The 72089-nt window shown below is 30.7% G+C and overlaps 1 long non-coding RNA gene across 2 annotated transcripts; it reads left to right on the forward strand.

The window, feature by feature from the left end:
• The first annotated feature begins 25399 nt into the window (after nucleotides 1–25399).
• On the forward strand, nucleotides 25400–31497 carry LOC133704362 (uncharacterized). 2 transcript variants are annotated; one of them, XR_009844050.1, is made up of 6 exons: nucleotides 25400–25634; nucleotides 25721–25796; nucleotides 27971–28094; nucleotides 29758–29919; nucleotides 30111–30254; nucleotides 30945–31497. It is a non-coding gene; the product is annotated as an uncharacterized LOC133704362 (long non-coding RNA). The 2 variants fall into 2 exon arrangements; XR_009844052.1 differs by lacking the exon at nucleotides 27971–28094.
• The last annotated feature ends 40592 nt before the right edge of the window (nucleotides 31498–72089 follow it).

Consider the following 72089-nt stretch of genomic DNA (forward strand, 5'->3'; position numbering starts at 1 on the left):
GATAATAGGTCTACCCATATTCTCTTTTTTTAAGAAGTAAATGTGATTGACTTCTAATGCTTTTCGAATATGATTTGTAAAGATAACATAATTATTAGTATCATGTCTTCATGAGTCATGCCACTTACAATATTTCCTACACATGATGTCTAGGAATGGAGGAGCCGCCAAAACAATTTGTATGCCGTTAGAAGCCACTATTTAGCCACTAGGAAATGTCATACAAATAGCTAGAAGCATGACCAACACCTATGTGTTGACGCGTACAACCCACGCGTCAACAACGTTTTCTATTTAATAATATTTATTACCAATTAAAATACCACTTTGCCCCTCAACCTATTATAACAAAAAAAAAACTAGGGTGAAAATATGAAAAAGCCCTTGGGCGATGGGTTATAGTCTTTTTTATTTTACTATGCCTTTTAAACTAAAAGGTCCAAACAACACTTATATTCGAGTTCAATTTTTTTTTACTCTTAAGAGTAGTATAATCATTTTACTATGCATAAAGTATAAAAAAACTCTAGTACCCCCCAATAGTCAATTCAAATGTTTTTGGTTGGAACAAGGATGAAATAAAATAAATATTTAAATCTAAAATATTTACCAATGCAAAATAAATAACAATAAAAAAAGATTAAATTAGACATAAAAATAAAATGAAATTAAATATTGAGGGATGAAATTAAAAAATAAAATAAATTAAGAAAATAATTAAAAATAAAACAAATAGCAATCAGAAGAATTGGTACCAAATTTGACAATTAAAAAAAATTAAAGGTGGATGAAATTGAAAAAAAAAAATCAAATATATAAATAATTTCATATAAAACTAATATTAATAAAAGGAATAAGGACTAGATCCGAATGAAAAACAAATTAAAAGGTTGTTTTGAAATTTTAGAGGGCTAGGCATGAAAGCCAAGGAAGAGAGATAAAAAAAAAAGAAAAAAAAAAGAAAAAGTCATTGGTGTCAAATCAGAGATGTGTTAACTATACATGATGTCTAGGGATGGAGGAGCTGCCAAAACAATTTGTATACCGCTAGAAGCCACTATTTAGCCACTAGGAAATGTCATACAAATAGCTAGAAGCATGACCAACACCTATGCGCTGACGCGTACAACCCACGCGTCAACAACGTTTTCTATTTAATAATATTTATTACCAATTAAAATATCACTTTGCCCCTCAACCTATTATAACAAAAAAAAAACTAGGGTGGAAATATGAAAAAGCCCCTGGGCGATGGGTTATGGTCTTTTTTATTTTAATATGCCTTTTAAACTAAAAGGTCCAAACAACCCTTATATTCGAGTTCAGTTTTTTTTACTCTCAAGAGTAGTATATTTATTTTACTATGCGTAAAGTATAAAAAAACTCTTGTACCCCCCAATAGTCAATTCAAATGTTTTTGGTTGGAACAATGATGAAATAAAAAAAATATTTAAATCTAAAATATTTGCCAATGCAAAATAAATAACAATAAAAAAAAGACTAAATTAGACATAAAAATAAAATGAAATTAAATATTGAGGAATGAAATTGAAAAATAAAATAAATTAAGAAAATAATTAAAAATAAAACAATTAGCAATCAGAAGAATTGGTACCAAATTTGACAATTAAAAAAAAATTAAAGGTGGATGAAATTGAAAAACAAATATCAAATCTATAAATAATTTCATAGAAACTAATATTAATAAAAAGAATAAGGACTAGATCTGAATGAAAAACAAATTAAAAGGTTGTTTTGAAATTTTGAAGGGCTAGGCATGGAATCCAAAGAAGAAAGATAAAAGAAAAGAAAAGGTTATTTTTGTCAAATCAGAGATGTGTTAACCATACATGATGTCTAGGAATGGAGGAGCTGAACAATTTGGATGCCACCATAGAAACCACTATTTAGTCACTAGGAAATGTCATACAAATAGTTAGAAGTATGACCAACACCCATGTGCTGACACATACAACCCACGCCAACAATGTTTTCTATTTAATAATATTTATTACCAATTAAAATACCATTTTGCCTCTCGGTCTATTATAACAAAAAAACTAGGGTGAAAATATATAAAAACCCCTAGGCGATGGGTTATAGTCTTTTTTATTTTACTATGCCTTTTAAACTAAAAGGTCCAAACAACCCTTATATTTGAGTTCAATTTTTTTTGCTCTCAAGAGTAATATAGTCATTTTACTATGCATAAAATATAAAAAACCTTAGTACCCCGAATAGTTAAATCAGATTTTTTTTGTTAGAAGAAGGATGAAATAAAAAAAATAATTTAAATTTAAAATATTAGCCAATGCAAAATAAATAGCAATAAAAAAAATAAGGACTAGATTAGACATAAAAATAAAATAAAATTAAATATTGAGGGATGATATTGAAAAAGAAATTAAATTAAGAAAATGATTAAAAACAAAACAAATAGCAATCAAAAGAATTTGTACCAAATTTGACATATATAAAAAAATTAAAGATGGATGAAATTGAAAAAAAATCAAATCTATAAATAATTTCATATAAAACAAATATTAATAAAAAGAATAAGGACTAGATTCAAATGAAAAACAAATTAAAAGGTTGTCTTGAAATTTTAGAGGGTAGGTGAGGAAACCATGAAAGAGAGATAAAAAAAGAAGAAAAAATCATTGGTACCAAATCAGAACTGTGTTGACCATTTATGATGTCTAAGGAATGAAAGAGTTATCAAAACAATTTGTATGCTGTCATAAAAACCACTATTTAGTCACCAAAAAATATCATACAAACAGCTAGAAGTATGACAAATCCATGTGTTAACACGTACAACTCACGGCGTCAACAACATTTTCTATTTAATAATATTTATTACCAATTAAAATATCACTTTGCCATTAAGCCTATTATAACAAAAAGTTAATTAGAGTGAAAATGTGGAAAAGTCCACATTTTACTATGTTTTCTGTTTAAGTGTATAAATAACCTGTATCACCTTTTTATGATAGACATACAATTTATTCAATATGAAATACCTTATAGGTTCCACAATATAAATTATATTATATTGTTTTATATTAGTGATTTACTAAAAGTCCCAGTCACATGTTCAATCCTTTGTTATTGTCTTTCGAACCCAGATCAATAGATCACCGTTGACATGAAAAACTTGTGAGATTGTAAATGTGAATTTCTAAAAAAATATCGGGAGGGTTGTAAATAAAAACAAATGTAAACTATGTTGGAAATTTCTTTCCTTTCTTCGAAATCATATTAGTGACATTTCTCTCTTTGTAATTTAAAAGATAAAAGGTATGTACCAGGAAAATCTTTTTAGTGACATTAGCCTTGATGACTGTGCTTTACTACAGTGCTGGACTATTTTCTTGTATATAAAAAAATAATATTTAGGTGTTAAAATGAGGTGAAAATATATATAAAAAAAGAATCATAATAAATTTTTAACCAAGCTTATTAGGGTTGAGTTAGTTTAAGATATCCCGTTAAACACGAAACCCAGATCATATAATTAGAAAAGTCTAGAAAAAATAAAAAATATTATAAAGCCCTTTAAAAAAAAACTTTAGCTAATTTATCAAACTCGTTACCCGAATCATTAGACCTAGAGCACCTAATCTGAAAAAACCATGAAATCCAATTCTCAATCAATGAAATATTGAAGCATGAAATTGAAAAAAAATTATACAAAAGTATTTTAAGAAATAAAAATTAAAAAAATGAAGATCAAAATCAAAATACAAAATAAATTACATATCTAATTGAAGGATGAAATTAAAAAAACAATTAGTAAAAGGATGAAAAAAAATTAAAAAAAATAAGGATCAAAATTGACATAAAAAATAAAAAAAATGTTGTAATTAAAGAGTGAGATTAAGAAGAGTAATAACTTTTAAAGAAAAAAATAGAAGTCAAAATAATGAGGATCAAATTGAAAAATATAATACTATTAATTTGAAATTGAAGGATGAAATTGAAAATAACTAAAATTTTTACAAAACAAACCAAGGAAAAAAAAATGAAAATTCAAAGAATGAGGAGCACATTAGAGAACATAATATTTAGTTAATTGGGGTTGAATGACAAAATTGAAAACAAATAAAACTTCTACAAAAGGACCAAGACATAAAAAATTAGAAATCAAAATAATAATGGCTGAAGTTGAAATACCAACAACTAATAGGAAAAATTATAATTTTTTTTGGTGGAAAGAGAATAAAGAAAAAAAAGAAAAGTCCACTGGCACCAAATTGTACTGCCACTGGTGACACATGCCGCACTAACAAGAAAAAGGCATGATGACAATTCCAACCAGACATTGAAAGGGCATGATGACATGCATTGTCTGAAAAGTGTTGATACTTCCCACAAGCCTCCAGGTGCACCACAAGCACACCCATATTTTTTGTTTTTTTTTATTTAGCCAAATACAAAATTGTCTATGAGCTTATTTTATAATTACCAAAAAAATATAGTGAAAACTGAAAACACCCCTTGATCTTAGGCTTAAATTTTTTGACTTTAAGGGTATTTTTATTGTTTTACTATGTATTTCAATTGTTTATTATTTTTTTATATTTTAACATATACCAAATTACCCCTCGACTTAAATTAAAATAACCAAAAAATCATTGTGAAAATATAAAAAGTCCCTTCACATAATATTTAAATTTTTTTCTTTTAAGAATATTTGGATCGTTTTACTGTGATGAACTCAATATAAAAAAAGATTTAATTACTCCTAATTAATTTAAAAATAAATAAAAAAAAGCTATATAAAAAAACTTCAATACTCTTAGTGTAAAACTTTTATGGTGTAAAAGCAAAAATAAATCATTACACTATCTAAGTGAATAATATAAAGGTCTCCATAGCCATAGTGTTTTCCATATATCAATTAGCCATGAAGAATTCACGGATGCTTGATTAATCAAAATTACTAAAAAGTAAAATAATTTTTAGCACTATGCATCCTTATTTTTTATATGGGCCCTGTGCCCTTCTCATCATCCGAAGGTGTCTGTGCTTTTATTATTCAAACAAAAAGTTGTCTTGCAAATTGGTGGGGATATCAAAGGCCAATAATGGTGAGATCCTCAATTCTTCTAGCTTTTCAATTCAAATGACTTGAAGAGGGGCCACCATTCAATGATCCTTAACTATTCTTTGAAAATCATATCATCAATCCATGCAAAGTAGACTTTTGAGATCATCTAACCAATAAGTTTACTGTTTTTTTTTGCCCCCGTGACGCTTGGAAATAAAAAGTTGCCCCACCATGATAGAGATGGACATGAAGCTCCCCGTTTTTTTTGCCCCCTTTTCTCTTCCAAAGTTGATAGAGATGGATGAGCCCGTTCTATGTATATTTTTCATGTGTATATATTATTTACTATTATACTTTTAGGTTACCCTTGTTCCTATTACTCTTTTCTCTTCTACGCGTTTTGATTCCACAATTCGTAAATTAAGGAAAGAAAAAAAAGGCAAGTATAATTGTCCCATTTATCTCGGCTCGTAAGCACATACAATATAGGGGTATAGTTTTGAAACCCGGCCCGGCCTGGTAGGTCGACCCGGGACTCGGCTGATCCGAGGCTGGAACCGGGCCGGGTTTAAAAAAAAATAGAAAAAGAAAAAACCCGGGATGACCCGGCGACCCGATTGACCTTGCAAAACTCGGTCAAACACTCGATTGCAACCCTTTGACTTTTTTTTTTACTAAAACAATATCGTTTTGATTTAACAAAAGGGTTAACTTGGACCTTAGACCGAGCCAGATTTAAAAATTATGCATAGGGTAGGGTGTGCTTTGTTGTGTAAAGTTATGTAATTATATTTGTTAGAGAACATTAATTTGACTTTTATCAACTCCACATCCTACAACACTAATCTATTCTAATGTATCGAGAACTCCTAATTATAAATAGGATTGAACCTTCTAGTTGATAACATAGACTTTTATTATTGTGATAAATCATTTCTTTTAGTTGATTATAACTCTTGAATGACTAGTAGATCATCTCATCTAGTCATTTAAATTTTCTTAAACGTGGCTGATTTCTATCTTTTCAATCGATTTCAAGCTTTCCTCTCCTAAGAATCACTATTCTTGTCAAACTAAAATGGGAATATTTATTATTGGTATAAAAAAATTCCCTTATATTTCTTTAATTCTAGGATAAAAATAGAAGTATTACCTTCTGACACGATCAAAAGATTGATGTCTTATCTCAAGTGCAGGAGTGTCGAAGTAATAAATAATTTGACAAGACCGGGGTCGAACCACAGGGAGGTGAACTATATAAAATTATAAACAATAAATGAAAAGGAGTTAAAGAGAACTTTTGAGATGTTATATTGATGTAAGGATTAAACAAGGATAAAACAATTGTCAAGGTTAGAGGATTCACTAATGATATTTCAAATAAGTATAGTATAATTTTTTTTTATTACTCAACTGGAAACCACACATAAAGAAGGTTCTAATCGGATTATAAATTATTAACATTATTATATTAATTATCTTATTTTAGTAATGTCAATACTTGTAAATGTGGTCAGGTATTCATGGTGATAATTTATGTTAACAGCAAATCAAATTCCTTTCATAGCACAAGTGTCGGTTATACTATACAGGAGGCTATGAAAGTGCCAAGTATTTGCTGTACCAAGAGTTGTACAACACAAATCTAGATTAACCATTTAACAACTAAGGTATTAAAAGTGAGTAAGATAACAAATACAAAACATGTTAGTATCAAACGTTAAAGTTCATGTTGAGTTTATATTATAATTATTCTTACACCATTAGTGTACCCTTTTCACCTTGACAAAATTAACTTAGCTAAACATTATGAAAAAGAAAAACATAAATAAACAATATAATAACATAAACATGATATAAGTTAACTAAGTGTAGTAAAGGAAATGAAAAGCATAAACAAGAGATTAATATAACATAAAATAAAACTTGAACATTACAAAATACAAAGAGAGAAAATAAGAAAATGATCTTGATCTGAAAATCAAGATGTCTAAATGTATGGAAAATACCTCATTTTATAAGCTAAAATTCAGAATAATTGATTTGATGACTAATTATTGAGTGGGTGGCCACCTCTTGACTTGGTGACAAACATTATCTTCTTGTCTGAACAAAACATCATTGCTAACGTTAGAATTTGAACATATAGTCTTCATGAAAGTTCTGGGCATTTGTCTTAACTTTCCAACAAAACAAGAATAAGCTCATTTGAACTTCTAGAACTCAAGATATGAGCTGAATACCGAACAGTTTCTGGGTTGCAGGACAGATTCTGACTTCTCTTTTGTTGCTATAATTTGAACTTGAAAACGACCGTTTTGAATCTTAGACTCCTCATGAATGTTTTAGGCCTATGTCTTAGCTTTCCATCCATATAAACCAGATGTAAATCCATGTTCTACAACTCTAGTTATGATCCAATAACCGAATAATGTTTTAGTTTGAATTGAAGCAACATCTCTTCTTTAAGCTTAGCCCTCTCTTTGTCTTCTCAATTTCAATAATTAAACACTTCAATCAATTCTTTAAATTGTGAGATACGTCTGCATTCAAAATGAACATTTACCATAAATTAAAGATATCTTATGTTATCAGACTTGTTATTATAAAACATGCTCAAGTTAGATAATTTAATGATATTTTAAGTGTAATATGATGATATAAACCTTAATGAAAATGCACTTTTGAGTATTAATTACCTTATTATATTATTAATAAAATAAATCAAAGGAAACAACCATTAATGATGTGCCTAAATGAGTACAATTTTACCAAAATGTCTATCATACTTTAAATTTCTAAGAAGTCATCCAATCAATTTATTTTAAATGAGGGTGTCTTGGCTTTTAGGCATGATATTTTGATTCTATTTACTATAATGCTTGCTAGGTTGTAGTTCTTTAATTAATATATAACTCTCCATCTTTTTTATAAATCTCTAATTCTTCAAGAACAATTCCCTGAGAAAGATAAAATTTATTTGTTTTAAGCATTATAAAAACATTATCCTTCAAGAAGATTATGTGAAGATCAATATATAAAGTAAATCTATCCCAACTTGGCCCAACATTGCTATATAAACTATACTAGCTAGTTGTATAAGATGCAACAATACTTTGGCCAAGAATAGATATGTTTCATAACTACACCCTTGCTTTATATTAGCAATAATTGACCGATTGATAATCCTCACAAGGATGATATTAAGGTAATAAAATAAAATATTATATCTTGATCCAAATTGAATTAATTCATTGGCTTCTATGTTGTTTCCTCTCACTAAAAAAAATATACCAGGAAATATTTCTATAAGGTTTGTGGCCACTACATGTCATGGTGCTAGGATCTCATTTTATTCATCCTTGTCTGTATGTTCAATCGGTTTCCATGAATCATACCACTTAGAGTATTTTTCCCATTGATTTGATCTGTAGCAAGGATTGTATGGTTGCCAATGATCTTGCCTCCCTACATATTAGTTTGTTGAAGATTCCTTTATCTCTTTTGACATAAAAAGATATTTTAGGTATTTTAACACAACAATTTCAAATGGACACCTTTCTTTAAGCTTTGTGACCAATATGAGTTACTGCTAGATTTTCAAACTCCTTATCAAAGTCTACGTCATTCATTTAATAATTCTTAAGATGTCATTTAGAGAGCTAATCGGGTAAGTTCTTCTAAATGGCTTATTTTCTACTCATTTTGCTAAGACTTTATAATAAGCAATGTCATTTGTAAGAGTGTAGATTTTTTAGTGTTTAGTTTCTATAAATCTCTTCTTAATTTTCCATTGCATTCCTTCTAGAATGAGTTTAATGCATTTTTGGTCTGTTATATCTATAATGCACTTGGTACTTAGAGTCTTGAAACGGAGAGCATAACTCTCTAAACACATTCTTAGATCCTAGACTATTCTGGTTATCTCATCCAATGTAACTACTGGTTCTGTTTGATAGAAATGCTCGTGAAAATGAGTCTCTATATTTTCCTAATTATTAATAGAGTTGGGTTATAATGTAAAGTACCAACGACATGATGTTTTTGTTATTAATGAAACAAATAATCTTAACTTTATAAAAGGATTTGTTACATTATAGACACCTTGGTCAATGAATATAACAATGTGCTTCATTATATATTAATTGTCTTTCCTATAAAACAATTTTAAATTAGCAATTTTTATATATTTGGAAATTGGATGCAACTTATCAACCTACTCTGGATATGGATGATTATATGGAGACCTAGTTATTTGTCTAATTTCTAGCTCTATTTTCCTCGAATGTTGGCTACTTCAACCATGTCTATCCTTTCCTTTGCTTATGATTATAGTAAAGGCTTGTTGCTCAAGAGGATTAGTGTTTTCCTATTACAAATAACTCATATAATATTAAATGGCCTTATATTAGGTTGTTGTGGTTGGTAATAAGGTTGTTAGGCCATGTAATTGGCTTGCGATTGTCCATATACTTGTGGACAAACTAGTGTATCAAAGGTAACTATGACCAGGCTTGGATATGGTTATTATAGCTCTTGATACATTATAATACCCTATATAAAGTATCATGGATCTAAACACTCATGCTAGAGTACTTGTGACTATAAAACTTACTAGGACTTGACCCCAAGTTCAATGTGTTTTTTATCCTTGCCTAGTTGACCCTCATATTAATATTAAAGAGAATAAACTATTGATAAAAAGGTGCCACTTTAATATTAGCAATGGTTAGCTAGTTGATATTTATCATAGCTAGTTGTGACCATCTAATAATGCTTTCAAGCTCATAGAAAATGTTACATATAAGGTTGTGTTTGAGGTACATATACATCTATATACCTTTCTATGATTAGTGTGATGTTGTCATTGGGAATGATGAGAATGTGAGAGACTAAATTAAGACATTAATATATTGTTCATATGTGGTTTTATATTGTAGAGGCAAGTTAGATGATAAAAAATCATCTTGTGACACATTTAACACTAGTTGCCCTGTATGGACTTGTGATGATGAAGAAATATCATATTCTTCTCAACCATGAAACTAATCCCTATATGTTACATGTGTCGATTGTTTATAAGGTTTTGCAATGATAAGCTTACCTATATTTTCTTATGGAATATAACTATTGATTAATTGAACAAATATTTGATCCTATCTCATTAAATGTGCCAATATGTTAATTAATTAGATATTTATAGATCAATTAAACTACTTGTTCTTCATTTATATCTTCTAATAAGGAGAAGCTTTAATATGAAACTGAATCATAATCAGAGATAGGTAGTAGCCATGCAAAGTCAAACGAAATGTGGGCGTTCCAAGATTTCAGAACTTGGAAAAAGATATATCTATCTTAAGTAACACCACGCCATAAGAAGAAGGGGATATATAAAAAAGAAAGGAATTGAAAACAAGATGCTAAGGAAATAAAGCAACTAAATGAAAGTTGGAAGTACTGAAAGAAAGATAGCTTGAATAAATTGAAGATATATAATTGCATATATGTGTCTGACCATCTCTTCAAGTAATTGAATGACATATTTATAATGATACAGTGTTAGAGTTTTGCGTATGCATTTAATTTTAATACTATATAGATTGTTTCTACTAGATAAGTTGTTTATAAATTGAATTCTAATACAATCCTAACTAATCTTTAACACTAATTAGTAATCTTTAACACTAATTAGCTTTAATAAGAATGAATCTACCGATTGACTACTAGCAGACTAGGTGATCATCACCTGGATTTCCTGAAGCCTAAACAATTTTATTGTTAATGACTGATTTTAGTCAACCTTCTCCTTGTTGGTGTGAGCAATCATTGTTTTTATAAACAGATATATGGATGTATATTTAATACAAAAAAACTCACATCGAGGATTTATTAAATCAAACACCTATTAGGCTAATAATTAATGTTTTATCAAACAACCGTGTTTTTAGAGAATGTCAGCAAATCTCGACTCTTCTTGAAAGATAACTTGCCAAAACGAAAAAAAAGTACATAAAATACCATCGAGGAAAGTTTTAGAACGTTCCAGGTTCCTTCGGCACTAGTCCTCCACTTGTTTGATAAATGGCAAAATTATGGTTTCGATCAACAATTAAAGTACATAAAATATTGCACACATTTAGTGAAGTTCAAATAATTGTTATTTCAGTTTTTTATGTATACACTATTTAGTTATAAAACCAGATGATTGCCATGCACTACATTCTCAGATCAAAATTTTCTTAAACTTTAAATAAAAATAAATATAAAAGTGTTGTTAACATTATATTTAGCTAAAAAAATATAAATTTTGAATTCAAACTTCCTTGTATAAAGTTAATAAAATAAATTAAAAATTATATGAGCAAATTAATTTTAAAAAAGTTATTAACACAAACTAAAACTAAGCCGTGAAGTTATAAATATATATTGAATAAGATATTCGATCTTATGCTATAGTGGACTCTTTAATTTTTTTTATTTAATCATTCAAAAATATTATTTTATAAGAAAAGTAATAATTAAAATTTCATTGAAACAAACTAATTTGCTATAACGTTTTTGTTATATATCATTCATCTAATAAAAAATAAAAACAATAGAACACATACCAAAAAAAAATGTAAATGACTTAAAATAAGGATGAAAAAAAAGCCTTTCTAATTAAAACTCCATCTTATTAACGCGCTAATTTTGTTTTAATGTTTTTTACCATAATAAAGTAATAATTAAAATTTCATTGAAACAAACTAATTTGCTATCAGAGTTCTTCCTTTCCTTTATAATATTTTAAATTTCTACAAAAGAACATAACGTTTTTGTTATATATCATTCATCTAATAAAAAATAAAAACAATAGAACACATACCACAAAAAATTTAAATGATTTAAAATATGAATGAAAAAAAAAGCCTTTCTAATTAAAACTCCATCTCATTAACGCGCTAATTTTGTTTTAATGTTTTTTACCATAATTATTTTTATAGATAATATCTTAGCCTAATTCAAAAACCAAGTTTTAATTAAAAAAATAACATTATAATAATTTTACCTCTAGTGTATTGAAAACATAAGAATAACACAACGCTTAAGTATTATCATGGACAACTTTTTGGTAATATCATTAAATTATATTGTTTTTATTTTTTCAAATATAGCCCTTGTTTTTTTTTAATTTTTATTTATTTTATTTGAGATAATTTTTTAAATTGGATTTTTTTTATAATTTCATCCTCCTTAAGTTTTTTTTTTTCATTTTAAATTTGATCTTCTTTCTTTTGATTGCTATTTTTTTACTCTGAAAATTTTTTTAGATTGATTTTTTTCTCGATTTCATACTTTAACATTATATTAGCTGGAAATTGAGTTTTTTAATTGAGCCCGAGTTTAGAATTTAATGAATTACGAGTTTTGTACATTAACCTAGATTTAGAAGGTTTGCCCACATTTGCTTTTTTTTTTCTTTTTAAACTTTTTTTTTCCAGTTTTGTCCTTCAATATCTATTCAATTGGAGATTAAGCTTTGTTATTTTTATTTTTATTTTTATTTTTTTGCTTTCTATAGAATTTTTCACTATGTTTGAAAATAATCTGGGTTATCTTGGTTCTTCTTATTTGTCATTCTTTGTTGAATTTACTTTGGTGAATTTTTTAAACTGATATTTAATTTTCAAACTTCATCCTTTAACATTAGATTGATTGAGAATTATATTTTCAATTTTATCCTTTAAGGTTGAAGTTTTTTTGATATTGGGCTTCATGAATTTCTTCAATTTGCTTTTTATTTCTTACGTTTCATCCTTCAACATTAAGTTGTTTTGGAATTGAGTTTCATAATATTTTTGGTATACCTTCTATTGGGTTATCTCATTCGCATGATCCAGGTAGCAGTGTTTGGTTCGCTTGCTCAATTTGCTAGTTTTTCTTTGTCTTTTTTAGATGAACATTTTTTTTTCAATTTCATCCATCTAAATTTAATTTGTTTGGAATTGGACTTAGATTTTTTTTTTTGCTTTTTCGTTGGCTTATCCTGGTCGCATAACTTATCTTGCATATTTGACATGCTTATTTAAGTTGGCTTAAGTCATTTTTTTTCCTTTTTCCTTTTTTCTACATTTGATTGGCTTGAATTTTATCTTCATCATCTTTTTTGTTTCAATGATTGTTCTTTTTTGCAACTTCCCATGATTCTTTTTATTTAAATTGGTTCATTAACCATTGTTGTCTATTTTTTTATTATCTGATTAGATTATACCTATTATTTTTACTTAGTCAAATCTATGTTTCGAGTTATATATATATATATATATATATATATATATATATATATATATATATATATTACTTCTTTAAAACATGTCTCTGTGTCACTTGAACATATTTTTTAACCTATACAAAAAGAAATGTTACAGCCCGCAATATAGTGCAGGCCATAAATCTAGTTATAAACTAAAATAGAGGGAAACAATTCATAAAAAGAATGAAAGTAAAAGAACATGTGGTTATTTTGTCTTAAAACTATTATGATGTTAAATCTAGTTCATAAAAAGACATTTATTAGAGTTGCCATATTGTCTCATAATGAAATGGCATTTCTCTTTAATCCCACATGTAAAAGTATTTTAAACTTTCTCTCAAATAGAATTTTTAGATATATAATATATAACACTTAGTCACGGACCATTAGTCTGATCGATTAAAATGCTAATTGTCACACAATGGTGCAAAGAACCGATGCGCACAAAGACATAATTTTTTTATGGTTTACATGAGGGAAGTAGTTAAATACATGTTGCACTATTGTTTCAACAAAAAAGTTGTCTTGTTTAAGCTAGTGATTGTTGGTAAAAAGAAAACTATTTTGAAAGATCTCTCATAGGTTTTGTAAATGTCATTTTGTTAGTTTAGATTAGTGAAGATCTTTTTACGATTTGTAAAAAGAAAATTTGTTTCAGATAAAAGTTTATTAAGATCTTCTCTGTAATTATCTGATTAATTTAGTTAATATAAGAGATAAGTTTAGATAAGGAAGTTTGAAGATTATCATTATTCTTATCACATAAAACACGTATATAAGGAAGGTTAAGTCTGAAGAAAAGTGTGCTTTAGAGGAGAGCTTCAGAACATAAAAGCATCAATAATATTGAAACAAATGAGCCAACTAGCTAAAAAGTTTACACAGAGTTACGCAGCACATACTTTTGACACACAAGGAGTATGTAAGAAATTCTTGAGGCGAATTGGTCCCTAAAGAGTTGGAGAGCCTGCAGACTCCTAAGAATAATTCCTATGTGAACTGTTAGCAACTGGATGTTCCAGTTAGGATGACAACAGTTTGAATATCATCAGGTGTAGTGGCAAGCTACTACAATAGGAGACATAATGTGGTCCTCTATCTCAAGTAAGATAGTATAAACACAAAGGGTTTGTGGTCAGAGATACTAATTAGTACTTAAAAGTACATTTTTATCAAGGTTTTATATTATCTTTTGTACTTGAAGTTCAAATAAACTCATTCTTTTTGGGTTAGAAAGCTTAAACAAATATCTATAATTTTCATAAAGATTATTTGTTTAAATTATGATGTTATCAATGACATCTGTCAAGCCACCAAATCAATAGTTAGCCACAATATTAATGGTTTTATATTTTAGCCTATCAAAGGAGGCATTTGCCATATATTTAGACGTCTTGAATTTCAAATCAAGATCCATGCTTTTGCTTTCTTTATTTGTATTTTTATAATACTCAAGCTTTATTTCATGTTTTATTATGCTTATCATTTTCTTTACTATATTTAGTTAATTTATATCATAATTATATTCTTATCTTGTTTATTTATGTTTTTGTTCTTAATAATGTTTAGTTCAGTTTATTTTTGTCAAAGTAAAAAAATTACACTAATAGTGTAAGAATAAGTATAGTACAAATATTATAGGGACTTTAATATTTAAATTCAAAAAAAGTTTGTTATTAACATGTCTTACAATTGTTATGTTAATCAATCTTAATATTCTTATTGTTAAATTATGAGTCTTGATTCATGGTGTACAATTGTTAGCACTACAAATACTTGATTCTTTCGTAGCCTACTGCAGGGAGAATCGATGTGTTTATTTGTGAAAAGATCTTAATTTGTTGTTGATATAGATTAACACCATGAATACTTGATAACATTTACAAGTGCACTAGACGTTACTCAAATAAAATAATTAAACATAATTAATATAATCATATTAATAACTTAAATGAGTCATTAATGATAAATTATCCGATTATGGCCTTCTTTATATGTGACTTCCAGTTTAGTATAGAAGGAGTTTGGAATATATTTATTTGAAATATCATTAGGATCCTCTAACCATAAAAATTATTTTATATTTATTAAATATTTATATTAATATCATATTTTTTAGATATCTTTAACTCTATTTTTTTTATTATATAAATCAACCCTGATCTTGTTGATTTATTTATTATTTTGACATTTTTATACTAGAAAATAAATACCAATTATTTGATAGTATCATCAACCTCGATAAGAAAGAGCCCCTGAACAATTCTTTGGACACAATGTTGAACAACATATGCAAGAGTCTGAAAATAGTAAAGAGGATGGGAGACCGAAAGGTGCAAAAACAATTGAAATTTGGCACTATTAAAAGGGATAAAGTGTCAAAAAAAAGAAAAGAATATTGAAGACAAACAAAGATACGTTTGAGAGGAGTAAGAGGTCATAATTAGGAAAAGGCAAGAAAATATAGGCAAGCAGCAGCAGCAGCAGCAGCAGCAGCAATAATAATAATAATAATAATAATAATAATAATAAAAAGACAGAAAATAAGTAGAACAATGGGGCAATAAAAGATGAGAAATTTATCGGTTGAGCAATTAAAGATGAGACAAGAAATTCTCACAATCAATCAATTTGAAAGTCCAAACAATGAGACAAGAAATTGGATGAAAGCATACCTATTGTATGAGTACGCATAAATGCAAAGCAGAACCATAACTTTTGCACAATTCACAGCGAATCAGCTTGAATAGATGTTCCAAACAAATAAAAAAGAAACTGAAAAAGATTATCATTTGACAATTAATTAAATTGATGGGCTTCCAAAACAATCGGTGGGGAGGGAGAACGTACAAAATACCTTTCGAAGACTAATCAAAAAGCACCGTGTATATATATATATATAAGCATTTTTTATTTTTAATGTTAATTTATACTTTATTAATGAATCTAGATTAAAGATAAAAAATTTAGTAATAAAAATATTTTGTAAAACAAATTATAAAGTGGTTATAATAATAAGAATTTTTATTGAGTCAAATCACTGTTTCTAAAATGATCATAGTTAATACTCTATTACGACTATATATTAGTTAGAGCTGTTGACACTGATACATATTATGTTATTTTCTTTATGAAATGAAGCAGTTGTTCCTATAAATTAAGGTATTAATCATATTTGAAATTAATATGTAGGTGTTTGTTAAATGATAAATATACTGAACTAACCCGTATGAGGATTTTATATGGAGTGATTATCTATATCTATGAAAATACTCAAATGGTGGTTGTGTAATGGATTATTAGACTTGAGATCACTAATTATCTTATATAGAAAATGCTATGTTTTAATACTAACTATAAATAATCATAATAAAAAATAATAAATCATCAAATATTAGGTTTATCATAAATTATATGAAAGTATTTTAGTGATCAAGAGATGATACATCACCCTAAGTGAATTAGAGAAAATATTTCACATGTTTGTAAATAATATTGATTGTGAAATCCTTGCATAAAAAAATAATATTTGAAAATAATTTCAGTTTTATTTGAAAAATTAATGACTGTGGTGTTGTGAACAAATATAAATTGACAAAACAAACACGCTTTATGCTCAAATATCTAAATAAAAATATTATGAATGAAGTGATAATAGTTACATTAAGAAATTTATCATTGAAAATTTAAATCAAACAACATATGATTTTTTTAATATTTAAACGACCATGACACGTTACTAGATGTTGGACTTAATAAAAAAAATTTGAATTAATAAAAATTCAAATTATTTAATTTTTTTAATTTTTTTATTTATGTCTATTATTTATATTTAGACTAATATATTAGAAACCTAATATGTTACACACATTAACAATTATTGGTAAGAAGTTAAATTAAAATGATTAATCAAATGAAACTTGATTGTTAACATGTTTTATAAATTGAGGATTGCAATATAATTAAAGCAAGGGATTATAATTATGGACTAAAAGAGTTTATGAGATTACTAATCTAGTTATTCGTGTGGATTAGTATTAGATGTTAGATAATTACATAACTTATAGTATGCAATAACATAACCTTGAAGAGTTAATTAAGTATTAAAACAAATAATTAATCTTCAAGTAATTTTTACACAAACTTTAAAAAATAATTAAAAAAATAATGTTAAGATAAAAAAATAAATAAAATGTTGTAATTAAAGGGAGAAGTTAAAAAAGAATAATAACTTTAACAAAAGCACTAAGAAAAAAAATTACATATCAAAACGATGAGGATCAAATTGAAAAACATAATATCATCGATTTGAATTAAAGAATAAAGTTGAAAACCACTAAAACTTTTACAAGAGTGCAAAGAAAAACAAAATTAGAAATCCAAAGAATGAGGATCATATGGAAGAATATAACATTTGGTAAGACTGAACGATGAAATTGAAAACAAATAAAACTTTTATAAAAGGATCAAGATAAAAAAAAAATTAAAAAAAGAATAATGTCTAAAGTTAAAATATGAACAACTAAGAGGGCCAATCAGTAATTTTTAGGAGATAAGAGAGAAGGAAAAAAAAAACTCATTGGCTCAAAACTTCACCCTTAATGAAGACAAACATCACACCAACAGGAGAAAGACACAATGATGCTTCCAACAACATGGCAGAATGGAGTTTTTGAATGCCGAGAGGCGTTGCACGTACTGCTTGAAGGACGTTGGTGCCTCCTACACACTCTCAAGTGTTGTACACACATGCTTACTTTTTTTTGTTTTTTTTATTTAACCAAATACAAAATTTCCCATGAGCTGACTTTGTAATTATATATATAAAAAAACATTATGAAAAGATGAAAATGTCCCTTGACCTGACGCTTAATTTTTTTATTATTTTAAGGGTATTTTTATATTTTCATTGTGCATTTTAATTGTTTATAATTTTTATATTTGTGCAAATACCAAAGTGCCCTTTCGCTTAAATTATAATAGCTATAAAACCATTGTGAAAATACAAAAATATCCCTTGATGAAAATTTTAATTTTCTTTCTTCCAAAGACATTTTAAGTTATTTCATTGTACAATTAAGATGAAAAAAATACTTATTTTTTTTTTGTTTTACATGGTAATGATAAATGGACCAATTTTCTTATAATTCTTATTCATCTCAAGTTCGTTATATTCATATATATTGCCTTTATCTTTGATATTTTCTCTCTATGGTTTGGTGATAAGTTTTATATTTTTCGATAAGGTTTATTTATCCTTTCAAAACCTATTCAACCACTCCTCTTGGGCTAGCTCTTGGTCTTTTATTTGGTAGAAGATTTTTATTTTTATTTTTTTGGTGAAATATTTGGTATAGGATCTTTGAACTGTTAAATAGGACTTACTATTTTGGAGAAACGATAATGACCAACAAATCCAAAGCACTTTGGTTTGATGGCTCTAACTACCTTTATTGGAGTTATAGAGAGATTTGTTTTCCCGCAAGATCTTTGGGACATGAGATATAGTTAAGAATGGATTTAGTATTCCTATTGTAACACCGAAATTAAATGAAATAATTAAAAATGTAGTAAAGGGTTATTTAATCCCAAAACAAACATTGATCTCAGGAATATGAGTAAAGACTTATTTCTATCTAAAATTAAAAGAAAAATTAGTTTTATTTTGTATTTTTCTCTTAAATCTATCTTTTTAAAAGCTATAAAATATTCTAATATTTTTTATTTATTTATTTTATGATCTTCTTATCCTATTTAGTAAATAATTTGATATCAATGTCTAAAAATAAGATTATTGTTTTAGATTATTCTTTAAAAATAAGAGACCCGTTAATCTATTTATTAAAATCCAAGTTTTAAAGGCTTTGCATTTTATTTCTTAACCTAAACTTCATGTGCTCATATGTTTTGAAACCTAAAAGTAGGCATTTTAGTTCTTCTCTTACAATCTAAACATAGGATATATATCAAATGAAGCTAGATGATAATAAGTTAATTTTCCATATCCATGACTGCGTATGTACATTTCTACATTGAAGTAACAAACTGACTTAGAAATTGAATAACTAAACCATTGTGCAAACTTCTTTCCATGCAAATAAAACATGAGCTGAGTAAGGTAGGTGCATTTTTGTTTCATGCTTTGCAGACTTAAGACTGCATATATCTCACTTCTAAAAAATTAGTAATAGATATTTCAGTTGCTATATCAACAACAAACTTAGCAATGGAAAATCCGTTGATGAAGGCAATATAAAATTTGCAACCGATTATCTATTGATAATTGAAAAAATAATTATTTAAATCTTAGCCTAAAACTAAAATTATATAAATTATTGATTAGCTTTGACATTATAAGATGTCAACCGTTGATTAACTTAAAAGAAAAATTCTAAACTAGCACTCTCTCCCCCTCAAAAAAACGTAAACACAACAAAGAAAAAAAATAGACCACTAGAAAATTAACTTGTAGCCTCTTCATCTCCTTCATTCTTAACATCCATAACTCTAGAAAAATAATTAACTTGCACTCTCTCTCATCGATCTGATTTTCATTTGTCTATAACTTTTCTTTTCATCTTCTTCTTATTCATCTCTAGCATCCCTAACTTTTATCTTCATCTTCTTCTCCTTCATCTTAACAAATTCAATCTTCCTTTGTAAATCACCAAAAACACAGACCCATGGCAACATCCCATTAGACCTATCATTATCACCATCGAACATCATGATTTATCCCCTCTCTTTGTTTATGGGTTGGGTTTTGCACTCTTCTCTTCAATAATTCAAGTAATTTTAGGATTTATTGTTTTCTCTATTGCAATTTAGCTTACACTACAAGGTTTTTACCTAACTTTCTTAATCTCATGTATTCTTCTCTCGTGTAGATTCCATCTCGCTCGCCTAAAACTCAAGAACACAGGTAACAAAAAAATTTTATTGATACTTTGAATAATGATTTTAGGCTGTTCATTCGATAAAATTAAGGGTTTATGAAATGTTTTTACGATGATCTATAACTTCATTATGCATGTTTAATTGAAAAATTAATAAAACCCCCAATTTAATTTGTAGGGTTATTGTTCACAATTTGTATGATAATATCTTTTCTAGGCTTAGGAATATCATTTTTCTTTCCTTATTCAATGCAAGTTTGTATAAAAATATTAACTGAATGATTCTCTTTCATTAAATATGATATTAAATATGATATGAAGCCTGGGAAGCCAATATAAGTGTTCCTGAAAATAACCATGACATTATAGGTGCATGATCTTATAATATATCAATTAACTATAAATTTATGTTCATAAAATAGTTAATTATTGTTAAATATTAATTGATGTGAAGGTGACTGTATATCATAAGGATATGGTATCTAGCATATTGTTATCAAATTGCCCCGTGAAGTTGGACAAATAATTAAGAGTTTGTTTAAATTATTTTACATTAGGTAGATGTCTTAAATTCAATTTCTATATTTGGATAATGTTATGACCTTTGACTAGAGATTTATATGGTACATATTTTATTTTAAAGGATTGTTTAAGTACTAGTAGTTAAGGAAGTATGCTTATTTTTATGACTTTCCGAGTTAGATTTTGAAGCCAACATTTAAAAGAATTTATTAAATTTCTTTAAGTATACCGAGCTAATTTTAGGGGCACGTTTTTAAAATTGACTTTAAAGGAATTTAGTTTTGATCAACAAGTAAGTTGATTCAAGTTCTACATGCTTAGAAGTATTATGTATTGTTGATGAAAAAAATTTATTTATACATGATACATAGTTGGGGTTAATTTAAGTGTGTAAGAAATACCTAAAAAATATATCTTAGTAATTAATGAAGTTGTTTTGATAATTTATTACATAACATTTTACTTTTAGATTAAGAAAAATTTTAAATTAAATAACATTCTAAAATGTTTGTTTCTAAAATGCTTATTGGTGTTATCATGTAGATTAATTTGGATGATCGATCGTGGATGTATCATCGTTTTCATCCTGAATACATTGCAGGTGTTAGAAGATTTATCAAATTTGCATTTTCAATTGATAAAAATGTATCTGGGGGAAAAATTAGATGTCCTTGTGTGAGATGCAAAAATCAAAAGTTTTTAAAGGAAGATGATGTTTGTAAGCACCTATTGACAAAAAGTTTTTTACCTTGTTATGAAAATTGAACTGTATATGGGGAGCCTTATGTCGCAGAACCAATATTGATTGGACTTTCATCGATTAAGATTAGTCATGTTGTGAATGATGTTTGTCTAGAAAATCCGTATAGGATTTTGGTTATGGATGCAATGGAGGTTGGTGATGCATACTTTAATGATAATGTTTGTAGTCCTATGGTAGCAAAAGAACTTCCAAATTCGGAGGCAACTAATTTTTATAAACTTTTGAAAGTTGCGTAGGAGCCTTTGTGGGATGGGTGTACCAAGCAATCCAAATTATCTGCTTGTGTACAATTGCTTAATATAAAATCCACTTTAAATTTGAATCAAGCTACCTTCAACAAATTTACTGATTTTATAAAAGTTGCATGCTTAATTATGAAAATTTGGTATCAAATTTTTAAGATGCCAAGAAATTTATGTGGCCATTTGAACTTAGTTATGAGAAATATGATGTGTATCCTAATTATTGTATGTTGTACTATGAGACAGATACAATGAAAACAAATTGTGACTTTTGTGGAAGTTCAAGATACAAACCTAGAAATCCGACTAGTAAAGGTTCCAATAAAGCAGAGAAGCAACTCCGATACTTTCCCTTAATACCAAGGCTTCAGAGACTATTCATGTCTCCATATCATGCCCAAGATATGACATGACATCATTTTCATAAAATATGATGTGTGTCCTAATTATTGTAAGTTGTACTATGAGGCAGATGTAATGAAAACAAATTGTGATTTTTATGGAAGTTCACCATACAAACCTAGAAATCCGATTAGTAAAGGTTCCAATAAGGTGGAGAAGCAACTCCGATACTTTCCCTTGACACCAAGGCTTCAAAGACTATTCATGTCTCCATATCATGCCAAAGATATGACTTGACATCATTTTCATAAGTCTCTGAAAGAGTTTAATCATGTCCATTTAAGCTTTGCGTTAGATTCGAGAAATATTCAATTAGGGTTATGCACTGATGGATTTTGTCCATTTGACATGCCTTCAAATGCATACTCTTATTGGCTAGTAATTGTGATTATGTATAATTTGCCTCCGTAGAAGTGCATGACTAGACCATTCATGTTTTTGGCAAAGATGATTCCTGGGCCAAAGAATCTAGGGAAAAAGCTTGATGTTTTCCTAAGACCTTTGATTGATGAGTTAAATAATCTATGGTTTAGTGGTGTTGAAACCTATGATGTATATAGAAAGGAAAATTTTCAATTAAGAGCAGTTTTGATGTGGACCATTAGTGACTTTCCAGCATATGGCATGTTATTGGGTTGGAGTATTGATGGCAATTTGTCTTGTCCTTATTATATGGAGCATGACAAGGTCTTTAGATTAAAAAATGGAGGAAAAACTATATTTTTTTTATTGTCATCGACGATTTCTACCCATGAATCACTCATATAGATGTCAATCAGATAAGTTTTTGAAATGAGGAAAGGCTCCCTCATTTACCTCGTGCATCTGGTTTGGAAATGTTAAATGAAGTGTCTAAGTTTATTGAGGGACATAAAGGAAGTTCCTCACATAATGATAAAATTCCTGGCTTTGGTGTTAAACACAATTGGGTGAAGAAGAGCATTTTATGGGAGCTTCCAAGTTGACATATAAATTTGATTCATCATAATCTTCATGTCATGCACATTAAGAAAAATTTCTTTGATAACATTTTTGATAAAGTAATGGATTGTTATAATAGAAGCAATGATAATTTAAAGGCTAGGTTGGATATTCAGTTGTATTGTAATAAGCTAAATTTACATTTACAACAAGATACGAGTGATTGAGTTTACAAACCTAAAGGCACTTATTATCTACACAAGAAACAACATCAACAACAAGTTTTGTCATGGATGAAGGAATTGTCATTTCCTAATAGTTATGCTTCAAACATTTCACAATATGTGAAAGAGGCATAATGTAAAGTTTCGGGGATAAAGAGTCATGAATGTCATGTCTTCATTCAAAGACTTCTTCCAACTACTTTCCAACCTTACTTACCTAGGCCACTGTGGAAGGCATGAATTGAACCATCCATATTTTTTTGAGATATTTGTACTATAAATTTAAATGTCCAACATATGGAGTTAATGCATATGAATATAACTGAAATAATTTGCAAACTTGAAAGGATTTTTCCTCCATCCTTCTTTGACTCCATGGAACACTTGACGATACATATACCTTATAAGGCAAAAGTTGGTGGACCTGTTCAATATCGATGGATATATCCATTTGAACGGTATGTTTTCATACTATGTCAATTTTATTCCCTTTTTATTTTTTAAAAATAAACTAACTGACAAAAATGATATAGGTATATGTTTTATTTAAAGAAGAAAGCAACCAATAAAGCTATAGTTGAGGGTTCTATATGTGAAGCATACTTGATTGATGAAATTATCAATTTTGCATCTCCTTATTTTGGTGATGACGTGCAAACAATTTGGAATCGAGTTCCATGAAATGATGATGGTTGCCTTAAAAGTTTAGATGGACACTTTTTTATTTTTTCCTATCCAGGGAGAAAATTATCCAAAAGATTTTATAGAATACAATTGTCACATGCTGAAATGCAAATTGTGCATAACTATGTGATATTCAATTGTTAAGAATTAAAGTCTTATTTAGAGTAGGTATGAAATATTATTTTGTATTTAATTTATAATAATTTATTATTAACTTTAATATTTTAAAATTTTAAGCAATGTCGTCAAGAGTTAAAGTCACAACAATCACATGCAAGTGATGTTGAAATTGAAAAATTATGTAAAGAGATCTTTCCAAATTGGTTAAAAAATAATGTAAGTATTTTCATAAAATTAATTTATATTTTAGCTCAATTAGTAACTTTTAAAAAATTACTATTTTTTTAAAACAATATTTCTTATAGAGTTAATTATTATGCTAGATGGAATACCAATCTAACGGAATTGGAAATCAACTCTTTGGACTTGCTATGGGCCCTTCAACTTTAGTGAAATGTTATAATGGGTATTATATGAATGGTTTTAAATTTTATACTCAAAGTTATGGTCGATTTAAAAAGATGATGAATAGTAGAGTTTGTGTGAAAGGAAGTTGTTATGATGATAATGAACGTGATTATTATAAAATGCTTAAAGAAGTTGTTCAGGTAAAATATTTGGGGAATAAGTACAAGTTATTTATGTTTAAATGAATTGGTATGATACAAAACGAGCGATTAGAGTGCATCGTTCAAATGGTTTGGTTGAAATCAAGCATATATCTCGACTACATGGAAATGAAGATTTTGTGTTAGCACAACAATGTCAACAAGTCTACTATACATATCCACCTGATAATAAATCATCGGAATGATGGACGGTTATTAAGACAACTGCTAGAAGTTGTTATAATGTTAACATGGGTGAATTTATTGAAGATGCCAACAATGTGAGATCATTTGACGTTGATCAATCGGATGAGATTTTTCAACCATGTCGTGTCCTTCCTACTCAGGCACTTGATGATCCGAATATACTTGTTGAATCATCTTATTATGAAGAAATCAGTCAACATGAATTGCTTCAACTTGACGCAAATTGGGGAAAAAAAGATGAAAGGGTTGCAGAAGAAGAAAATGATGATGGTGATGGTGATGGTGATGATAATGATGACGACGACGACATGATTTTATGTGATGATGATGACATGGTTAGGAGTGATGATAATAATAAGTAGCATGAGTTAATTATATTTTTTAGTACATGTAATGAATTATTTTATTAGATGTGAGGATGATTTCATATTATTTTCTTATATTACTAAATAATGCTTATTAGATAAATAAAGAGGACCTTTTACATGACATGTTTTGAAGCCTTCTGATGATACATAATGAACCACATCATACTTATTTCTCTGAACCTTTTATGGATAAGTTTTGACAAGTTTAGGCTTTCAATGTCATTTTTGTGTTATTTGATTCAAGTGGGTGTTAGGGACCAGATGTGAAACTAGAAAAACCGAAGGATTTCCATTGACAGAGGTTGCAAGTTCTGGTCAAAGCCAATCCGGATTACATATATCATTTTCATTGGCCTTTGAGACCATTCCTAATAAACTTGAAGCCCAGGTTAGTTCTTCTTCCATTTCTGTTTCCTGTAGTACAAAGCATGGTTGATCAGAAAATTATTGAACTATGCTTGCTGTTTATTTCAGAGTTCATATCTAAGCAGGATAGCAGCAAAGTTGAGGGAAATAAAGAAAAGTTATAACTCTACAATTTCAGATCAAGGTAGAGAGACATGATTGCCACACCACTAATTACTTTATGCTGTTTTTGTATTTTATGCTTAGCTTCTATCCATGCCTCTTCTTCCATTATATATATATATATATATATATATATACACGCACACATATATCAAGAACAAAGGAAACAATTTTGCCTTCCTTATTTGCTATAATTGTGGAGCTTGGCTGGTTTTCTGCTGGTGATAGACATAACAAAATGATAGTTTATAGCAAAGCTATTGAGTGTTCATTTTCAAACATATTGAGTTTTCAAACTGATTTAATCAAAATTTGTGTTCAGGACAGCATTTAGAATTACGTTTTTCTTATTCAACATTCAGATTAAGCCATAACCTAGCCTAATTTGGTGTTGTAACTTGGAAACACAGAACCGAAATGGAGCATACATAGAGGACATGTACTCTTCTACCTCATGTTTTTAAAGCTATCTTTTATATATCTTTTTTGTATCATCTTCTTTTCAAAGATGCCGGAATGTGTAGGGGCGAAATGCAGCTTATTTGGTTTTCATGGTTGCGTCTTTGACTAGTGTAGTGATGGCTTGAATGTAGACTTTTGTTTAGCCTTAGTTGTTCCTATCAAAAACATGATGAAACCTTGGGAGGCAAAAATTGATGTATGATTGCTATTCTTTTGAGGCAAACGGGTGTTTTACTTCCAGCCTTCCCTTTAAAGACTGCAGATGTTCTGCTTCGGTCTAATAACCGAAACTCCAATATAGTTGTGGAATTAGGATAATTCTCTACTGTTTTTGGCCTTTCGGAGTTGCAATTCTCATCTGCACCAAAGATTAATATTGTGCTTTTGTGAATACTCTCAAAGTTGATGGTGGAAAAAGCAACAGGATGTGTTTTGGGTCACACTTTCTCTAGTTGCCGAGACTTCCTCTGTTTTCACAGGCCTTGTTGTTGTAACTTCATAAGCATGTTCCATCATTGACTTTCATTTGTTTGCTATCCTTTTCAAAACGTATGATTTTGCCAGTTTGGAGTTGTGCTTTCGACCTCGATCATCATTTGTCTAAGACAATTAGAGAGCTTGGTTGCTTTCAGTTGTGTACAGTCCATTTATCACTACCGTCAACAATGATACAACAGTCTAGTTGACTTGTTTCTTCATTCTCTTCTCTGTTCCCTTTCCATTCAGTTTTTATGCATTATGTCTTTTTTCCGAGTATTTTTGGGAAGTTCTGACTTGCTAGAAGTGGTGGCAGTGGTTAAAGACACCATCTGTTTGGAGATTTCCTTCCATGAACCTAAGATTCTTCTTTATCTGCTATAAATCTGCGTTTATTCTCTGGATTGCTGGTGACTAGGTTTATTCTTTCTTCATAAATTATTGCATGATGAACTCCTTTAGCAAATTGTATTCTGCCAAAAAGAAAATACAATACTTATTGTGGGAATCTGGTATGAATGAGCTTTTTCCATAATATTTATTATTGATGATAATGCATATATTTTTTCTGGTTTTTAGCATACTAGACAAGGATCCATATTAAATTTTAGGAGTGACAGGTCCACTTCATCCAGATCATTTCAAACTCCATTCAAGCCTCATAACAAAGGATTCATGTTTCATCTACATGTGTATCATAACTCAAAAGAGTATTATATACCTACTTTGGGGAGTAGACATCCTCCTCAACATGATTGGGAGGGTTGATGTATATCAATATTGTGAGGCTTTCGCTTCCAAGATTTGCTTGAAACTCAAGGAGATTTCTCTCGAGATAACCAACTTGCTTATAGAGAACATAATTCATATAGGAGTTATGAGAGAGTTGATGATGATGATGATTATGATGCAAATATTAGAGATGAAGATAAAGGAAACAATAGTAATGAGAGAGGTGTATGTGATAAGAGAGATAGTAGTAATGAAAGAATATATGGTGAGGATTAAAATGGTGTCTCATCAAACCACAGTTCAACCTCTTCTCCATACAATTACGATCGAAGGGTTAAAATGAAGGGTTTTAACACATCAATGGATCCAAATATAAGAAAAAAGAGCTTTGTTTGCATGGAACAACAAAGTAAGTTGAAACTTTTAAAAACTAACTTATTAAGGTTATATTTTAAGGTATGAAAAAAATTTACGTATTATTGTGTAATTATTTGTTTGATAAAATTTTGTTATTATATTTTTCAGGCTTAATAACACATCGTATATATATACAATCAGAGATATTTTAAGGTCTAATTTGAAAGGAGCATGACACTATTGGAAACAAATAAATTTAATGTGCAGGGATAAACTCTTTAAAGAGTTTAAGGTATGAATCAACACTACTTGCTATATTCTTTTCAATTTTAATTTTAATCACTTTAATGTAGTATTATGAAATATTCTCAACCGGGGTACTTTTTTTTTCAATTGTTGTCTATTGTTTAATTTCTTCATTTAGATTCATGATATTATATACCAAAAACTTATCTAACATGAATTTATTAAATGTAAGCCAAGTTTTGGAACTTACCATAATATTGGTGAATGGTTTCACAATATCTAGCATGAGAGCTTATTGTTTGTTCATGACATACAGTTGAAGTTAATTAATTGAAAAATTTGTGCCCAACAAATGGTAATGAGAGCAAGTGTACTAATGAAGAGTGATGTTGCAGCATCTTCATTTGTTGCCTCTGATTCAACTTGAACTCCAGCCCCTCCATGTTAAAATTGTCCTTCTAAAAAATCAATATAACACGACATTTTAATAAAATCAATAGACTTCTTGACACTCTTACCTCTGCAGGAGCACTGTCCAAGTTTTGGAGCTGACCATAATATTTTAATTTTTTTTAGTTATTACAATCATGGTGTCTCTTGTTTGGTCCAACACATAATATTGCAAATTTTCATCAAGATAACGTAATATCAGTAATCATTTTCATACTTTGAAGTGTTATGCACTCTTTATTTGTTATATATCATTTCGTAGAAAAAATATACCTTTTCTGATGAAGATGAATCCATTGTTCGTAATATTTGAGAAAATAAGGTTAAGATTGTTTTGAATCAACAATTGACACGAGCTCCCAAGATCATTTGAAGAGCAGTTTCGTGTGTGGTTTTAAGAGGAGTTACAAAGGGTAGGATATATATAGTGCACCTCGTATGCTAAAATCTATAGTTAATACAAGTTCTTCATCACATTTATATTCGGTGGAGTCATCATTTCCTAATTCATCTTATTGGGTATTGCAAAAGAAGATAAAAAAAGGGAGGAGATAAAGAAAAAAGATGATTTTATTTTTGAAATGAAACAGCAGATGAATTCCATGAAAAAATATCTTATGAGCAATCTTGGATACCATGGAAGGACATCAAACATTAGCTAAGGTATGCTGGTATCTATGGCCCCATTGCCGCCACATATGGCTCCCTATATAATGACACCTATAGGTCCCACATCTCCATAAATTTATCAACCTACATCTCGATCATCATATCCTGATTCATCTTATGTCAATCTACAATATCATAGTTTGTCTCCACAACAAATACTATGATTGTATCTTTTTATTGTATTTTGACTTATTTATATTAATGCAAGTTTAACTATAATTTTATTTTTATTCCATTTATTATCGGTGATAAAGTAATTTTAAATATTAATTTATGTTGTTTATATATATTCTACAACTTTCAAAATATCCATAAATAATTAATTAAAAAATTAAAAGTAATTTGGATAAAACATTATAAATTAATTTAATAAAAATCATATAATTAATAATGGATTTTCCAATACTGATATCTTTGTTGATATACAAAACCAGCATCCGTTGCTAATTTGTGAGCATCGGATTATCCGTTGCTAATTTGTGAGTAATGAAACAAATCTGCATTTAATATTTGTTGGTGCTGATTTTGGCAATGGATTATAGTTTCATTTGCAATGGATTAGATAGTTGATAATTCCTACATTTTTACAGCTTGCAGAGAAGGAAAGACTTTGCTGGGAAAAAAAAAACTCGTGATTTGCCTACATTCTTTGGCCACGGGAAACGCAGACATTAAACTAAGCAAAAATGAAACCTACAACCACCGAAGGGTGAGTTTCCAGTAAAGATCATTCACGGCATTCATGGCGAAAGGTGAAATTCCAGTGAGCTAACTCTTAGTATACATTTTTTTTCACCTATGTTTCTCTTAGGTAGAATTGAATTAAAAGTTTTAAAAAGCCAGATCTTCACGGTACAGAAACACATTTTCTTCTGGATTAAACGTTGAACTCTCATGTTTTTAGCAAACTAAGAACCTATAATTCCTCTGCTCTGTTTTGCAGATCATGAAGATGCAAGTTTGGAGATAGTTTTTCTTTTTTTAAAAAAAAAAAAACGAAAAACAACTAACTATATGCGCCTGACTTGCAAGAATTTATAAAAGCAGAATGAAAATGCAGAGAAGACCAGTTTTTAGCCACTGACAGGTTTGTGTGTTAGTAGACTTCATGTTACGCAATGCACACTCCAAAAATGTCCCGTTATGCTATGAGAAAGCCTTAGGTTTCCCTTCATGTTTTCTGTTTCTCTTTTCTTTTTTTGTTCATACACGAGGAACAAGATGAACTGCATTTCTTTATTTCTTAACAGAAGAATGCAGGTTAAAAGGGCTAGGAACATAAAATACTGCTACTACATGCAAACGTTTTATTGGAAGAACAAAAAAATTAAGACTTGTGCAATGAAATTGCTTTTAAAAATACATGGCTAATTCAGCCTTTATAAACTATCTTTCATACAAAGAAATCTCAAGCAAAGTGACTGGGTACTAGGGAACTTACGAGAGTTTTTTCAAAACTTACGAGCATGAAGTTAGGCACACTCACTCTAATGACTTCGATGGTGGAAAAGGAGTGAGAGATGAATAGCATCCATGTTTGCTGGTAACTGAAACAGAAATACTAAGCATGGCTTCATGCTAATGGTGGTGTAAAATCCCATGCAAGGAGGTGCTACCAGTTCGATAAGGGAAAAACATTTTCTGAATGAAATAAAACTAATATTCTACAACTAGATTATTACAAATATGAAATATTAAGATGAATATTATGAAGTATATTTTTTATATTTATGAGAAATAGTTATAATCTTGATGTATTTGTTGTTGTTTTGGACAGGTTTCTCATGAAGGAACAACTCAAGTTAGAAATCTAAAATAAATACTCTCATATTTGATTTTGAGATGTTCAAGAAGGATCCTTACGAGAGCATAAAAAAGATGAGCACAAGGTTTATAATAACATTAGAAGAAACATCAAACAACCTGATATGGTGAGAAAGATATTGAGGTCTTTAGCGAGACCTGGGGATCTTAGAGTGATGGCCATTAAAGATTTGAAGATACTTAGCTTAGAGGGTTTCTTATTTTTTATGAGTTCAAGGTTACCAAAGGTGATGTTGACATCAGTAAGAAAGGCATTGCGCTCAAACTTTACAAAATGATGATAATCAAGATGATGATGAAGATGTCGCTCATATTGTGAGGAAATTCATAAGTGTTTTCTAGAAGAGAAATACTACTGAGATAATAAAGCATGAGACTAGCAAAATGGGCCAATTTATTTGCTATGAATGCAAGAAACCCAGGCGTGTCAAAAGACATTGTCCAACTTTATATGGACATATAGGAAGCTTGGAGATGTAAACATGCATTTGATTTCAAAGCTTACATTAAAAGATTATATATATATATATATATATATATATATATTTATATATATATATATCTTCCTAGCCTCCTCCTACTCTTCCACTCTTTCTTTTCCCTTCCTATTCATTTTTAATGACGAAGTCACCAACAGAATTAGACCGATGATACAATTTGTCCGTAAATATCATGATGGAAAACTTTTGTCGGGATATACCGACGACATTACAAACGGTATTACAATGAGATTCAAAAAGGCAAATTATACAGTGACATGATATTTATACCGAAAGAATTGTCGACAGAGTTACCATCGAAATAATTTAATTTATGACCTAATGCTCGACCTTCCTCACCCCTCCCACATTTCTACTTCTTCCTTGTAAAAGTTTTCTCTGCAACAAAACAGCCACCCTTACCTAGGGGTGAGCAAAAAAACCGAAAAATCGAGAAAACCGAGAAAACCGGAAAAAAAAATAACAGAGAAAACCGAACAAAAAAAAAACCGAATTAACCGATTAAAAAATCACAAAAAAAATCCGGTTCGGTTCGGTTTCGGTTTTCAAAGTCTGAAACCGATTGAACCGAACCGAACCGGTTCAACCAAGCCACCACTTAAAAATAAAACAAGTATAAATAGAAAGTTTCATAACCCTAAACCTACATTCAGCCGCCGCCCCCCCCCCCTCCCTCCCTTCCTTTGCTCTCTGTCTCTGCATCTCCCCCCCTCCTTTCCTTTGCTCTCTACATCTCCCCCTCATCTCTCCTCTCTTATTTTTCTTCATGCTCAGCTCCACGATTGTTACTCATTAGTTGTTAAACTCCTGCTCCATGCTCCTTTGCTTAAGCTCCATCTCCTTCAGCCGCCCCCTCTCCTTGTTCTCTGTCTCTCATCTCTCAACTGATTTGAGTTAAATCTGTTTTATTCTCTTCCATGCTCTTTATCTCTGTCTCTCATCTCTCGGATCTGCATGTTCTTGGCCCAAATATTGTGGTTTTGTGGTGCTTGACAGTTTTATAATTGCTTTTGAAAATGCTTCTGGTTGAATCCATTAATCATGGACTCGATCTAATCTTTGGTGACCTCAATATGATGAGATTTGGGTGCATGCATGATGCTGGGAATTGCTTTAATGCTTTCTATCTGTTTGCAATTGGTAGGCCTTGTAACATTCCCTGGAGAAGGAGTGGATTGAATCTGAAATTAGCTTGAACATCATAATTTCGGTTTGAACCGGTTTGGAAGGGAAAAAAACCGAACCGAACCGAAATTAATCGGTTTGAACCGGTTTTCGGTTCGGTTCGGTTCAAAAACTAAAAAAAAAATATTCGGTTTGGTTGTTTATTTTGGTCCAAAACCGGACCGAATCGAAAATGCTCAGCCCTACCCTTACCCCCCTTAATCTCAACACACAACCTAATCTCCCATAACTTTTTGAGCCAGAACAACACTCGATTTGTCAGCATCCATATTTTAATTCAAATTTTATTGAGGATTCTATACCTTAAAGACGCGTTCGGGAATACGATTGAAACCGCAATCCCTTAAAATTCAATTTTTTTTTCTTTTTGCTAAAAATGATTTTTTTTATGTTTTCAGATTATTTTGATGTGCTGATTTGAAAAAATATATATCATTTTGAAGTATTTCTAAGCGAAAAGCACTTTAAATCGCAACCGCTACCACAATCCCAAACAGGCTCTTAAAATAAGCAAATCTATCTTCTTTTTTTAGTTGAACACAATTTTAAAATGTTATTTTTTATTACATATTTTGTAGTATATGTATTTTTTTAAGTGTTTACTTGTTTTATAGTTTTTTTATCAAACAAACTTGTTGTATGAATTTATGATTTGTATATGTTATGGTTTGTTTTAAATTTTGTAAAATTTTATTTATTTATAAATTGTTGAAACTTATATCGAATTACCGACTTAATTAGGTGTTTTGTGATGAAATAAATAATGACTTATTTAATGGGTCCATTTTATATTTTATTAATTTTATTGATGAGTTGTAATTTCATGGTAAATGTGTATAAATTTGTATTTATGTAGATAATTGATAATGAATTAAAAAAAATATTAAAGTAGATTGAATAAGTTTGAGCTAAACTAATATTTTTATAAATTTAATTAGTTTACATAGTTAATAATGCATGTTGTCGTCATTAATTTATATAGATTTGATAGAATGAATGAATGATGGATGTACTGAGATTAATTCTAAGAATTATAGAGGATAAATTTTATAATAGAGTTTAAAATTTTATTAATTCCGATAGAAAAAAATAACATGGGCTGAAAACTAGATGAGTGCTGGGTTTTTCAAGCTGGCGACTGTTACCCTATGGCTTTGATTCGTGGGAAAGAACCAAGGCATGAAAACTGGATTCGATGCTTCAAGGTTGTATCCTGCATGAAAGAGAGCACATACCACGTGATGTTACCTCGGGAGAGAGTCGATTATGGACGGAACTTGGGGCCAAAGTTCGCTGGGTGATCAGCTATTCCCAGCGTGTTTTAAGCTTAGAGGCCTACTGAATTTAGAGCAAAACGGAGTCGTTTTGTCTCTTAAGCGTAGTCTTGTTCTTCCTCCTTTTAACAAAAGCACACGCGGTTTCATTTAATGTGAAAGGACATTATTTTTTCTGCTTTAAGGCGTTTGTAGATAGAAAGCGGTTTCTTTAAAATTACTTTATAAATTTTTTATGTTTATTTATTATTATTAGCTAACAAAAAAAAATATTTTCTAGTTAAAGAAAAAATTTAGCCTGATTTTTAAAAAAGTATATTTTTTTTATTTTAAGTAGAAAATACTTTTTGAAAATTGTAAAATATTTAGAAATATCATATTATTTGGTAATTATATCAAATTTGGTCCTCAAACTTTTGATTTCTATATATATTTTGTTTTGAATATTTTTTTTTCAATTTCATCCCTTAGAATTTAATTTTTATATTAACTTTGGTCCTTATTTTTATAATTGTTATTTGTTTTTTTCTTATCATTTTTTAATTGAAATTTTTTATCTATTAAATTTGATACTCGTTCTTTTGATTATTACTTATTTTATTTAAAATAGTTTATGAAATGGTAATTATTATTTTAATTTCTTCATCTTTTAATTTTTTTTATTTGTTAGATTTGATGTCTATTATTTTGATTATTTGAGATAATTTATGAAATTATATTTTTTTTCAATTTCATTCTCATTCAATCTTTTAATTTGTAAGATTTTTTTCTTATTATTTTAATAAACTTGAAAAAATAAAAAATTAATAAGTTATTTTTTGGTTTATTTTCCATAACATAACCAAACACTGAAAAATATTTTTCAACTTATTTTTCATTATACTATCAAACATCAAAAAATAATTCACTTTCCAAAAAAAAATACTTTCCAGTAAACAAATGAGGATTGAAATCTAAAGTTTTTAAATTTAAGTTAGAAATATTGTTATTTTCTAACCGCTAAGTTCACATTAAACCCTTCCATTATTGCTTCTTTTCTACTTTTGTTCATGGTCTTCAAATTATTTCATTTTCAGTTAATTTTGGTCTTTTTAACTTAATTTATTTCATTTTCCCCCTCATCAAATTGGAATGGACCCTTTAATTCTGCTTCTTCTTGCATTTTAGTCCTTTTCCCTGGACTTCAATTCTTAGGTCAATTGCAATTAATTTGTTATATACAAGCCTTTTTTAGCGATATAAAAGATTGAAATTATTTTTTATTCATTTTCATTTTAGTATGTTTCATAAATCTAATTTTTATTATAAATCTAATGTAAAGATTTCTTTTCAGGGTTTCTTATTTTTTATGAGTTGAAGGTTACCAAAGGTGATGTTGACATCAATAAGATACTAAAGGATGAGACTAGCAAAATGGGTCAAGTTATTTGCTATGAATGCAAGAAACCCAGACGTGTCAGAAGCGATTGTCCATTGCTCGATAAAAAAAAAATGAAATGTAAAGATAAAGAAGTATTTGAAAGCCATGTGCTAACATCAAGATTACTGATGAACTCATCTGTGGACTTGGTAACTGTTTGTTACTTAGTTTTGGAAATATTTTTCAAAAAATTTAAATTGTTTTATTTTTTTATTTTAAATTAATATGTTTTTTTATATTTTCATATAATTTTGATGTATTGATATTAAAAATAATTTTTAAAAATTAAAAAATTATTATTGTAATATATTTTAAAATAAAAAACACTTTAAAACATAATTATTACCATGTTTTCAAACATCCAGTAGCGGTGGATATACGGGTGGTGATCAAGTATTTTTTTATATACAGGGAGTGAATACAAGTTGCTACTTTTGCTTTGAAAAGTCAACATCAAATGGGACTCCCTGAATTTATTAGATGTAGCAACCTTACAGCGTGTGGAGCATCACTGTACATCCTCCATTAATGTGGTTTTGGAGCTGGATTGGGGTCATCTTATCCAAAACTCATTAATGGGGATTTCAAGGTGGCCGGGAGGACAACATCATCCAGATTTGGTGTTTTTGTGTGTCACGATAAGCACAACTTATGCTTGGCATCTACTTGCTGTGCCTGTTGTGTGTTGACTGACATCTTGAATTGGTGACATCTAGTAGGTCCCACTGTGAACTAAGGTCATCAAAGATCTCTCATATCACTTTCTCCGTTAGCCTTCACGCGTTTTGTTGTAGTTTGTGGTAGTGCTAAGCATTTCCGGTTCGGTCCGGTTTTATACTAAAATAAATAATTAAATTGAAATTTTTTTTTAATTTTTTGAACAGAATTGAACCGAAAACCGGTTCAAACCGATTAATTTCAGTTCGGTTCGGTTTTGTTTTTTTCCATTCCAAACCGGTTCAAATCCAATGATCCTCTACTAACACTGTTCATCCTCTTCTTCCTCTGGAATACAAGAACCCGCCTGAAAAAGAAAAATAAATGTTGGCCTCTATTAGAACCATCAACACAACCAAATCCAATCCACATTGTAGATCTGGTTGTCTACCACAAATCCCATTTTGTTTCAGTTTCCTTCACCCCACAATGCGTCATTAATGTTAAGGAAACTCATCACCAGATCCAACAAAGGGAAAACCCAAAAACCAGAGAGGGGAAGAACAAGAAACAACAAGAAAAGGAGAGAGAGGATCGGGGTTCCATCCACCAGATCCAACAAAAACAAACAAAGGGAAAACCCAAAAACCAGAGAGGGGAAGAACAAGAAACAACAAGAAAATGAGAGAGAGGATCGGGGTTCCATCCACCAGATCCAACAAAAACAAACAAAGTCATTGTTGATTAATCTCTGCTTTCTCAAGAACCCGTGCGTTCCAGGAAGAAGCCACAGCAAGACAAAAGTGTCGTAGATGGTAGAGGGAGGGGAGAAAAATTAATGTGGAGAGTAAAGTGAGAGATGAGATATGCAGAGAAGGGAGGGGAGGAGGGGGCGGCTTATGGGTAAATGTTATTTAGGGTTAGGAAATATTCTATTTATAGTTGTTTTTTTTTTAAGTGGTGGCTGGTTGAACCGATTCGGTTCAATCGGTTTCAGACTTTAGAAACCGAAACCGAACCGAACCGGAATTTTTTTGTGATTTTTTAATCGGTCAATTCGGTTTTTTTTTTCGGTTCGGTTTTTTTAGTTATTTTTTTTCCAGTTTTCTCGGTTTAATCGGTTTATCGGTTTTTTTGCTCACCCCTAGTTTGTGGCTTCTGGGAAAATGCCGGAATCAAATGGAGATGCGAAGCGTTTTTACAATACAGTAAAGTAATATTATAAAAAATTATTAATATTTTTTACATGATGAGGATTTATGGGGAGGCTAAGTTTTCTTTGGATGATTTAGGGTTTATTATAAATATATATCATATGTAATTTTATTTTAATATAGTGAAAAATAAAAGCTTCTTATTGCTGTAAATGTAAGTACATTATCAAACCACGTTGATGTGTTTAGAGAAATAATTTTAATTTTAATTTATTTGTTGTGGTTTTGAACAAGTTTCTCGTGAAGTAACAACTCAAGTTAGAAATCTAATTAAAATAAATACTCTCATATTTGATTTTGAGATGGATCCTTGTGAGAGCATAAAAAAGATGAGCACAAGGTTTTACGACCATTGTGGATGGTTTATAAAAACATTAGAAGAAACATCAAACAAAGTGAGCAAGAAATTGAGGTCTTTACCGAGACCTTGGGATCTTGGAGTGATGGCCATTAAAGAATGAAATAATCTTGAAGATACTTAGCATATAGGGCTACCAAAGGTGGTGTTGGCATCAGTAAGAAAGGCATTGCGCTCAAACTTTACAAAATGATGATAATCAAGATGATGATGAAGATGTTGCGCATCTTGTGAGGAAATTCAAAAGGGTTTTCTAGAAGGTGTGACTACAGAGATAATAAAGCATGAGACTAGCAAAATGGGCCAAATTATTTGCTATGAATGCAAGAAACCCAGGCGTGTCAAAAGAGATATATTGCCCTCTGCTCGATAAAAAAGAGAAATGAAGAGATAACAAGTATTTGAAAGCCATTCTGGAGGAACTTTTCCCGAGCAAAACTGATGATTAATCGAACTCGATGAGATAACCAGTCTTTGCCTTATGGAATAATATGATAGCATTGATGCTAATGTTTCATGCTAATGAGGTATTTGGATATTGGTTTCTCGTAAAAACTCTTGATATAAGAGGTAATTTCGGTAACTCTTTTACTATTTAATATAAGTCAAATTAATTTATGATAGGAATAGTAATTTAGGTTATCTTTGATGGTGGATTGATGGGGTAAAAAGTTGCACGATCCACCAAGACCATGCTCGAGAAGCTTATCAAAAAGTTTATCGATCGGGGATGAGGTAGGTAGTGGCAACACGCATGGAGCAAAAGCTAAGAGGGTTTTTTTTATATATATAATTTTCTTGATTTCCCATTCCAAGTAATTTTTACTCGATTCTTATGAATTCTAAAATTCATATTGACCCAGTTTTGGGTTTGGTTTCGAAGGTTGGGTGTGAATATTTTCCATATGATTTTAATTTGTTTTTGAGGTCGCTTACTCATTCTATGAATTTTTTAAAATAATTTTTAAATTAGTATGGATTTTGATTTCATATTATATATATTGCAATTTATCAATTTGTTTTTATTTTATTCTAGTTTTAATTATATAAATTAAAAAATACAAAAATTAAAACCTTGTTTTCTTATGTGTTTAGTTTTCTTGTTGCGCCATCGTGATCTAATAACACTATATTTTTTTAAGATATGATTTTTTCATGTATTGTCTACTTCTTTATCAAACTTTTGTGAGTCATACATAAATTATGCATGAAAAAATAAATACAAGTATTTTTCTCCACCAGGATCTGGTTCTTGTTAGAATCTAGCAAGCCCTTAATTACAAGGTTTGAAAACTTCTCACACTTGTAAATATTAATGGGATTTTGGAACTTGTAATAATGGCTGTCCTGAGGAGGCCAACAAGGGGGTCATTGACACCTATGCATAAGTAAGTCCATAAGAACATCTAGGTCTGGGTCTACTGAGCTCAAATAGATGGTTAGGAAGGCGCCCTTTAGTTCCAATATGGTGAGGTTAAACAAAGAGTACTGGAGACCCTCTAGAATATAGAGACAGAAGGGAGGGCTACAAGTGCCTTGTAAAAACTAATTGTCAATTATAAGGTTAATCAAACAACTTAAGGATTAGTTAGAGGAAACTTGTCTTAGGATAGTCATCATTAATAAGATTACAAATATTAATGCCTAGCTAAGAAGAGGGTACATGGCCAAAATTCTTCTCCAGTTAGAAAGGATTAGCAGGCAACCTGAAAAGGCTTGTGTGAGGGGTAAAATATAATTATGCCTATTTTACTAGTTTTGCATGTAAAGTATGGGTATGAGTTACCCCTAACCTAACTAGTTATCATAATCTATTTTTAGGTTATTTTTTAAATTCATTTTTTCTCTTTCAAAAATCAAAAAATATATTCAAACTAAAAACAAAAAAATCCAAAAAAATAATAACAGTGAGAAGAGAATGTCGGAGCGCCTTGAAAATAGCTAGAAATTAGTTGAGGAGGTTCAAAAATACAAAGATTGAAATTTAACAGTATATTTTTGACAGATGAAAAGCCTTGTTGGTAAAGAAAATCTAATTTGATGAAAAATATTCAAAATCATATGTTTATAAGCTCAATTAAATGTTATTGGAGGTTTGATTTAATTTATAGAGGGTTTGATTGTAAGAAAATTGATTTTTAAGTCAATTTGGGCTTTAATTGGAAAAAATTAAAGTTCAGGAGTAAGAATTGATTTGGTTAAATCAAGGGTTTAATTGCATAAATATTAAAGTTTGATAGCCAATTAGGTACTTGATTGAAAACATCCGAAACCAAGGACCAAACTAGAAAAGACGCAGAAATCTAGGGTTTGAATTGAAGTTTTTTAGGGGTAAAATTGAACAAAATTGAAAGTTTGAAGCCAATTAGGGGTGAAATTGAACAAAATTAAAAGTTTGAGGCCAATTACAGGTATCACAAATTAAAGGACTAACACGTAATTAGTAGAAAAGATATTATTCATCTTCTTCTCCAGCAAGATTGGTTAAGTGGCCACATTCCCAAAGCATTTGACGCCTCATTTCTTCACCAAATTAGACGAAACATACACACAAACGATCTTGTTTCTTTACTAGCCTCCGCTCTCATTTCTGCTGCTAGTCGAACCTCTCTCATCTCTCTCTTTTTATCCACTACGGCCTTCAACCACCAAAACCTTCACCATCGTCTACCACCACAGCAACACCACCAAGAAACACCACTAGCATCACTATGATTCGCCAGCACTGCCACCACTAGAGAACCAAAGGAGAAGAACATAAAAACAGAGGGAAGGAGCCGAGAAAACTGAAAGCAGTAGGGAAGAAGGAAAAAACAAAAACCGAAAGCAACCACCATCTGCCACCATAGCAACACCACCGAGAGCCGCCAACACCGCCAACGCCATCAGGTCAACTTCCTTCTTCTTCTTCGTCTTCATTGCCTCCACTGTTCTACAAGTGAACAGTGGAGAGCATCTTCAATGTTTGCTGGGTCGGCTAGGTACAACCCAGCCTAAAATAACTAGGACAGGTCCGGCCCAATCCAAAAAAATTTCAAAAATATTCTTTCAAAAAATTTATGATTTTCCCACGTATTTTCTATCAATTTTGATTAATATCGGTTTGTATTTTTATACTGTAAAGATACAAATCCAGTATTTAAAATACCTAGTTTTCTCCGAAATGTTACAAAAAATTATAAAACAAAAAAAAATGTGTTTTTGTTTTCATGCATTACGGCCAAGTTTCTCAAAACTTATAACAAAATTTTCATATCATATTTTCATGCAACAAAAAAAAATGTATTAGCATGCATTGTTGGCTTTAATAACCAGTTTATTAAAGTCATGAGAACTAGACCAATATTTCAAAAAACACCCAAAAAAATATTTTGTTTTCTTTTTATATCTAGGATTACAAATTTATACATAAAATGTATTCCCGTTATTAAAAATATAGTTCTTTTATATAGATATTAGAACAATTAGGTTTTTACCCGATAAGATAAGGATCTCCTTACTGAGAAAGACTTTTCTTAAACCTTAGACAAACCAATAATTAGAAAATATGACAAGACCTTAGTTTTTTATCAGATAATTAAACAATGCAGCTTATCTTAGGTAAGACGTATTTGGGGTACTAATACCTTCCCTTTACGTAATCAGTCCTTGTACCCGATCTCTGAGACTAGTTAGGGTTCTTAGTAACCAAAATACTAGGTGGCAACTCCCTTTCCCACTTTCCACTGATAAAAGATAAGAAATCCTTGTCTGCCCCATTTTCCCGATTACCTCAAACCTACATAATGAAGTGGAATATCGTCGTGATGTCACACATGTGCGACACTAGTTTTACATTCATGATTTTATTTTACTATAACATTTATACAAGTTAAACATACCTAAATGGGTTGGCAACCTATACTACCTTTAAGAAATACACAACTTGGGGAAGATTAATCCCCTGGAGTATTTAGATACTACTATCAGTTGATGAGATGTGTTAGTTAGACATATGAACTAGTTTGATTTTACATATTCTCTTATTAGGGCAAAAGTCTCATGAAATTATTTTTTCATGGTAAGACAGACCATAAAAAAAAAATAGAGGGGAGAGTGATACATAATGAAGTATAGGGTAGCAGTCCCCCTAGTTAGGGCTTAGAAGATATGAGGATGTTTTACTTTTTTAAGGACTCTAAGGGTTTATAAAACTCAAGACTAGGCCTATCAAAGGTAGAGAAGTTATTGTGTGAGTACTTTTAATGGTGCAAAGATCAATATAACATTAACCTTTTGTCTAAAAGGCACACACCATGTAAGACAATATAGTGGTTATGTAAGAAACCTTACCTTATGTTCATGCATGTCTTGTAGAGTAATTTGTAATTGTTCCTGATGTATTATGCACCTTAATATTGAGGTAGGTTGGCCTAAAACCAAGAAGCAATCAAAGGAAATATCTACCTTAAAGAAGAGATAATTGAGGGACTTATAGAATGAGTCCAATTCTTTATCCCTACAAGAGGTTGCTACTCAACTTCAAAAGGAAAAGGCTATAAAGGGTTTGTAAAACTCAAGATCAGGATTATTATATGAAAAAAAAAAAGCAATTGTATAAGTATTTTCAATAGTGAAAATTTTAATAGAACATTAACCTTTTATCTAAAATGCACACACCTTGAAGGGCAATGTCACAGGTATGTAGGAAACCTTACCTTATGTTTTTCATTTTAATTTGTATTTGTTTATTATATATTGTACATCTTTGTATTGAGATTCGAAGGCCTAGACCTAATAAGAAAATGTGGAAAAGATCTACTTTGAGGAAGATACAATTGAGAAACTCATCATATGAACCCAATTCTTTGTCCCTGTATGGTGATATTTCACCATTTGATTTGAGAAAAATGTCCATTTATGTCTTTATAGATAATAAAGTTGTATTTGGGTAAAGTTGTTTTTTTTCTTAGATAGAAAAGGCCTTATATTCAAGCAAGTTTGTTTTTTATGCTCATATGGAGATTGATTTGTACATAAGGAAAATAGTTTTTTTCTTTCCAGGGATAAGGAATCATATAGAGACTCTTGGAGATTTTTCATGGGGAATGTATTTGCAATTAATAAAGGAGAGCTCTATAATGAAATCAATTAAAGCCTATATCTTTCTTCGAATGATGAATTTGACCACCTCTATTATAATGAATCAATTAAGGTCATAAATATAGTTCATTGAAAAAGAGTCATGCATGTTTACTTGTTGAAAAAGATGCATTAGAAAAGAAAATATGCATTGTTATTGATAGTGACAAGGTTAACCAACGTGAAGAGGAAAATAAGGCCTGAAAAGAAAAAAATTGACAAATTGAATACCACACTAGCAAAGTTCACTTAAGGTTATAAGATTTTAGATACCATGCTTGCTAGTCAATGATGTGCCTTTTGACAAAAAAAGATATAGGGTATCAACCAAAAACTAACCAAAAATATTTGAAGAACTACATTATTAAAGCCAAACAATCATATGATCTGAACAAAACATGTCATTATTATAGAAGCATGGGCTATTTGATTTACACATGTCCTATGAAGAAGGATAAAATTGGTAACATGATTTGGGTTCCAAAAGGAACCACCACTAACCAAAAGGGATCCAAGAAGGTATGGGTATCACTACAAGATTTCACAGTTTTACCGACGGCAATATTCCGCCGGTATATGATTCATAGTTCGTCGGTAATATTTTTACCGACCCCTTCACCGATGGAAACATGCCGTCGGCTTTCCTTTCATCGGTAATGCCTCATTCCGTCGCTAAATTAGTCGGTAAAAAAAAACAATTGCTGATGGTTTTATAGACGGAACTTGCGCGCCAAAAAAAAAATTCCCGCTTGAAATATACCAACGGATTTATTCTGTCGGTGAGTGTAAACTACCGACAGAATATTTCCGTCGGTCAAGGCGTTAGTGATTGTGAAATTTGCACCAAGCTTCTGTGAAATGTTGACGGATTAATTCCGTCAGTAAATTCGTCGCTAAAATGATTGACATTTCCCGCTCTCTGTCAAATGCCGACGAATACAGTCCGTCAGTAAAACCCTTTGTGATTATTTTTAAATATGTTTTTAAAAAATTATATAAATTAATAGTACAAAAAACTAATTATGCAAATAAAATTTTTATTCAACATCAAAAACAAAAAAAAAAGTTAAATAATATTCATTACAAACTAAATATGTTTTTAAAAAATATTAAATTAACTATTAAAGTTAAATAATATTCATTACAAATTAACATAATGGTGGAGCCAGAGGAGGAGGAGGAGGAGGAGGATGGTTGTTATACGACTAAAAAGGAGGAGGCGCACATGTATCACCACTCTGTGATGTCATGTTCAGGACCATTTGACGAAGTTGTTCATGATTCGCTTTAAGTTGTGTATACTCCGCTGTTAGGTGGTCGTATTTTTTGGTGAACTAAGCCGTGTGTTGCTGCAAGGCCCACGAACTCCTTAGACTGGGTGCTCGATAATGATTGAGAGCTCCCAATGGTTGAGACACTACGGGCCGCCCGCAAGTTCTCGACCGTAGTGTTGGAGAGCCCGTACACCCGATTTTTATCGGGTCCACCAGATGATCCAACCTCCATCCACAAATCCAAATCGAAATTTGGATGGGTCGAAGGATCATCCCCATATCTCTCCCTCAATCGGCTATTATAGGTCTCCTGAAAATGAAAAAAGTAATCATCATATTCAATTCAATAAAAATAAAAACTTACAAAATAAAATGGTTGAACAAACATACCATAAAGTGTTGAGCATGGTTGTCAACAAACTGTTGTGCCCCCTTTTGATGGTCTTGACTCCGCATGTGCGTCTCAACAAACAGCTTTATTGGGCTCGGCTCACGTCCAAGAGACGTAGCCTATAATGAAAAAAATTAATTTACAACAAAATAATTTAACAATATATTTCATTTAAATTAATCTTACCATCTGTTTCGCATGTGCAGCAAATGGAACAGAGCTGCCGGTGTGTGTTGTCACCGAGCCATGAATTGGCAGATTCTGGTTGCCAGCATCGACCTGTAAGCATCGTGTGAACCGCTCAGACGTGACATGCTCAAGATAGTGTGGCCATATATTTGTCGGGATGTATATCGGCTTGAAATCCCTCCAAACCGCCACATTGTTCCAGCCTTGAAGACCCTTATCTCTCGCGGTTTGTTTTGCCTTTTTCTTGTGATTCATACCAAAAATCACGCAACCTACTTCCATAGCGAGAAATTAGATTTTGAAACATAAATTTTTTTCTAAAAAAATCTTGTATTGTTTTCGATGTTACCTAGTTGTCGCATGATTTTCCCACACCCTCCTCACAACTTTGTCATGCGCCCTGTCCTAGGTGAATTTGTGCTGGTATAAATAATTAGGTAAATAAAAATAATAATTTATTTACAATTATATTAATAAATTATTAGAAATAAGCTCGAAATTATAAATTAACACCAACCTCAAATCTGTCAAACTTTGCATCGATTTGAGGTATCCATTCAGGATGTCTGGATACCTGACTCCATTAAAATAATGGAATCTCCATCGACGATTTAAATGTCGATGATATTACTCGGGCGGCCTCAATGTTGCGATGTCGCGGTCGCACAAATTAATTACCCTAGCTTAAAACACACAAGATAGTATAGAGCAAGCAAGGGGTCGATCCCACGAGGAAGTTTCAAGTCAGATTTTTATGTTGTACGTTATGAAATTGGGGGGGATTTGGTTTGTGATTATCTAAACTATGGCAGCAATTAAACTAGCAAACAAAATCAATTAAAACTGAAACTTATCAAGAAAACAAACCTTGGTCGCAAGCACACATCCACCAACGGAAATCAGAACCGATCCTTGAAACAAAACTTCAGTTTATATTCTGAATTTTTTATCTTTTCTTAATGTTGGTTAATTAACGGATCCGCCGTATAACTAACCCTAACCAACAAACAATCACAGTGTCCGCACTAATGATTTAATCCAATGGCAGCCTTAAGATCTAGATAAATTCATTAATCTTAACAACCAAGTTGTCAGCTTGTGTTGCTTTGATCGAATGTTCTCCCTAAGTTTAATAACGTATTTCCGCTACAATTATCAAGCTTAGTTACTTCACAAGTTTATATACCACAACTCTAGTGTTGATATCAAACTTAGCAATAGATTGTTCACAATAATAACTTAGAGTCCGCTCTAGCAATTAAGATAAACAATCATAGAAAATATGCATAGGAAAACAAACATACTCATTCATAATACAAACTGAAAATAAATGGAAGAATAAATCTCACAGTTCTTGAAATCTGAAGGTTTTTGCATCCTTGCAACCAAGAAAACGAGCTTAGCCTTGCATATTTATTGAACAACTACTCCTAAAGATGAAAGAATACATGATTTCTGATTTGTAGAGGGGAGAGTTTGTGTTTCTTCTCTTATGGCTGCCACCCTTCTTTCTTTGATTCTACTGCACTCTCTCTCCCTCTCTTCTGCTGGCTGTTGCCTCCTTCTCTCTTTCTTTTTATATGCTAAGAAACCCTAGTCTCTATTTTACAAAGTAGTCCTCCCTTGAGTTGGCAGTTTACATTTAAGTACTTCAATAACTATTTTTCCTAAAAGGAGAAATAGCCTTGCATGAAATCTTCAAGCTCTGACTTAGAGGAGCTAAATTGCTGATATAAAAACTTGGATGACGGTTTAGATGTTTCGGAATGTAATTTGGACTTGTTCTTCACGAAACCTGTTTGCTGGTAGAATTCAGTTGTCATCTTTGAAAAATCATATCTCCCTCTTATGACATCTTTTTTGGCTGAAACTTGGAGCGTTGATAGGTATTTAAGTCAGGAATCCACGAAAATTAAGTTTGCATCAATTGGACTTCTGTAGCTCCAGATATTAAATTTTGAATGGCCAAAGGTCAACATTGGCAGAATGCGAGATTTGACTTTGCAGGATGTGATTTCCATGATCTTTCTCCTTTTATTTTTCTTGCATTACATTTCCAAAAATTTATGGATGTTAGCTTTTTAGTTCCACTGGAATCACTTCATTTCAATCTCTAGAACTCACGCTCTGCACAAAACATCGACTGAACGTCAAATCTGCCAATTACCTCCAATTTACTCCTTTTTGCATCTTTCATCCAAAAGTGCCTTCAAAACATAAAACAAAGAATATCAAGGCATTTTATATATAAAACATAGGCAAAACACTAGTTAAATGTGGGTGAAACTATTGAATAATATGGTTGCATCACTCAATGTTTGTGAACCTGAAAATAAATTAAATTAATGAAATATTGATTAGTTGTTCATAAATTATTTTATAATTAAAAAAAAACTAAAACCTTAACAAACTTACATTGAAAGGTCGTCCTTCCACTGTGCCTTGTACTTGTGGGTGAATTGATTCCGCTGTGAAGGCACGCCGACTCTGCGCTGTGAAACCGCATTAGAAGAGGCAGCATCGGTTGACGACACATGTGCCTTCTCTTGAGAGGCACCTAAGGATATGTCATCCTTGCTGTTAGAAGAACTAGCTACGACCATATGTGAGCGACGAGCCATGGATTTCGTTCTACGCATCTACATAATTTTATACAAATAATTATATAATTAAATTTGATTGTTAAAAAAAATTCGACAGCACCTCCCCTATACTGGAGATTACCCAAATCCACAAACTTGCAAATATTGACAATAGCAATAACCAATTGACCCCATCTATACTAATATTGTATATAACATAACATCTATACAAATAACATCCACACTAATTACAAGGTAAATTCAACATTAACAATTACAATTCAACAAATTATTCAATTATTATGGCAACACAACAATAAAATATATTCAATAAATTCAAAAAAAAAACTCTAGACTAACAATTAAAATTAATCGAAATAATTAAACACAAATCATGCAATAATAGAGTAAAATTACTAAGTATTCCAACATATTCAATTACTAATTACAAGATAAATTAAACATTAACAATTACAATTCAACAAATTATTCAATTATTATGGCAACACAACAATAAAATATGTTCAATAAATTCAAAAAAAAAAACTCTAGACTAACAATTAAAATTAATGGAAATAATTAAACACAAATCATGCAATAATAGAGTAAAATTACTAATTATTCCAACATATTCAATTACTAATTCTAAGGTAAATTCAACATTAACAATAACAATTTAACCAATTATTCAATTATTATGGCAAGACAACAATTAAATATATTCAATAAATTAAAAAAAAATATATAGACTTTAGGAATGAAATATGCTTACCTTAATAACGTGTTTATTTCAAGAATTTATATAAATTATAAAAATACACCAAAACAAAACACATAACAAAAATAACAATAGCTAAAACAAAAAACAAATACAAAAATAAAACATTTAAGAAATGAAGAATAGGAAGTATGTACCTTTTAATTTGCTGAAGATTGAACTAAAGATTTCAAGCCAAAAAAACACAAAAATCTTGAAGGAAATGAAAGGAAAAAATGAAACATAGAAATGAAGCAGGCGAAAAAATGAATTGAAAGGGCAGTCACTTGGATTTATAACGCAGTTTTACCGACGGATTTACTGACGGACTTATAAAATTAATATTAATTTAAATTATTTCGTCGGTGAAGCTCCGAAAAGTCGTCGGTAACTTTTGAATTTTGCACCATCTTTTTTAATTACCCTCCATATTTTCGTTGTCCGTCGGTAATTCCGTTGGCAAAATGACGCGGTCAGAGATGTATTGAATACACCGCCCTTTGGAATTCGCACAATCCGTCAGTGATGTTGTCGGTAATATTGACCCACCGACAACATACCAACGGACTTAAATCCGTCTGCACATTCGTCGATGAGAGTGGCATTTTCCAGTAATTATTTTCCAACTCTCCGTGAAATGCCGACAGACTTTAGACCGTCGGCATGGACGTCGGTGATTGTGGCATTTCCAGTAATTATTTTCCAACTCTCTATGAAATGTTAACGGACCTTAGGCCATCGGTATGGACGTCGATGATTGTGGTATTTTCCAGTAATTATTTTCCAACTCTTTGTGAAATGTCATCGGTATGGACGTCGATGATAGTTCATGTAAAGAAAGATTATATTTGTGTTACCTATTTACCTTCCTGCAAACACTTAAATGATAAATTGTCCATCGCATAAAACAATAACAACACTGCTTAAACAATACATAAACTTATAAAATAAATATTTTATGTTACAAAATATATCATCCATAATATATATTACATGAAAAAATGTTTTACACAAGGCTTCATTCTGATAATTAGTCAGAATTTTCTTCTTCTTCATCGTCAATTGAATAATCATCACCTTCATTGCAATCTTCAATATGGATATCATCGTCTTCATTGATATTTGTTTGTCCGCTAGAGATCAAAGCAACATTCAACTCCTTTGTGTCAACATCAACAAGATTATCATCGAAAACATGAAAATTTGAATTTTCATCCAAGTCAATCGATGAAGCAACTCGATATGGTTCAACCAACTCACTAACTTGAAAGACTTCATCTTGCACACTTGTGTCTTCGTTCTCATCCTGAACAAGCTCGACACGGCCCCTGGGTTTTGTTTTTAAAACGGACAATCAATCCACTCTTGATTGATCCTTTCTAAAGGAAGGGGTGCATATGTAATAAACTTATTGACATTGCTTTGCAAAAACAAAGATATCATTTACATTGCGGAGTCTAGCTTTTGAGTTGATTTTAACCAGACCATAGTACGGATCAACTCTGATTCCTCTGTTAGTCGTGTCCTACCAATAACATTTGAATAAAAACACTCTATTCTGCTCGCTATGACATTGCAGTTCGACAACCTTCTCTAATCTACCATAGTAGTTAACTTTTAACTCACTACTAGTCGATCCCTTAACACAAACACCGTTGTTGTATGTCTTTCTTCCATGCCCGTATTCTTCAGTATGGAACATATATCCATTGACAAAATACCCGTTGTAGCACTTAACGTTTCTTTCAGGGCCCATGCTTAGTGAAGACAATGACTTAACAACACTCCTTCTCATTTGATAAACCTTATATGTAATGTACATCATTGAACAATATATATTTTTCTCGTAATGACATGCATACAGTAATTTTGCAAGTGAGGATGAGTTTGTGATAGTACTTGTGTTCTGAACCACGTGGCAAATTGTTCATCTTGTAATTAAAAGATCTGGGATTCGATCAACTGTGAGTTATTGGACAGCAAATATTGTCGATGTTGCCTGCAAGTGATAATGACAGTATGATATGTTCGAGGTATATAATCTCAAGTATATATATTATTGACAAAATTTAATTAGTATTACACATATATATACTTACTGAATAAAAGGTCTCAGTTCATCACAGTTAAATAGAACATAATTGTGTGCTTGTTTGAACTCTATTTCCGACAAATATCTTCCTCTTACGGCATTTTTAGGTGTGGGTCGTCCAGGATTAGAGAATATTGACAAGTTCCCACTGGAAAGCACTTCACTGCCATCATCATGCCAGGGAACGCGATTGATTCTCGTTCTCAGATGAGGTTTGAAATAGTACGAGATAAATATTGAGATCTCCTCAACAATATAGGCCTCACATATCGAAGCCTCAACATGCGCCTTGTTCTTAACCTTTTTCTTGAGATTGAATAAGTATCTACATTGAATTAATCAAATATTTTCAATTAAGAAAAACAAAGAAAATACTTTTATATATGAATTATATTGCAACTGTAATATCTAATTGTTCGAATGGGTACATCCATCTATACTGGACCAGTCCTCCAACTTTTGCCTTGAACGGTAGATGTATGGGGAGATGCTCTATTAAGTCAAAAAATGATGGAGGGAATATCATCTCAAGTTTGCATAGTGTCTCGACGATATTCGTTTCAAGCCTCAAAATGTGATTAACATTCAACTTATTGGAACATATATCTCTACAGAAATGACTGATCTCCATGAGTGCATCCCATATCCCTTTTGGCAAAAAATCATGAAAAGCTAATGGGATGAGTGTTTACATAAACACGTGGCAGTCATTACTCTTCATTCCATACAATCTGCATTCCTCCGTATTAACCAGCCTTGATATATTCGAGGCATGTCCATCGAAAAAACACAAACTCTTAAGCCATTTGTAGACTAGTAGTTGTGTGTTTTTCTCTAACACGAAGCTTGCTCTTGGTTTTGCGACCCATGACTCATCACAAACCAACTCCATATTTTTATGGTTACAGAACAAAGCTACATCCAATCTAGCATTGATGTTGTCCTTTGTCTTCCTCTTCACATCCATGACGGTGTTGAAAATGTTCTCAAATATGTTCTTTTCAATGTGCATGACGTCAAGGTTATGGCAGAGCAGTTTGGTCTTCCAATAAGGAAGCTCCCAAAAGATACTTCGCTTTACCCAATTATGGGTTAAACCAAAACCAAGAAACTTTTGCTTACCTGATTGAAGACCAAACATAATATCACCGTACTCTGATACAACATCATGCAATTCTTCACCAGAAAGACGCGGGGATGCAACATCTTTTTCAACTCTGCCAATAAAGAAATCTTTTCTATTCTTTCTGTACCTGTGATTATGTGGCAAAAAATGACAGTGACAGTCAAAAAAAGAAGCTTTACCTCCGTTTGTTAGCGTGAATGCCTTGTTGTTTTCCATGTAGTACGGACATGCTAGTTTCTCATGCGTGCTCCAACCAAAAAGCATTCCATAAGCTGGAAAATCATTGATAGTCCACATCAAAGCTGCCCTATAAGGAAATTTTGTTTCCTCGATATATCATAAGTCAAAGCTCTGGAGGACCACAACTGCGCCAACTTATCAATCAACGGTCGAAGACAAACATCTATATTCTAGCTCGGGCTGCTTGGAGCGGGTATAACAGTAGATAAAAACATGAACTCCGGCCTCATACACATTCCCGGTGGCAAGTTATAAACCGTGAGTATGACTGGCCAACAAGAATAAGGAGCAGCAAATGACCCGAATGGGTTGAATCCGTCTGTACACAACCCAAGATGCACGTTCTTGATTCAACTGAAAAGTAAGGATGCACATTGTTAAAGTGTTTCCAGGCTTCGCCATTAGAAGGATGCATCATCATTCCATCAATCGCATTATGTGATTGATGCCATGTCATGTGCTCAGCAGTCCTTGGTGACATGAATAACCTCTACAGTCTAGGTGTGATTGGGAAGTATCTAAGTTCTGGGTTTGTAACGGGAATACCCACATGTCATACACTCGGTCAGCTTAGCATTTTCAAGGTAGTATAACATGCAGAAGTTAAAGCACATGCCAATTTTTTGATATCCTAAACCAAGGGGTTTCATCATGGACTTCGCAGCATAGAAGTTCTCTTTCAGGCTGTTCCCTTCAAGTAAAATGTTTCTCGCCCATTCAATAATTTTGTCATACCCAGCCTCACTCAACCTATGATCTGACTTGATGGTGAACACCTGTGCTACACCCGATAATTTATTGTGGTTCGTGCAGCCATCCCATAATGGTTCGTTAGAATCTTTCAACAAATCAAAAAACCTAGCTGCATCTGCATTAGGTTCTTCTTCTATGATTGGACATTGACTGACATTACCTTGATTCATTCTCATTGCATCTATAACCATATTCCTATAAGGGATTAATGTTGTCATTTGCCGCTTCATGCACGTTGCTTGCACTAGAAGTTAACCCAATCACCCTTTCTCTCATTCTCTTCTTACTAACAAATACTTCTCCGTGTACATACCAACACTGGTAATTCTCCATAAACCCTTTTTGTAGAAGATGCATCATTACAACATCTGGATGCAGATACTTTTATTTTGACACTTCCTGCATAGACACCTAATACCGCCTCCGGTAAAATTTCTGGGAATAGATGTTGCGAAATTAATAAAACCCTGAACCCCGTTACAATAATCCATCCTCTGCAATCCTTGAGGTGAATCTCGATACATCCATGAACGATCATCCATGACTTCTATCGAACCTCTATCAAATTATGATGACAACATGTATTAATTAACTATGTTAGGTAAATAAATTTGCAAAAATATTGATTTACCTCGAAGTTATCCAACAAACCATTTACAACTTCTCATAAATATTAAATATTCATTACCAATTATCAACGTCCATACAAATTAATACATATAAATTTATAGAAATTACAACTCCGCAATACCATTGATAAAAATTAAAATGGACTCGTTAAACAAGCTATTAATTATTTCAAAACAACACATGTAATTCGGTAATTCAATAAAGTTTCAACAATTTACAAACAAATATAATTTTACAAAATCTAAAACAAACCATAACAAGTATAAAATTATACATTCATATACTACAAGTTTGTTTGAGAAATAACAATAAAACATGTACATATACTAACAAAATACATATACTAAAAAAACAATAAAATTATCATTTAAATGTTAAAATTTAAAAAGATAGAATTACTTACAAAAACTGATAAAATCCATCGATAAATCAGAACACGGATGCTGTGACCACAAAACTTCAAGAAATATGACTTGTTGTGCTGAGAAGAGGGAGATTTTTTTTAGAGGGGGGCTGGTTTTTTGCAGTAGGGGAGAGTTGGGAAAGAAGAAGGAGAAATACGGGAGGAGAGAGTCGGCACAGTGGGCATATATTAACTTTTACCGACGGATTCACCGACCGACTTATTCCGTCTGTGATTTTGTCGGCCATTCTGACGATAAACAGGGCACATCAATGTACGGAAATTTTGCTTTGAATCCCTCGGTGATTCCGTTGGTAAAATCACCCGCAAAAACCTCCACGTCAGCAAATCGCCTTTTTTTTAATTCTGCATATTCCATCCGTCATTCCGGTAAATACTAACCGAATGTGTCTATCGGTATATACCGGCAGAATGACGGACAGAAAAAATTCCGTCGGTAATTGTGACCACAAATTACCGACAGAAGTAAGTCATCGGTAATTCCCTTGGTATTAAGTGAATTTCTGGTAGTGTATCAAAAACCTCATCTTGATTTTATATGTGTAGCAATCAAGGGAATATAGGGAATAGTTCTTAGATAGTGTTTGCTCAAGACACATGACCAAAGATGATTCATTGTTTTCAAGCATAAGCAAGATTAATGGTGGAAAAGTCGCATTTGGAGATAACACAAAAGAAAAAGATCATAAGAGTTGGCAATATTGGAGGTAAGTCTTCTCCCTCAAAAGAAAAGGTGTTTCTTGTTAATAATCTTAAACATAATTTGCTAAGTATTAGTTAATTGTGTGATAAAGGATACAAGATCATGTTTGATCATGCATATTGCTTAATCCTTGAAAATGATAAAGTTTTACTTGTTGGTAATAGAAAAGAAAATGTTTATAAGAATAAAATTAATAAATGCATGAGGATAGAAAGTAGCCTTGTTTCTAGCATTAACGATAGTTTCTTTTGGCATAGAAGATTAGATCATATAAACATAGACATTCTTTCTAAACTTGTTAAAAATGAGCTTGTTAAAGGGCTCTTTCATATTGCATTAAAAAAGAAGAAGTTATGTGATGTTTGCCAAATGGGTAAACAAATGAAAACATCTTTTAAGAGAAAGAACCATATTTTTACCAAAAGACATTTAGAATTGCTACACATAGATCTATTTAGACCAACTAGAGCTAAAAGCATAAGCAGTAATAGATATATGTTAGTGATTGTGGATGACTTTACAAGATATACATGGATTTTGTTTTTAAAATCAAAAGATGAAACTATTTATGAATTTGTAAAATTTTAAAAGAAGTTGAAAGTTGAAAGAGTTTTTCTATCATAAACATAAAGAGTGATCATGGTGGTGAATTTATAACATACAACATCATACTGTTATGTTATACAAAATAACAATTTCAAAGAAAGGTTGATAAAATTATTCCTGGTTGCTTCTATAAGTTTTGTTCACTAGAATTTTGGATTGATGATAGGAAAAACATCAAAGCTCATTCGTTTATTCATTATTATTAAACTACAAGGTATTGATGTTACGCATAGAAGCATATTTATGTCGACATATGGATTTAAACTACCAAAGAATGATATCATGTGTGTAAACATGTTTGCTATAATATTAAATTTTTCATGAAAAAAAAAAAAACATCATTCAATACTTGTTGCTTCTTGTTAAATGTTGTGTCAATTGTTTACTGGAGGTACATCAAAATTATCTTTACCCTATACAATTTTAAAGTTAAGCTGTTGTAATGTCCTTTGGTTAACAAAGAAATTTTACATTGTAAGTGCAAGTTGTTATCACTGTTTATCACCCTCTACTTATGGTATTCTTATAACAACAACATGCTTTAAATCTAACAAATTAAATACATAATTTACAGTTAAAGTTCAACAATAACACAAACATTACTTAAATTATTCAAACCAATAAATGATTAACAATTACAGTGAGCATTAAGTATTAAATGAAGGGTTAATTTCCAACTATCCAGTTTTACAATATTGAATGTATCTCTTAATCCGACCATTGGATCGGACTGAACTTTTATGTGGGGTATTAGAACATACTTTTTTACCTTTGGTTACACTTTGAGGTCGGTCAGAGTTCAGAAAAGTCTTGAAAATAAAGACACAATATCGAGTTAGTGCAATAAATTGAAATTTAGGAAGGATAAGTTATGTAATAATAGTAATTGACCCATAAAACCTAATATAACTATGCTTGTTGCTACTATTCACGTGGAACAGTAGTTAAAAAGAGAGGAGGAGAGCTTCTGTCTTGCCTCTCTTCAAAAATCATTTGAGAAATCTTTTCAAACTATGAGATTGAAGCTTGCAAATAGGTTTGTGAAGAGAGAAACACATATAAGCTGAAATTAGAAAGCTTGGTTGAAGGAGATGAACTTGAAAGACAAGTATGAGTGATGAGGAGGAAGAACAATTGAAGAAGAAATTAGTAAGAACTCTTCAATTTGAACTCAAAATTATTGATTAAGTGTTCTTCCTTACTTTTCCTCCATGATTTATAGTTAGTAAACGATAATTGAAAAACCCTCAGTGTTGTGATTCTAGGGTTCTTGAAAATATATAAGAAATGAGAGTTTCTTTGAACATGGAGTAATGATAATGGATGTTATGATGCATAAAAACACTTAATATGCTTGTCAAATTTATCTCATGTAATTAAAATTTGGATAGTCTTAATAGCCAACTTCTAGTTAAAATTATTATTTACAAACGATGTAATTTGGAGTTGGTATTGAGTGGAAGAGAATTCCCTAAGACCTAAAGCAAACAGAAAGAAGTAGGCATCTGACTTGATCACCCAATCTATATAAATGTTGTAGATATGAATGTTATCTTTTAAATGAAACTAGTCTTGACTTATTTAGAGTTGTATAACTTCAAATGTGAGAAAAACACTAGGTAAAGGTCCAGATTGATTTATTGCTGGACAGATTTTGGGTGCTACTATAATTGTTAAGTTTGAGCCTTAAAACGATGTAATTTGGAATTGATGTCTTATAACAGTTGTAGGCATAGTTATAAAACCCGGACCGGCCCGGCGGGTCGACCCGGGGCTGGACCAGTCCGGGTTTCTCAAAAGACCAATGAATGTAAAAAATTTGTCAGACCCGATCGACCTGGCGTGTCGACCCATGACCCGGTTGACCCGGGCAAACCCGGGTGAGACCCAGCATATATACACATCTAATCTTTACTCACAGTAAAAGTCATTCGAGCAGAAGAACATTTAACTCTGCCCTATTTTTTGTTCGAGCAGAAGAAGAAATATCGTGATTGAGGTGAATATTTATCACTGGTGAATCCATCCAAAGGCACCACTGGTGAATCGATCCCATCCAGCTTCTACAAGCGGAGAATATCATGATTGAGGTGAATATTTCTCTTTCTCCATCCAGATCTCCCTTGTCCCTTAGGTTAATAACAATATCGTGATGGTTTTATTGTTGGCTTCTTCCGTCTTGCTTCAGCTAGTTGTGCTGGGAGCTTGCTTTTCTGGTTCAGTTTGCTAGTCAGGTTTGCTTAGAGGCCTTCTCTCTCAAAACAAGTTTAGGTATGCTCTGCTGTTATGAAAATAAATAACTTCTCCCACTCGGTGTATCCTCTTAAAATTCTGGCAATCTTGGTGCCAAGATTCCAATTTATCTATCAATAATTTATTTTGAGAAGACAACTTTAGGCCCTAACTGTTAGCTTTATCTGTTGTTATAATATTTCTCTTAGCAATTGTTCCTAACTGTTAGCTTTAGTTCTTTATTGAGACGAGAGGATTTGAGATCTTTTTTTTTATTCAAGTGGCAAGCTTTTACTTGCATTTGTAGTTAAAAGTGTTCCATGTTATAACTTACTGTAAAACATTGTTGCTATAATAATTTTCAAGGTAATTAGAGTAGCTACAAAGATTGTGAAGTGATCTGTTATAGGAGCAAGAATTTAACTGTATTTTGTAACAAAAACCATTCTTTACCACAACGGTTGATCGGGTGGAGTCGAGCCAAATCATATTTTATTATCCTTGTTTTTAATATCTTTAAATTATGTTAAAGATTTGTTTATTTGAAGACAAATGCACATTCTAATCTATTGATGCTAATTAATTATGCTAGTACATATATTAATGTGATATTTTCTTGATAATTATGCTAACATATATGTTAATGTGATATTTTATGTCAAAACAACTATATTAATGTGTGTCTTGGTGTTTTATCCGGGTTGACCCGGGTGGATCCGAGTTGACCCACAAGACCCGTGACCTAGTCACTTTACCGGGTCAATGATCGGGTCAGGTTTTATAACTATGGTTGTAGGTATGAATGTTATCGTTTAGATGGAACTAGTCTTGACTTATTTGGAGTTGTATAACCCTAGCTATGAGAAAAACAGTGAGTAAAGATTCAGATCGATATGGTACTGGATAGATTTTGGGTGTTACTGTAATTGTTAATTATGAGTCTTAAAACGATGGAATTTGGAGCTAGTGTCTTTATAACAGTTGTAGGTAATGATGTTATCTTTCAAATGCAACTAGTCTTAACTAAGTTTAAGTTGTGTAACTCTAGATATGATAAAAACACTGAGTAAAGGTCTAGATTGATATAGTACTGGATATATTTCTTATGCTACTGTAATGAGTGAGTTTAGACATATAGATGGAAAATTGGGTATTATGTCATGCATACAAATTATAGCCCTATGTATTAGCTTTCTATAGAGACAAACCACACTTGCAAACGAGTTATGAAACTTTAGTTATGATTCAAATACCAAACATTGTTCGGAGTTGGGTGGACTCAACCAACTAGGACTAATCAAGCTCTAATCTTTACTTAGAATTTGTTATCGATTAAAGGTTCTAACACTGGGAATTATGTAGTAAAAATTCATGAAATGAACACTTAATGTTAATACCCATGTTTTGGCCTATAAAAATTTAGATGAGAGAATCCTTAAGAATGTACATGTTGAACTTGATTGTGTACTACTTGTCAACATTATGATGAACTTGATGACGTTATGGAAAAGAATATGATCCTTGAACATGTTTAGTAGTACTTTGTAATTGGAATACGTAGAACACCTTATTCCATGCGATAATGAATGAGAATTTAATGTTGCCACATGAAGAACAAAAAAATATGCTTGTTAGGAGAATGAAATAGGCTTTGACCACCTTAAGAGAGGATAGTAAAGAAAGACCCTCATGAAGATAGTAATGAGTGATGGTTTCTCTTTAACAATGTTTAATGAATGTGTGATATTGTCATGGAATATAAACATTACATGTTTCATTTGCTTCATAAACTTTGGAAATGAATTTGGTTGTGGTCTATGTCCAAAACTAGGTTGAAGTATAGTCTTTAGGAGGAGAACTTGGTATTGACCATATGTATGAATTTAGGGAAAAGAAATGTCAGAATGGCTTAGGTTTTTGTTGATGTTAAATGTTAGAACGACTTAGTTTTCGTTGATGATTTTCAGTGTCAGAATGACTTAGTTTTTGTTGATGATTTTCAGTGCCAGGTTGACTTAGTTTTTGTTGATGATTTTCAATGTTAGAATGGCTTAGTTTTGTTGACAATTTCAGTGTCATAATGATATAATTTTTGTAGATGACCTTTATTAAAATTAGGGACGAATGTTTTATTACAATATTATCACTATATAATTGTACAAACACACGAGATGTCTGAATAAATATATGTGTGTTCTCGTATACGTGTGGAAATGGTCTTTGACATTACCTAAATAAAAATATACTGAGTAATGGTCATTTTGTGTTTGAAAAAGCGCGACCGGGATCGGATCTTCAACCGGGTGAGGACACACTACGAGAGGTGCAGGTAGGTGGTTTCCACCTTTAACTAATTATTATTAAATCCTCAAAGTATTTATACATAATGTTGCTACCTAATTTCAATATATTAAAATTACTCATAAAACGCAATGAATAATGATGTGATGGGCTTCAGCTAATAGTATCCATATTGGATAACCAGGGTTCAATGATATGATTAGCTTCGACTAATGGTATCCATTATTGGATAACCGGTATTCATTGATGAGATTAGCTTCGGCAAATGGTTCCTTATTGGATAACCGAGACTGATTGATGAGATTAACTTCGGCTAATGGTATCCATATTGGATAACCAAGAATGAATTATGAGATTAGCTTTGGCTAATGGTATCTATGTTGGATAGCCGAGAATAAGCATTGAAGATTACCTTTGGCTAATGATATCCATGTTAGATAGCCGAGAGTAAAGAATGAGGTTAACTCCAGTTAATGGAGTCCATGCCAGGATTACCGGTAATGAGTGTTGTGAATCATCTCATTTGAAAGCATTTACTAATATGATGAAATAAAGAGTATGATATATTATTCACAATCAAAATTAATGTTTAAAGAACTATATACAAAATTGATCATAGTTAGGAATGAATAGATAAGCATAGAAGAATTCTATATGTATAAGGATTCCTAGACCATAATACATATCATCAGTTATTTGTTGAACATTGCTCAAATAAAATAATGCGGCATAAGGTTATATGAAGATGTGGAGTAAAATATTAAAGATAGACTTAGTAGGAAGATATTAATAGCTGAATTTGTTGGCAATCAGATAGGTTTGCCAGAATTATTGGCATCCGCTAGGAGATAACCGAATTATACTTAATGGTCATAGTATCGGCGAAAAAAGATGAGATAGGAATGATACTTAGTGGCCGTAGTGTTGGTGACTAAGGATAAAAAAAGAATGATACTTAATTACCATAGTATTAGTGACTAAGGACAAGATAAAAAAAATTGATAGTTGACGATTAATTTTCAATATCTATGAACATGGCAACTTTTGATGTTTAGTTGCCCAAAAGAATAAGGACCAAGAAAGCAAAGTATGATTTGGTTAATTATAAGATGATGATGTAGGTTCTCCTTTCTCTATGCTTCTATTTAAGTTGATAAGTCCTTTAAATTAAATCATGGGCAACAAAAGTTACTTCCTAATTGTCCCTAATAAAAAGGGAATTCATGCGGTTGTCTTTGTTTTTAATGGAGACCATTGTGTTGTTATTTCAATGAGTATACATGGTGTTGTTATTTCCAAATAATGGAAACCATTGAAAGTATTCTCGATTGTATAATGAAAACCATTATGTAAGACCATTAACTGATTCTTAAAAATGTATATGACAGGGGGGGTTAATTGGCAACTTAAGATATAATATCATTTGATGTACTACAAAGTCAAAGCAAATATAAATGGGGTGATAATATAATAAATGGTTGTGATACCTAGAAAATAGAAAATATGGTAATCTTACAAACAACTTATGTTAAGCGGTGATGGTGATGAGTAAACATAAGATTAATACGTGTGGTTACTTCAAGGACTGTACCCAAAGAAATCGGTAACTAAGGAAATTAAATATTAATTATTGATTGGGGAATCAAAAATTAAGAAAATGAGTTGCTAAGTGGTGATGTATAGTTAGCAACCTTAGATTTGAATGCATTATGTAATTCATCATAAAGGCAATGTTAAAAGTGACAAATATGAGCTTAGACACCATAACAGCTAGTGCGTTATTCAATATGTATATGATGTAATCGATGCTAAAAGAATTCTGGATAAACATATTGTTCTCCTTATGAAAAACCATGTACATGTATTTTATGGCTAGATGTTAAATTTGTAATATTATTTTATTTGTAATGATGAGCACAAGTATTATCATATGAGTTAAGGTATTATTGAACTTGAGTTGAATGTTTTGAGCAAGATTGTTAAAAGTGCTAATAGACATAATGATTCTTTCCCTCGTAAAACAAATCATGAGCTTAAGTCTTATTGACGACTAATAACTCTTATAATGTTATATATATTGCAGGTCTATGTAACAAAATGGATCAACATTGATTGTCTCATTTTACTATTTATAATTTTGTTAGGTACTTATTTGTATTTACTATGAATACTTAAAATTGTGTTAATAACTTTACCTTGAAATGTACTAAATGGTATGGTTGTATTTCTAGCATTTGGTTATTGCATCTATGTTGTTATGTGTGTGTGTGTGTATCTATCACACGTATGTTTTATGTAAATAAAAAAAGAAAGAATATAAGATGAATTGTGAGAAGTGATGTGAAAGAATCAAATGGAAAAACAATTGAACTGGAAAATGGCCGAAAACTACTACGTGTATGTAATAGAGTTATTTGATATTGTGTTTCCTATAAAGATAAGAAAAAAACCAAGGAAATGTATAAGTTATAGGGGAAACTCTGCTATAAATTTGGTAAACCAAGGAATCAATAACGTGATGTATTGTTAGACAAATTGCACAAAAAAAACAATTGCCCCATCATACTTAGATATGATGATTAGAAATATAAAAGTTACATAGAAATTTCAAGTCATTACAGAAGATAAGAGAAGGCAAAAGCAAAAGGACGAGAGGAGGTATAACCAGATGCTAGTGAAGGTGGAGAGGATGTGGAAGATGATAGGGTATTTTAGGAAGTCTCAAAACAATGACTCTTTTAAGTGAGAGAGTAGTCCATGCAAGAGAAAAAATTGAGTTTGCAACTCCGTATAAAGCAACATAATGTTGCTTTTTATTAACATGTGGTTGAATCACAAATTGTAATGGATCCCACAAACATAAACTTATGTTTGAAATGTAACAGAACAACTTGTTTTAATGATCTGCTTTAAAAACAAAAACATCTACAAAAACAAACACATTCGTATTCTCCACTCCAAGTAATTGCCAGAATCTTGCCATTCTCATTGGACTTCGGCCACTTGTAGAAACATAACTAAATTTTGAATTTTTGGTTCCTTCTCCATAAAATAATAATAAATTAAAAATTTACCCTCTCTTGTGCCTCAATATAACCTCAGATTTTATTTTTAAACAATCAATTAATACAAATATTTTTATTGATTTCAAAAGATTTATTATTCAAATTCTAATTTCTCTTAATTTTAAGGGTGGAATTATATATTTTTGGTGTTTATAGATTTATGAAGATGAGAGCTTTGTTTGATTGATAATGGTATTATTTAGTGTTGTCGCTGAATCTCATCACTAGAAATTTTGGCCCTCTTATCTCTTTTTTTTATTTTATTTTATTTTAAATGAGTGCTTTTCCATTTATGATAAATAAATAAAAAAAGCACCTTCCCACCAAGAAATTTTAGCATTTCTGAAATAGCAGCATGTGTTGCTAACGAATTTGTCCATGTGGTGGCCAGATGGGTGCTGTCATCTCTAACGGGAGACAACGGCCGCGTCCGAGCCATTTCTCAACTAGAAATAACGGGTTTTATCCTGATCTAGAAAGCATAAAACAAGATCAGGTTGGGACACAACGGCCTTCCACGACAAAACCTGGTAGACGCGGTAACCAGTTCCTTGTCAAACACGTTACAGATTAGTTCACATGTTGCGGTCATATACCAAAATCATTTAGTATTTTCTCAAAGCCTCCAATTACATTCATTAATTTGGTTCACAAAAGCAAGTAACAACTTTTATCATGTTATCAAATTTTTTGATTCAATAACTTTAGCTTTATTTATGAAATCACATGCATAAGATGTTGACAAACTATCAGATTATGTTTTATAGCTAACTTCACAGTTGCCCCACTCTAGTCTTGTCTTTGCTTAATTTCCTATTAATAGGTGTCTCGCAAATATTTTGGGAACTTAGCACAGTTAAAAAAAGATTTTAGTAAAATAACACAAGTAAAAAAAATATTTAGAATTCTAGCACAATTAATTGAGTTGCAATTGGCATCAATAACACTTGTAGACGGGCTTGGAGTATCACCCCAACTCGAGGACGGGTATGTAATATCCATGTAGGTGTGGAATAACCAATATCACCCTAGCTCATGGATGGACTTAAGATGCTCGTGAACAGGTCTAGGACACTCGTGTACTGGTCTGGGATGCTCATGGAAAGACCAACACTCCCATGATAAGCAATTTCATCTTCCGCTAATGCTACTTCAAGACACTCAACCTCCCCAACCTCTTGAAGTCCACCACAACATAAATTGAGCATAGTATTGGCCATAATACGTCTAATCTTATCGACACATTCATGGATAGTCGTTGTTGCTTTTTGAGCCTCATATACCAAGTAATTAATCTATATACATACATTAAAAACCAATTAGTAGTCATTCTCCGTGAAAAAATTATTCTGGTATTTCATAAATATTGTATGTAAAACAATATTACAAACCAAACAATTTTGTCTCGGATATTGGGGAGCATAATACATCGGATTGCTTGGACACCTTAGGAAACATGACCAGGTAGGTATAATGAAACGGAGTGTAATGGACAAATAACATCTTATGTAGGTATCTACATCAATCATCGTATGCCACTCCTCAAAAACATGATCTCTCTAGCATCCAGAGATCTGGGTAAGATGCATGAATCACCAACCAATTCCCCTCGCACTTACCCATGTGACTAATATGTGCAACTTGTTAAGGGACATATCTGATGTAGCAGTTAGGAATTCATAGCTTCTTCCATTATAAGTGATACGATTATCAATATTGAAAATGATATTACCATTAAAGCATAATATTTTTAAATTATCAGACATTCCATCAAACAACACGGTAAAATACAATTCTAATTTATTAACATCTTAGGGTTAATCAAAGTGTATAATTTATCAACAAATCCATAACGGTAATATAATCGGCTAAAATCTAAATCCATCAAATTAATTGATGAAATTCTACATTCATCAATGAGATTCATGCATTTCATAACTAGTATTATTATGTTATACATAATTTGGTATAATCCATAATTTAACATAAACCAACACTAATTATTCCATCACATAATTATGTTAATTCACAATCAACAACAACCCAAAATCATTGATTATTAATAACCTAATTATCAACTTAAATTGTATCTAATTAACCTAATCCCTAATTCAAAATCCTAAAATTCAATAAAATCAAATTAACACACATTAAGTATAAATTACATCAAATTGATAGAGGGGAAGTGTTCAATATACCTCTAAATATAAAATGTGGGTGGTGATGGTGACTGGTGGTGGCTTTTTATGGCTAAAAAAAGAAAGACCCATCATGGTGTGGAGAGAGAGAGAGAGAGAGAGAGATGGCCACTAATATGTGGCTAGAGAGAGAGCAATAGGTGATGTAGTGTTGTTGTGGGTATTTCTAGCGATGGGGGGAGAGAGAGAGAGAGAGAGGTTGCAGATGGTGGTGAGAGGGAAGGGGCTAGTGGCTGTGAGGAGAGAGGGAGAGAGAGGAGGAAAGAAAGAGAGAAAGGGGAAGAAAAGGGTCTATGGGTTTAAATTTTAAGTGAAGTTGCAAATGTCATTTCCAATTCGCATGTCACATATGAAAATTGTGAAATACGAGACGCACATGGTATATGCGACTCGTGTGTCGCATATGGCATATGTGACTAATTAAATTATGCTAGATTCCAAATTATTTTCTCTGTTATGTTACTTTACCAATTTTTTTTAACTATGCTAAAAAAGAAAAAAAAGATCATTTTTTTCATTTTTTTTTCCCATTATAACTAGGTAGTTGTCTACCTCTGCAGGATACGCTTTGCGTGCACCTAGTTTGATTGTGTCAACATGTCTTCCCCCTCGAATACCGAGAACATGCATAGTCATATACCCATTTTATTAGAAATTTATAATTGATTCATAAAAAAAAATCATGTTGGTATTTGTAAAGAAGGTTCAAGATTCAAATTTTAGAGCCATCATTTAGAATAAATTATTGTTATCAATATAAATATCTCTTTTCCTTTAAGGAGATAAAAGCTTTTTATTATTCTAATAACATAATCTGCAATAAAGGACAATTAACTCGTGAACAAGCAGATTGTGAATTTGTTTTTAGAAAACTAGAGATATTAAGTCCAAATAAATAAGGATCAATGTATTAATCCTGAAAACAATGATGGTTTTAAAAAGGCATACATAAAAGTACTAAATTTAGCAATAAAAGCTACATTAAGATATAAATTCAAGAATTTACATGAGTCATACAAATCATAAAGACCATAATGAACTTAAACTATTACTAATAAAAAGATTATTAAGTTTCAATCGAGTGTGTAAACACGGAAGTTTGTAGATATAAGAATCCATCAATAAACATGGGAGGTTTATTTCAATCTAAACTACAAAGTTTATATCAAGCAAAAAATCTTGAAGATTATGAAGAATTCATATCTAACATAGAACTTGTAAAAAACTAAAGAAAAGAAAAGTTAAATTGCATGGTAAAGAAAGTAATTAAATAAAGCAATATGTAAATTGTGTAAAAGGTAAATTATGTGATAAGTAAATGGAAAGAACTATAAAGCATAAAGTTGTAAAGAAAACAGTAATTTAGACAAAAATAAAACATTTGGAAAAAAAAAAACTTATAGAAAGTAAATATTAGTGACTATACTCAGTAGCTAATCGATTGGTTACATATGGAACTTACTTTCTTCATGTAAAAGTATATTTATTATTAATAAAGGTTTTATCTTTTTAAAATTCAATTATGTTTGATTAATGAGCCTAAAGAAATATAAAGTTCTTGAAAAAAAAGGTTTTACAAAGGAAATTATAAAGTGGTTATAATTATAAGATTCTTATTGCATCAAAGTATTATTTCTAAATATTCATGGTCAGTTCTCTATAACTAATGGACATCAATTAGAGTCATGAAGACTATTATATATTATGTTCTTTCCTTTATGAAAGAAAACAGTTGTTCTTAAAAGTTGAGTTATAAGGGATATCTATAAATAATTTATAGGTGCTTATCAAATGATATATACACTAAATTCACCTACATAAGGATTTTATATGAAGATATCATTTGTGTTTATGGAAAGACTCACGTAAAAATTATTTAAGTGATCTTTAGATTTGACATCATAAGTTATCTTATATAGAAAATGTTATGACTTGATCCTAACTATAAGTTCTCTTAATCGAGGGTAAGAAAACGAGTAGATATTGGATATAACACGAACTAAATAAATGTATCTAAATAAACAAGAGAGGATTCATCATCCAGACAAATTAAAAAGAATATTTTTGATGACCTAACACAAACTCATTTTATTGTATGAGAAAAATGTTAATATAGCCATGGACATTATACAAGTACAACCAAAGAAGTTGATTTCTTTGTGGTGACATCAAAACATAAAGAAAAGAAAAGCATTTCTTGATTTCATCAAAAATAGTTTGTTCTCTTTTATCAAATATTACATATCATGCTATTTTAGTTTAACCAAAATAGAAAGCATTTATGATTTTTGTACCATGTTAGAGAAAAATCATTTCAAGAAATTGACTTTTTTTATATAAAAAAAAATGTTGTAATTCTTTTTTATTGTAAAAAGATAATCTTTTAAGGGCTTTGTCTTTATCAACCTTAATGCCTCTTTGATAGACAATAAATTTTCAATGTAAACATCAAATGCACATTTCAAAGGATTAATTTTGAATCCATATAGTTGTATTCTTTTGAAGGACACTCATAAATCTTTAACAATAGATGAGTTGGTTGTAAGCTTGACAACCATATCATCAATTTATATTTTTATAAATATGCTAATAATAACATAAAATATTAATTTCATATCCCTTTGATAAGTTGCTTTATCATTTTTAAGGCCAAATGCATCACAATCCACTCAAAGATGCCAAATGATCTTGAATATTGAAAAACAGTCTTTTAAACATCTTCTTTAGCAATATATTTTTTATTTTACACCTAGAACATCTATCAATAAATTTTGGCAAATCATTGTCAATAATAAAATCTATAAGCATATCAACTACAAGCACAAGATATTATTATTTAGGTGTTGCAGTATTTAGAATTTAGAAATCTAAACATACTCTCACTTTTTTATTTTTTTATTATTGTAAAAAAATATTTGATAATCATTATACATATCTTGTTATTCGTATGAAACTAGCTCCAAACAATATTTTAATGTCCTACTTAATACAAACAACCACATTAGCAATCATTGTGTGCATTGGTTGTTTAAGTTGTTTGAACCCTTTTTTGATAGGCAAAAGATGTTCAACAAGACTTCTTGCCATACTAAGCAGTTCATTGTAGTCTCAAGCACAATCCTTAAATTTAAATAAAAATGAATAATGTATTTCCTATAATCATGTTCAAATGAGTTGTTTTTCAACATTGGTTAAGGATATGGACTTATTTTTAAATTCATTTCTTTAAAAGGATTTTACACCTCAACTTTCTCACAATCCACCTTAATGACACCACTGGAAATTCAATAACCAATTATAGTGGTGAAGGATATTTTTTGTAAAGAAATCCAACCAAACAAATCTTGTTCTAAAAAGTATAGTTTATGACCTTATTAGTGGCCTTTAAATAGGTTACAAGACCTAAAGGATCCATTACATCATTATTATCCTAGCCAATTTCCTCCTTTACGTTCTAACCTAGCAAAACAATGTTTCAATTTGTGTATTTTATAGATAGTTTTGGAGACAATGAAATTTATAGGTTGTCCTAAACTGTCCCAACTAGCAAACTTAATTGTATTGATATCCTAATCATATAGCCATACATCGGTCATATAAGGGATATCTATAAAGTTTTTCTCGTCAACATTAATCACTTTTATGGTACTATTTGGATTTCAAAATATTAGTTCTTGATGTAGATGAGAAGGTATACACATTTAGCATGAATCACATCTTAACCAAGTATAACATTATATCTAGGTCTAACCTTGACAATGAATTTAAGAGTTATTTGAGTTTACTTGGTTCCTATAAATAGTTGAATTCGCAATAGACCCATTATCTTGGTCGTGCCTCTTATAAAATCTATTATGAAGACTTTAAAAAGAAGTATATTGGCTTTGATTTTCCAATTTCATTGAGTAACCATAGAGGAAGAATATTAAAAACAACCTCATCATCAATAAACACTTTAGAAATAGAAACATCATTGAAATATGTAATAATGTGCAATGTTTTAATATGCTTACTCATATATTTTCTTGATTGCGTGAACATATTATTACATTTTTTATAGATTCAACCATAATTTCATGATTTTTAACATCCTTGTTCAAAGTGTTATTAAAGCATCTTCATCATTAGTAGGTTTTTTATTATCATTGTATAGAAAGATGATTGATAAAGTTTGACCTTAAAAGGGTTAGGAAGGATGAACACCATATTGACCAAAGGAAGTTCTTCTTCACCTGATTTTAGGTAAGAAGGGATATCCAACTTATCTCTTGTTGATCTCCTCAAACCCTCATTAATTATTTCATTTTTGTTGGAAAATCAATTCCTGACTTCTCTTTCTTAATGAGTTTATCCATCTTCAGCTACTTAATTATTATCCTGATCATGGAATTGTAATAAGATATTTTCAAGGTAATATCCTAATATGTGTCCATTTATTGAGAATTGTATTCCCATATAACTAATTATTTACATATATTAGGATGGATGATCTTTCTTTTCTTTGTACTCAAGAAAACTATAGTCCTGATAGTTGGCTACTTCTATTTTTGTATTTGGGTAGTCATGTGTTATAATTGTTTGATCAATTTAGCTAATTGCACTTCAAGAGTGAGGCCTTGAGAGGTGTATAACTATGTCTTTAGCTTAGGCTTTGTGCTTTATATTACCATCATAGAACCTACCTCTATAATCATAAAATCTATATCTTAATTGCTATCGTTAAGCTTTGGCCATTGTATAATAGAATTGGTATAAAAAAAGTCACTATGAGATTATTTAGACATTGGATTTGCCCTAGTGTATTTTTTAAGATATGATCTAGCTTCACTCCTTTAACCAAACTACTAAGCTTCTACACCCTCATATATTATGTTTTGGTTAATCGAGCTTGAGCCTATCTTAACTACTAAACTTATACATCCTCATGTATTGTGTTTGGTAAATTGACCTTGAGATCTTTTTCTTTTTTAGATCTAAAAGATGATTATGGTCAGCCAATGGTTGATCAATTGTAATGGTCGATTTTTCTTTGAGTTAATGTGTATGACAATAGTAGTTTGAAGGTTTGCAAATGAGTGAATAACTTTAGTATTCTAGAACCTAAATCCCCCCTAGAGATAAGAATGTTTTATAATTAGGACACTTATGTCCAAGTATAATTGGCTATTTTAGGATTATTGTTTTTTAGTTTTAACTTTTATTATGGTTTATTAGCCATGTTCTTTTAAAAATTATAAATATAAATAGATCCTTCAAATTTATTGAAGTTATGATCGTAGTTTCTTTTATAAGGGATCCTCATCCACTTGCATTTTTTTTTTAACAAACTTTAGCCTTCTGAATCTAATTCCAAACAATCACAATATTATTGGTAGTAGGTTTTTAAGAATAATATCATTTATAGTAAATTGGTCTAGCGATGGGGTTGTCAGTAAGCTTCATTTGCCCCTCATGTATATTAGTTAGTCAAATTCTCATCTACTTGGCCAATATCAAAAAAATATTTTATGGAAAATGACTTATTACTAGCTTTGACTTATTTATGTAATTTACACATACTTTTGTTGTCTTAACCTCTTTTAAAGTGGTGTATTCAAATGGTTGTTTATCTTGAGTTTGACTATACAAATAGACTCAACATCAATTCCAACATCAAAGTCTTCATAATCAATTTTTTCACATGATAGGTACCATGAAAAGTTGTTTTTATTCTTGGGCATTCAATGTTTATCTAAACCTAGATACTGATACGATCAAGACTACACCAAAAGATCCATTGCAAGGTTCAATTAGACCGATTATAATATTAAAGGAAAAGAAGCTCAAATATATATTCAATGAGCTTATTCAAAATATTTAGGCCCATATGGATTTCAAGATGGCAACATCAATAAGTGAAGATTAGATCTTATTCAATTTAAATAATACACGAGAAGGGCCTGATCCATCTACTTCATGGGCTAATTAATTTTGGCAGTTAGAGGTTTAGTTTTCCTAATGCATAATTTTATTCTAACAAACATAATTTTTTATCCAACAATTGGATCAAGATGAAATTTTACCAAAAGTTTCCCAAGTCTTATTCTATATTGGCTTAAAATTTTAAGGTCATCTCTCTTCATGAAGGCCTTGCAATAAGGTCTAGAAGCTATTGTAAGGGAATTTTATTGGTTTCCTAGTTGATTTAGGATACATTTTCCTATTTTATTTAAAACACTTTTATTATTTTTCTAACATTGTTTAGGATATTTTTATCTATTATAAATAGGGTTATTTAGCTTGTATTTAGGTTTTTTTTATACAACCTTTGATTTCAACAATTATTATTATGTGTATAAGGTGTTGCTTATACTTTTTTGTTTTCATTGACTTACTCTGACTTGTTGAAGAATTAACCAAGTTTCATAACATCTTTTATACTTCTTATTTTAATCTCTTTATAAATGTTGGGTAGAGGTTTAGTTATGTATAGTTTTGGTGTCTCGATACAAGTTATTATTGTGTCAAACTCAATTACAAGCCTAAATTTAGCTTTTTTTTTTAGGAAGAATTGATTTAATTATGGGTTTCAGGATCTTATATCTATGGGGTTCACATCAATTGGTATTAAAACAAGGCTCCAAATTAGATTATATCCTTTTATCTTCAAGTTTTCACATACTTCATTGTTGTCGAGTTCTTTATCTTCTCTAAAACCTAATTGTAACATCAAGTTATATATATATAAAAAGGAAATTACTTGTGATCTCGATTAAAAAAAAGTCTTAAAAAAAGAACAAAGAAAATTACAAGAAATTTTTTAGGTTTGAAAAACTTGATTCAAATAAACATAAAGTTCAACCACTTGCTTTAAATATAAAAAGAATCTTGATTCTTGGGGTTTGTTGGAGATAAATCTTGATTTAGGATATTTTAGGTTTGCTTGGTTGGGATATCTTGAAAATTATAAAAGGGTAGTTTTTGCATCATTGCTTCTTCTTTTTTATATAGAAAAATGCAAATGCTATAGTTATTTTGAGTCGTTAAATCTTTTTTCATTAACCTCTTAGTCTTTGTAGTCTTTTATCTTTGTATTGTTCATATTTCGTATGAATTCATATTGATACTTGTGTTTTCATATTCATAATTTTGTATTGATAATTTTCAGTCTTTATTACTTCTTGAGTCTTTACATTATTTGATTGCTCCATAAATATATTAATCTTTGATTTGTTGTGAATTGGTTTCTTAAAAAGCTAAAATCTTGAGAATTGAGCAGTAAAAGGTGAAAGTGAGCATATTAGAGTGTAAAGCTGAAAATTTATGTTAAACATGAGAGAAGCAATGAGTAGGATGGATGGTTTGAGAACTGAAGTGGCAAGTCTTTGAGATGGGTCAGACCATAAGGGTTTGGAAGGAATAAGGTATATGAGATGAGGTAATTCACATTGTAAAAAATCTATAGCTAAAAATATAGATAACAAGTCCAAGGATTTTGGTGATAATAATGGTGGTAGGTTGTAGCCACATAAAAACCAAAGGCTTAGTGAAGTTTAGCCACTTGAGCAATTCGGTCATAGGAGAGTCAATATGGAGGAAGGATTTCAAGATGGTTTGGATATAGATTTAGACAATATTAAGATGAATATTTTGGATTTTCAATGCAAAAATGATTTAGAAAAAAAATGAAGTTGATTTTTTATTGTCACAATTACTTTGAGGTGAAAATTAATCTTATTGTTATTGAGTTTATTGACTATGCTATTATTTGGTGGGATCAACTTGTCTTAGAAAAGAGAAGGAAAGAGGAGAGACCTAAATAGACTT

Source organism: Populus nigra, chromosome 1 (assembly GCF_951802175.1).
Source record: "Populus nigra chromosome 1, ddPopNigr1.1, whole genome shotgun sequence".
Lineage (NCBI taxonomy): Eukaryota > Viridiplantae > Streptophyta > Magnoliopsida > Malpighiales > Salicaceae > Populus > Populus nigra.